Source organism: Chlamydotis macqueenii, chromosome 9 (genome assembly GCF_036417535.1).
Source record: "Chlamydotis macqueenii isolate bChlMac1 chromosome 9, bChlMac1.mat, whole genome shotgun sequence".
In the NCBI taxonomy this organism is placed as follows: domain Eukaryota; kingdom Metazoa; phylum Chordata; class Aves; order Otidiformes; family Otididae; genus Chlamydotis; species Chlamydotis macqueenii.
In genome coordinates, this window is record NC_141564.1 from 18,008,885 (window position 1) to 18,080,590 (window position 71,706).

At 46.7% G+C, this 71,706-nt stretch overlaps 1 protein-coding gene and 1 long non-coding RNA gene across 2 annotated transcripts; both read right to left on the reverse strand.

Moving 5' to 3' along the window:
* Nucleotides 1-13,159: 13,159 nt before the first annotated feature.
* LOC147599717 (uncharacterized) lies at nt 13,160-16,765 on the reverse strand. Its single transcript, XR_015259436.1, has 2 exons — nt 16,280-16,765; nt 13,160-14,490 (listed from the first exon to the last, which is right to left on the reverse strand). It is a non-coding gene; the product is annotated as an uncharacterized LOC147599717 (long non-coding RNA).
* A 16,031-nt stretch (nt 16,766-32,796) lies between these two features.
* Nucleotides 32,797-47,079, reverse strand: SENP5 (SUMO specific peptidase 5). The gene is made up of 9 exons (XM_010120452.2): nt 45,980-47,079; nt 42,639-42,744; nt 42,344-42,491; nt 41,656-41,703; nt 39,658-39,735; nt 37,130-37,267; nt 35,427-35,510; nt 33,997-34,047; nt 32,797-33,905 (listed from the first exon to the last, which is right to left on the reverse strand). The coding sequence occupies exons 1-9, from the start codon at nt 46,935-46,937 to the stop codon at nt 33,795-33,797; spliced, it is 1,722 nt and encodes a 573-aa protein (XP_010118754.1). The 5' UTR covers nt 46,938-47,079; the 3' UTR covers nt 32,797-33,794.
* Between the last annotated feature and the right edge of the window lie 24,627 nt (nt 47,080-71,706).

The window sequence follows — 71,706 nt, forward strand, 5'->3', positions numbered from 1 at the left end:
CTCATTTCTCAGCACATTGCTCCTCAGTGCGATGGTCTCGTTTGCTTCTGGGTTTGTTATTGACCAGGGAACATTTTCTCAGCAAAATGTATGGCTGAGCGATAAGGACTGGGCAGGAACTGATAGAGACTTTGCAGATCGAATATGATGTTGTTTATTTGACTATGATGTATATTTAAAGGTCTCAGTTACAATTGGCCCCAGGCAATCTCTAATGAGCTGCAGCTGCCTGGACTCTCATTAGCTTTAATGACATCTTCTCAGTACATTTTTCTTGGGGTAAGACCTTGTCCTCTCCATGGTTGCGCACACACTAAAACCAAGAGACATCTCACCCTAAAAGGGCAGCCAACTCAAAACAGTGGAGCAATGATAAATGATGCAAGTGCCCAGAAGAGACAAACCTTTCCTGGAAGAGTCATTGTTTATTTAAGGCAAACTAAATGTAATTTACTTTGGCACGCCTTAGAAATAGACCGGGAGCTATTTGCGCGGAGCCTCAAAAAATAGGTAACAAAGTCACCATGTGTGTTCGGCAAAGATCAATTTGCAATTTCCCTGATTTTTTGCCATTTGTCTTAATGGGCCATCATCCGCCTTCCCAAGAGCTGCTTTCCGAGGCAGAAAAGCTGCGAGAAAAAAGCCTGGCTTAGCAAAGGAGGCGAGAGGAGCCAACACAAGCCCCAGTGTTGGGCAGCACCTCCCCGCTCCTGCGCCGAGCCGGCAGCTCCGGCAGCCTGCTGCCCATTGATCCTGCCCCTCCACGCGGAGCCCCGTCCTTTCTTTTTATTTTTTTTTTTTCACTCCGGGTATGTCTTCTGGTGCTCTGCCCCTACCGCCAGCCGAGGCCTTATCCGACTTCCATCTCTTCTTTGGAGAACCGAGGGAGCAGTCATTAATCATCCGAGCTGTCCCCTCCGTGGGAGCACAATGGCCTTCTTTATCCCGCACTTCAACAGCCCTGACATGTACAATAACAATCAGCCTTGACGTATCTGTATTGCACCAAAAAGGCTTACTCAAAAGGTTCTTTTGCAACATTTCGGGTCGTAGTTAAAATATATTGGTTTATTGTAAGGCGAGCGGTACAGATCATATCGGAGATGTATACGGCTTTCTAGGTAGCGGCACAGCATCTCGCAAACATTTTTCTTGCTGCATCGCTAACCCAGCAGCTGAGGTATAGCTGGCTGTCGCAGGGAAGGTGATACGTGCTTTCACTGGGTGGTTTTCCATCCCCACTGTTTTCTCAAGGAATCTTTCTAATGAGGAATTTTGGCTGTTTCTCACTGAGACGTGCGGAGCTTAGGAAATTCCTCTCCCAAAATGAGCGCTGCTCCCAACACGCAATGGGCAGTGAAGCACCATCCCAGCCAGAGCCTCTGTCTCCCAACTGATGTCGTCAAACCAGTCCTGCTGCCAGGGATTTCTCATGGAAATTTGCCCCAGAACTCCCGGAAGAGACAGAGGAGTCAGTGGGAGCTGCTCACGGGATTTGTCTGAGGGAGCGGTCAGACCTCGCTGTTGCCATCACACGTGTGCACCAAATGTCTCCATAGACACGGGGCAGGAGAGGACAAGGGGGGTGCCACATCCCCTGGGCGTGGGAGGGACAGGAGAGGAAAGGGAGACACAGAGGAGAGTGGAAATGCAAACTGAAAAAGCAGCTGGGCCACCTTCACCTGCATTTAAGAAGGTGAAAGCTGAGTTAGGGATTTCTAAGCCCTTCTTAAATTCCTGGGCTCCAAAACGCCACTGAGCCAGCAGAGGTATTTCTGGACAAGTTGCAGGAGCTCCCAAATAACCAGGGAGCGCTAAAAAAATAAAGCAAGCTGGGGGTGGGGGAAATAAAAACAGGAAACAGGTGGGCTATACTTTTCCCTTTCCCCCCTCCTCGTTGTCTCACGGATTTGTGTGGGGGCAAGCTGCACCTCCAAAGCTCAGACTAAATGGTTTGCTACAAAATAAAAACAAAACCGAGTTAACAAGCTCTGAGATTTGGGGAGACGTCACTCTGGGAGACAGGCAAGTAGGTCACCGGGGCATTTCTCAGCTGTCTGGACCCCGTGGGTAACTGCCGTGCCCCGCCAACGCCAGTGAAACCCAAGCCTGTCGTTCATTCGACGCCAGGCAAGCTGCTTTTGCTCAATATTGGGATTATTTCCCATCAACGGCCTCTCTTGAGATCACAGACCGGTTTCAGTCCCGTGTCGGATAAGCGGGTCGGCAAAGCAGTGCCGGGGCAGTTGCAGCGGGGTGAAGCTGTCCCGGGACCCGTGCTCTCCCCGCAGAGCTGCTGGCCTGCTGCCGGCGCGGGCAGACGCTGCGTCCTCGGCACCGAGCGAACCGTGCCGAGCAGAGCGCGCATGTTGCCCTTCTGCTCTTCTCCAGGATCCTGTAGTTTTTAAACACATCTTTTCTGCTGGCTGTCTGCCACGGATTTTTTTTTTTTGTATCAATATTTCCTTCTCTCTCTCTCTCTCTCTCTTTCTTTCTATGTAATTTTCTGACATTTCTAAGAAGAAACGCAGGAATCAAGAAAAGCAGACCCCAAGCCAGCCGGTTTTCACTGCTCGCAGCACACAATGGCCTGGCGAGCACGGCGGTGCTGGCGCTGGCAGCGCCCGCTGGACCCGGTACAGCCGGAGCCGTGCGGTGGCAGCGGTTCAGGAGCTATGGCGGGTGCTGGGAGACGTGCTCCGGGTGGTACCAGCCCCTTGGCAGCTCCAGCAGCAAAAGCAGCTTTTCCCTCTGACAGAAACCATGCTTGAATCCAACCACTCATACTCTCTGCTCGGTCCTCCCCCAAGGCGTTCGGGGCGCCCGTGGGGCTGTTGCCGCTGGGTGCCGTGGGTGGACGCGGGCGATGCCGCCGGCAGCGATGTGCCAGCGCAGAGATGAGCCAGGGGACGACAGATGCTTTCTATTTGGCCATTTTTTGGTGTGGCGGTTTGACGTGTAATTAGAATTATTAGTTATACATTTAGCCTGCCCTCCCTGCCCCGGCCACAAATTAGCTCCAATCTCCTTCCTGTGTTCCATCGTTCGCAAATGTTTGTGGGGGTGACCGAATCTGCGCTGGGGAGGGCTGCTCGCCCCTGGCCACGTGGCATCGTCCTGCAGCCCTGGCTGGCGGTTTCAAACCTGGGGACTGGATGCGGCGAGCAGCTGGCGGAAGGGAGGAAGATGGTTTGGGCAAAGAGCCCCACGAGCACCGGGCGCAGGTTGAAAGGATTCGTTAGCTCATTCCCCCTTCTGCTGCCAGCCACGGACCCGAGCATGGATATTTCAGCTGGTGGGAACACGCACATCAAAATATCCATCCTTTCAGGTTTTGCTTTCCAGCCTTTAGCCAAATAAAGGCTCGTGCAGCTCTGCAACATGCTCAGGCCCTGGGCTTTTTATTATTTCCAAGGTCATTTGCTCTGCAGCAGGGCTGAAAAGCAGAATTGCCTTTCTTGCGCTGTTTATGTCTACCAGGTACACGCCGCTTGCTTTTTCATTTGGATTCATTTTCTGCGCTGTCCTGAGAGAAAGGAGCAAAGCAATTTTCTATTTACTGCAAAATTCCAAGTGAGCAATTTTGTGGATCTGGAGATTGTCAGGAAGAGGTTACTGGACTGTGTACACGGCGGAGCAGGAGAGCAGAAGTGATGGGAGAAGCGCTCGGAGCAGGAGAGGCGATGGCTAAAGCTTTTGCAATCCCGTCATCGTCTCAAGCAGCCTTTGCCTAAACACCCAAGACTGGTAACTATTAGTGGATGTGTGAGTAATTCCTAGATAATTTTTTAAGTATTTGGAAAAAAACAATGCATAATGAAAACATTACGCTATTGTCGTGCTGCTGACACTGCTGGCCAGATTCTCAGCTGCTGTGAATCACGTTCTCGCCTTTGACTTCAGCAGCATTATGCCTTATGCGTCCCAGCTGAGGATCAAATGCATCTTGTACCACCTTGGCCTCCCAGGTCAGAGCAAAGCTCTGCCTAAAAAATCTGGTAAATCCATCGACGCTTGCCCATGGCCGCACTCGGAAAGGCGGCCAAGCCTGCGATGCCCTGGCTACGGCTGGTTGCCGTTGCCTCCGGCCTAACCCCGCTGTGCTGAGCTCTACGTGCGTCTGCCGGGGCAGGCGAAGGCAGGCGGCTGCGTTGCCGGGTCCCAAGGACGGGAGCCCGCGGCGGGCAGCGTGGGCAGAGGGCTGGGGTGCGGGCGAGCGGCAGGGCTGCAGCCAGGGAGCCAGGAAGCACCCGGCTGGCAGGAGGGGAGGATAAACAAGGGATGGTTAGCAGTTTGTGCACATAGATTAATTTCTATATGTTTTTTCAGAACTCGGAATAATTTATTGTAATTACTGTTGGCTGAGTTGTGTTTGAAGAAGGCAGTGCTGTTTAAAAGGATTTTTGAAAGGCATTGAATTGGGAGGCAATTATTTTTTTTTTAAATATGTTTAAGGATTATAAAAGTAATTACTGCCCTCAAGCCAGGATGTCTAATTATGTTAAACTATGGCTTAAGACAGCACAACTTTCAGTCTCTTCCTTGGGTGGTTCACGCAGGAGCAGCGCTCACGTGGCACGGCTGGGGCAAGGCTCGGCACAGGCAGGGACATCCCCATGGCACCGTGGCGGTGATGCAGCCCTCGCAGAGCCACGGGACGGATGCACGGGTTGAGCATGGAGCCACAAGGAAGCAGGGGAAAAGGGAAAAAAAAAAAAACCCACAAAAAAAAGAGGGAGAAAGGGGAAAATCAGGAGAGCAAGAGAAGCAAGGGACTGCGGTACCACGCAGGCACCCCCATCATCCCAGTCTTTGGGCACAAGGTCGCCGGATGGCTGTGGGGAAGAGGTTGCTCTTGCTTTGGGGAACGGGCACAATGACCCCTTTGGGGCCTCTTCCTGCCCTGTTTTTCTCTGTTTTCCTCTGGGAGCCCTTCACGAGCAGCAAGAGAGAAGTATGCGTTTATTTTTCAAGCTTGCCTTTTGACTCCAGCTCCCCTCTGTTCTTCTGCCAACGTGTGAGAAACAAGTTCAGGTTTAAAAGGCAACCTGAAATGTGTGTGCATGCACAAAACTGTTTTATTTTTATAATGCTGTGATTTATGGGCCAGCTTGGGGCAGGGGGGATTTCGCTGGTGATTTTTGAGTGTTTGAAGGTTGCCCATACTGGGAGAGGCAGCCAACATCCTACGTGCCGGGGAAGCAGCCACCGCGGGCAGGAGGAGAGGGCAGCAGCGGGAGCGGCATGGAGGGGTCCGCAGCCACGGGAGCGGGGCAGGTTGGAAGGTGGCGAGGCGGGAGCAGGGAGGAGGATGTCTCCGTAACGGGGATGAGAGGTGGAGCTGCAAGAGTGGTGGGCAAAGCTACGTCTTAGGGATGCCTGAGGAGCTGCTGAGAATTGGGCTCAGCTTGGAGGTGGGGGAGCCAGAGGGAGGCTATTGCTTTTGTAGGCTGAGACAGATGGAGGCTGGATATCTGTGCAGAAACCAGGCGCCCTCCCTCGCCATCCCTGCCAGCACCCAGCACAGGCGGTGGGCTCGTGCGGCCGACCACGCGTGTCAGTTCTGAGTACACATCACCCAGCTCATCCCTCTCACCCCATGCCCCCCTTCTCCCCCAGGCAGGAGGCCATGGGCTGGGGGTGGGTACTCCTCTCCCAGCACATCGCAGAACAAATTCACCCCATTTAACCCAAACTGTCAAGCGGTGTTGACCCTATTCCCAGGGGGGCAGCGGCAGAGCGGGCTGGTGGGCAGGAGGCAGGGCTGCGTCCAGTGCGGTGCTGGCTGGCAGGCTCGGTGCTCAGCCCCAAGGTCAGGAGCAGGCAGAGAGCGGAGACGCTGCCAGGACGGGGAATGCGGCGAGAGACAGCGGAAAATATGTGCTTTCTGGGAAGGGAAAGTGCCGTGCTGCCGTGCTGCCGAGAGCAGCAGCTAGAAAGCAAAGCAGGAGCTGCCAGTGCCGGGAGAGGAAGAGCGGGGCAGTTTCCAGCATCCCACACTGGCCTGGAGATCTGTCAAGTGTCAGGGATGCATTTAGCTCTGGCTCAGCTGCGCTGGGCAGACTGGGGAAAATGCAGGCCCAACACAAGAGTTTTTTTCAGGTATAGAAAAATTGTTTATCATTATTATTGTTACTATTACTACCACTCTTATTATTTTTCAACCTTGCTCCCTGGTGTCTTTGGACGATTTTCACCTTTGGAGTCTGTCAGCAGAAATGCTTGGTGTTTTTTTCCCCAAGTCACACACAGAAGCAGTTCTTGGTGGTTTGGGTCCTTTGTAGTCTGTGGATTATAAAAGGTCTCTCCTGTAAGGAGCCTGGAAAAGGAAGAGCACTAATTATTATTAACTCTGCCAAAGCCAATAATATCCTTGGGTAATTATCGGTTTACCCAATTTTCTTGTGAGCCTACTGTGTAAATACACCATTGTGAAGAGGCTATTATTTCCTCCACGCTCCACCTTGCCGTAGCACCGATGGTTTTGGGCCAGTCACGTGCCTGTTGTGATCAGGGTTGTTAATTTTGGCGGGCAGTCACCACCAATGACCAAATACAAGATGGGAAATGGCTCGAGCCGATGCGCTCCCTCCACCCCCCCAGTCCAGCCCCTCTCTCCGCTCCAGCCCAGCCTCTGGACCGTCTTACCCCAGCTGGGCCCACTCGCCACCTCCATGCCAAATCCGGCAGGATGCTCCCCAGGGACAGCGGGGAGCCTTCCCAACACTTCCTGGGCTGGGCCAGCGTCATGGCTTGGCTCGGCTGGGACCGTCCCATTGACGGCTGCCTCCGTGTCCGGCCCGGAGCCCGACTTTCCCCGCCACAACGAGGCAAAGTGCAAGCAGGGAGCCGGCGGGGAGGAAGCGTGTCTCACGGCAGGAGACCCGAGTCGCTTTCCCTTTCATCACTGCTCATTTGTTTGGATTAGAGTCAGCTCTCTCCTGAATCCTTTGTTCGCTGTTTGTTATTCCACATGCACCCAGCGCTGCACGTTCATCTTTATTAGCTCTAATTGCTTCCCTGTTCTAATGGGATCTCGCTATTCGCATACAATTGAAAGGAAATGTATTCATTAAAATAATTCTCCTCCTAAGTGTTGTTTAGGGCTGGTGCTGTCCGTGCTGCTCACCGTGATTTTTTCCCTGCCCACTGCCGAGCGCCGGACAGGAGCAGGACACAGGCAAAGCTTCGTTAACGATTTTGTGTCACTGTGAACCGTAGTCTTCAGGCCCAGGCCAGCTCGGGTGATGTTTGTTGACAGAGGGAAGGTGGCAAAGCCACCCGGCTGCTCTTTCTGTGAAGCTTGAGGAGCACGTGAAGCGGTGTCACGTGTGCTCCCGTCCACGGGCAACCGAACGGCTCTCCTGGCTCTGCCGGGGCTGTGCTGGGCCCCGCTCGCAGTGCCACACACCAGGGCTCCCCAGCCTTCGCCTTCAAGGGGAAGGAATTAAATGAGAAAGCAGCAGAGAGAGGATAAAGCTGGGGATGCTTGAGAGCTGGAGAAACCGCACCAGGCAAAAGTCTCCTGTCAAAATTAGTGACAAGAGACAGCTTCATGCAGCAAACAAACCATCTTCCTAACAGCTTTGCTTCCTCCCTGGCAGTCAGACCAACTTTTCCTCCGTATTTATTTCCTCCCACCACTGCTAGTTAAGCGTCTTTAGGGAACACTTTAATGACCCTTCTTCCTCCTGGCTGCTGACGCTCGGCTTTCCCTCCCCTACCTGGGGCGGCGGAGGTGCCATCGCTGCTGTAGCTAAGCAACCTCCCCATCAGAACACTTGTGGCTCGGACCAAGGCATCTCCTCACCAGCCTTACACAATTAGCCCTCGGGTTTTTGTCTGCCGTGCACCTCTCCTCCTCTCCCAACGCCTCCGAACGGCTTGTTTCTGCAGCACTGTCCGCTCAAATGAATAGGTCTCCCTCTTGATGAGAAAAACATCCCCTGCTTTATCACATCCGCAATTCTCTGCGAGAGCCGCCTTCCCTCGCCTGGCATATTTATGCCATAATTTGTTAAGACCATCACGTAAGGCCAGGGATGGGAAACTGGCAGTTTCAGGGCTTGCAGAGCTGTTTCAGTGGAGATGGGCCGCATGTTCTCCTCCTAAGTGATGCAGCAGCGCAGGAGTTGTCCCTGCAAATGGGGCCGGCGGGGTCCTTCGCCATTGGGCCGCCCCACGGGCCACATTTAAGTCACTGGTGGGCTACGTGAGGATGGGCACGGCTGTGGGAGCATCAGCTTGGACCGACATCACCGCCCTGGGAGATACCCTGGCAGAGGTGAGTGCTGCCAGCCCCTCCACTGCTCTTGTTCCTGTCCCGTGTCACCTCCGCGGGGGCGGCTTTGCAACTGGCGCGAAAGCTGAGCCCACGCTCGGTCCCTTTTCGTTGGCAGGGTATCCGGGGCTCCCTCCGCAAGGCTCCCCGTGCGCAGCCACAGCCTTGCTGCTTTCCTGGAGCCCATCCTGGACTGGAGCTGGTCCGGGAGCTTCGTTTAAAATGCAAATGAGTCGGCGTTGCCTAACAGCAATGGCACTAATGGGATGTGAGTTTGTGCCCGCTAATAGCATCCTGCAGTACTTCTGAAGTAAGCGTCTGCTTTGTCTCTGCATTTGTCTGTCAGGGAAGAACATTACTAATATATTTGCTTAATTACGCCGTACAGCGCGAGTGCCAGGCTGGCAGACAGACTGCAGAAGCCCTGCTATCACTGGAAGTGTTCCGCCAAAGAAGACAGCGGTGACATCACAAGCAGATGACATCAGCCCTGTGACACGCTCCCGCTCCTCCATCCTGCTCTGCCAACCCTTCTGCCCTTGCCCTGCCAACCTTGGGCTTGCACACCGTGCATGGGGGCTACCAAGTTGCCCCCTGATAAAAGACATGTCGTGCTCCCCAGCAACTCGCCCCGCACTTCCTTACGCCGGCATCCAGCCGCCTCCCTCCAGCGCGGGCTCGCCGTCTGCCTGCGTTTTACAAGTGCCTATCAAGCCCCAGAAGACGGAGCGTTGGACAGACAGCAACCATCTGCCTGCAGGTCAAGTGGCCGTGACAAGTGTCCACTGGCCACTGAGACAGCGAGACGGTTCTGAGATCGTCTTCGCAGAGACTCCGTCTGGCTGCAGAAATCTCCACCTGCGCTGTCGCTTTTCATCCATCCTCGGGATGTACTTGAGAGCTGTCAGCTCCCTGAGTCACAGCGAAGCCGAACGTCTCGCCAAAATCTGTGCTCAGGCAGCAAGAGCACGACGAATGCTTTCGGGCAGATCCGGGAGCCCAACGCCGGGCTGGGATGTTTCTCCCCAGCGCGGGCAGCCCGCTCGCACACACGGGGAGGGGGAACCCCAGCCTCGACGGCCAGAAGTGCCCAGGCAGCACTGGGAATTGGGGCGGCTGCCGGCTCCTCGCAGGAGAGGGTGGTACTTGTCGGTAAATGCCCCCTTACAGCAATCATAAAGGAACAACAATGGTATTGCGGGGCAGCAAACACCGCCGATCGCAGGAGGGACCTGCCTGTGAAGCCATCAGAGGGGCCCTGCGGCCAAAGAGGCCGTGCCTAGATTTTCAGGGGAGGTGTGGGGGGGCCTTAGGCACAAACTGGCAATGAGAAAGCCGAGATGGGGGCCACGGCAGCTCCAAGGCGGAGCGAGACCCACTCCTGGGCCCTGGGAGCTCTTGCAGTGACTGACTGGAACCAGTTCCTGAAAAATCCTGGGGCGCCTGCAGATCCGAGGATGCACCACGCTTACAGGGAATAACACCCGCCGGCTCTGGAAACACGGCAGTGGTGGCAGGGTGCTCCTCCTCTCTTCCCAGCCATGGGGAAGGAGGGGAGCCAAGCGGAGAGAGGACAATTCTTGCTCCAAAGAGAGTACAATGAGATTATTAATTTTTGCCTCATTCTGCACATAAACCTAACACTCCCTTTGAGGCAGTCCTCGAGGACTTCCCAGACCCTGACTTCATCCAAAAGGAGAAAATTTTAAAAAACTAAGCTGTTCCACCAGAGTCATTCTCCTGAAGCTTATAAACACGAGTGAGGTCAGGGAGGGGAGGGAGACGGGAAACACGGGCCCGATCCTCCACGGGGCGGCAGGCAGGGAAACCAAACAGCGCTGCTGGAGGGGCTGGAGCAAGCAGGGAAAAAGCAAATTCCGTGCCAGCCAGATCTGTCTTTGGGGAAAGGGGAGGGTCTGAGCTCTTTGGGGAGGGAGCCCTCAGGCAGGCAGGGGGGCACATCTCCTGCAGACCCCTCCGTGCCCACGCTGCTGTGGAAAAATCTCCTCAGCAATGCACAGAGCAGCAGCAGCAGGAGAGCAAGCGGTCGGAATCCTCCTCTGTGTCAAAGCCTAGGGGTTTTTTTTGATCCTAAAGCATCTACTTTACAATTTGCCCATTTTTGTCTCCCCTCCGTTGTCTAACAGCCTTGCTCCCTCGGGTGTACCCCCAGTCTCTGCCTGCGCTCCCCGCTGCCGTGACCAGCACTCACTGCTGCCTTGGACAGACATGTCTGACCGACCCAACAGCTCCGTCGCATCTCGCCGCATTCCCCAGCTGAAATAATCCCCCCACACCCTGTCAGGTTTCCGCACCAGCGGCTCTGCTGCCTTTAATTAAGGCGAAGCCCCTTCTTGCTGCAGAGAGGTTTGCTTACTGGCACATTTCCCTAAGGCCTCATCTGCTGGAATGCTTCTCCATGCCCGCTCCTCCTCTACTGGCAGCACAGCTTTCCCTGGCTGCCCAGGGGGAATGGGTGAACCCTGGATTTGAGGTTCCTCTGAGGGTACCCATGTGGGTCGCCCTGACACCCAGGGAAGCCCCCAGGTGCACTGGCTCATCAAATGGAGACTGGTCTTCTGGGAAACGATGCTTTTGGCCCAAGCGCTGGCTTATCTCCAGGCTCAGTGCATCAAAATTTAGCTCTTGTATCTGCACCGGGGGCTGCAAATGGCTCCATGGCTTCTGCACAGGCTGGAGTTTGTGTTTGTTCTCCAAAAATACGCACAGCTAGTGATGGCTCTGCAGCCGGAGCAGGAGTGGGGAGAGTTCCCAGCAGCCAGGATACCCGATTACCAGTTTTTTTTTTTTCTCTCCATTGAGCTTGACAACAACATTTGTGAAAAATTAAGAGAGAGGAATGCTCTTCCCTGCTTACAGGAGGAATGAGAGCCTATCTGCCATAAGCTTCCAGATGTCATTTTATATTTTCCATAAAAATTTATAGGGAACCCAGCTGGCCCTAGAGACACAGTTTGAGGAGCAAACAGTGAATTGCCGCTTGGCAGGGGCGTTCGCGCAGCACAAGCCGGCGGTGCCGCAGCCGGCACGCTGCCTTTCCCCGTCTGGGGATTCATGGCCAAAGCAATGTCGGCACTGGCCAAAGCCTCTGCCCTGCGCTAGGTTGAAGGGGGCCCAGCCTGCTGGAGGGCAACGTTTCGGGAGTGGGATGAGGAGGGGGGTGAGCCCCCCGAGCTGCTCCTGCTCACCAGCTTTCCGCACTCCTCACTGCTGCTGGATCTCTGGCAATCCTGGCATTGCAAACTGTGTAGGAGCAGAGAGGGTAGCAGGATTGGCCCCTTCCCCAACTTTGTTTCGCATTTTCAGGAACATAAATTGCCATGGTTACCACAGCCTGGGCTCCTCATTAGCAACATTTGCTCCCGATGTCAAATTAACGAAGTTGTTCCTTCACAGTGCAACGGGTGCGGCGGCCGTTCCAACGCCCGTTGCCAGCATGGGCCGTCGCTCCTCCTGCAGCCAGCCGCTTGGTCATGGGAAGGGAAATCGGCTGCAGGGGCTCAGCCCCACGCGGAAAGGCGGCAGCGAGACCAGGGACACAAGCTGCTTCCCACAGCGTGTTCTGCTGCATTTTCCCCAGGCCCCAGTTACACCCCCAGGTATCACACAGTTGCCTTGCACCCCCTTACTGAGCTGCAGGAACGTATCAGCTTTCATTTTCCCTAAAGCACGTGAGCGGCAGTAGTGCCTTTGAAAGTATAAAACACATTCACTGTTCGCGTCATCACTCGGCAACGACTACGCAACATCAACGCTACGGCCAACGCGCCTTTCTGGCCCTCTCTCTGCTCCTCTCCAAAGAGGAGCGATTTGAAGCATCACATTGAACTATTTCATTGGTCCAGAGCAGAACTTTGGGCGCTCCTGGTATCTTCCAGCATTTGCTGGTGCCAGCTACGAAAACACCATCGGTGCACTCTTGCCTGCAAGGAGGGAACGACCGCAGGGATCACCCACTCCCTGCCAGGGAGAGGAGAGCACCGATGGACCACGGGCCGGGGAACGCGCCGCTCAGCTCGATGCTCACGGGGAAGAAAGGTTTGCTCAAGCCAGAAACTCTGGACCCGACCGCGTGTCGTGAATGACATCAGCATGTACATCGTTACCCCAGCGATGTAATGTCATCAGGCTAATCCCCAACGGCGCGTAATCTTCTGTCACTGGGACAACACTGAAAGAAAGCAAACCTGGACCAGTGCCTCCTCATTTACCCAGACCTACCTAATCCCAGGGAAGCGAGTTAATAACACACATCAGCTCAGTATCTGCTGTTTTTTTATTAAAGTCCTCACATAACTTCTATATTATTTTCATCATTGCCAACTCAAGCTGCCCTGCTTCCGAGCCAGCAAGGACCCGCTCGCAGGAGATATTTCGTGAATGAACCTTGGGCTAAGGCTTACTTGCTCTCGCTATCTGATGAATTCTTGTGAATAATGAAAACATTTGTTTGAAAAGTAAAAAAGAAACTAGGTCAGATCTCAAGTATTTGCTGCATAGAACGGGCTGAGAACAATTGACCAACCGATTTATAACGGGTCGCTTGGGTGGCTCTTTGAGCGAGCGGCTCCTCCTGGCATCCAGTGATGCCTTGGTCCTCACCAGGGCCTTTCCCATCGGCGCCTGGTGCAGCGTCCGCGCAAGCGCTTACCCAAATCTCGGTCACCCTGCTGTGGATGAGCAGCCCTCTTCTTACCCCACTGCGGCTTAATCAGCTTCTCCACGGAGCGGAGATCGGTAAACAGCGGTATCAGTTATTCTGTGTGACCTGCCGTACAAAATCGTTTTCCTGCTCGTGAAGGAAATCTTCAGAGCAGAGCCAGGGATACACAAACGCAGCTCCACGTAGACCATAAATAAATATATATAAGTGCAGCACTCCTTTATTTTGCATGCCTGAAAGCGAGAAATAATGTCTGATGCTCAGAAGAAAGGAAATATTTAGTTAAGAGAAAAAGAGAGAGCTGTATGAAGGCAAGACAAACACTATATATTTATTTTTTATGGCGTAAATGGAAAGCTTCGCTGGATTATTTTACAGCATATCTCTGGCACAAATCGAAAAAACCTGCTCGCATCCAGCCCCTCAATTATTGCACCTCGCTCTTCACCGTGCCAAAATGACATCTTAAGAACCGGCAGAAAGATTTGCCTCCGCGCTCTCCCTTGCATGCAGGAAGGCGGCTCCGCCGCGCTCGGAGCTGTCGGGAATTTTGCAGCTTAGGTCAAAGGATGTTAATAAAGCACTTGAGTCTCCATATGGTATTTTGGCACTAAAATGTCAGCTGCTTTTCAGACACTGTACTTTAATCATTTTAGACAGGCTCCTTTTAAATGGTTTGTTTAGTTTGCTTAGAGAATAATATTTGTTATTTGGTTTTCAGAATGACTAATAAATGAACTGTCTTTGCTCGGGGAGAATAATGCCACTTAAGCAAAACCTAGTGCTGCAGTTCAGAGCTATTTAATAAGAAATACCTGTCAGTGTCAGAATATATTTACCGTGCATTAGCTTTGAAGAATTGCAGAATTAGTTTTCCCCTTGCTAAGTTTACCTTATGTAAAATGTAGCACATGAACTGTGAATATGTGGACAGCAAACAGACTGTATCAATGAATGCAGCCTCCCCCGGAAAACGCTGACAGCGGCAAGCGAAACACCTCCTCGCAGACACCGCTGACACCATCAAACGCGGAACGCGTGACAGCTGCCATGGAGCCGCAGCCTCCTGCCTCTCTCGCCTTGTTTAAAAAACAAAATCCCGTCCAAAAGAACACGCTGTAGTCTATTTATCCTCTTGTTTAATCCGGTGGGAAAGCATCGGCATAATTAAACGCTTTTAACCTTTTGGTTTTAGCTGGCGATCAGGCGGCAGAGGAAAAGCATTAGACATCCCGTGCGGGATGGGAGCTCTGCACGGCCCGTGCGCGGGGAAGGGGCATCGCCACCTTCCAGCAGCCCCTCGCCCTTCAGCCCGGATCCGGAGCTGCAAGCTGAGAGGTTTTTTTTCCACCGGGCCGCAGCCGCGCCATTTCTATCATTCATGCAGCTCGGCGCTGCCTTTCACAACCCAGGTGCCGTCTCGGACTCTCCTGCCATCTGGGGCGGCTGCCTGGGAGGCTGACGGTAGGTCGTGCGAAGAAGCAAGTTATTTACTTAGAATCTGTCTCTGTGGCATCTTGACCATCTGGAAAGAATATGGAAATGAGACTTTTAGTGAGATGGAGCTTCTCAGTTGATAAATTAACCAGGCATTTCCAGAAATAGGCGCCGCCGATAAAAGCACACATTTTTGAGCACGTCCCAGCTTGCGCACACACATACAGGTGTGAGCGTACGCCATTTCCCAGCTCCCCCACACATCTGGGGACCCAAGCCACACTCCAGCAAAGCTGCCCAGGTTTCTGAGCAAACAAAGCCCAACTTCCAGCCATAAAATTCATGCGCGATGAATCCAGAGGGGGTTATAAAACCGTGCCACCGAAGCCCTGCGTGCACCACCAAACCTGCCCCATGGGGACCAGGCCCGGTCCCGTGGGGAGAGCATCCTGCTCTGGTTGGGGAAGCCGGTCCTCGCCCATCGCATGGAAGGCGGGGTGCAAGTGTGCACCCCAGCACACTACGCTTACCTGCTCCCCAAAGCTACAGCAGTGAGTGAGAGCCCGGTGCAGCCGGGGGAACAACGCGCGGGGCCTGGCATGCAGGCAGGCACCTCTCGGCTCTCATGCCAGCCTCTGACTAATCAACATACCAGGCTGGGCTGGAGTGGATCTGGCTTCCTTGAGCATGAGTCACATCATCCGCTGATTGCCAGGAGAGTTCCCAGGAACCGGGGGCAGCAGGGCAGAAATTACAGCCGTCCTGCGAGCACTGTAATTTGTGCCGGAGCTAGACGGCTCTCCGAGCCACCCCAAGACGGGACAATTACGGCTGGCTCCAAGCCAGGTGCAGGTTGCTGGGATCAGAGCATGGAGCCCCGAATTAAGCACTGTGAGAACGGAGCCAGGAGACTCTACAGAAGAAGTTTGCGGAGAAGCGAAGTCCCTGGAACAGCCACCCTGCCTTTCAAATGCAAATGCCATCTCCAGGAAAGTGTTTTGTTCTGCGAGCCTCTGAGCACTGACTTTTAATCATCTGAGTGGAGAAAATACATCCAGGCTTACGAACACGGAGAAAAGCCCGCGGGGGCTGGCTGGGAGCAGGTCCGTGGTACGGGGAAACATGCTCCCACCAGCTGGGTCAATCTGGGGGCACGCGTTTGGTGAAACGCTGCTCTGTGCGCGCAGAGGGCTGGTGCTCATTCACATGCCCCTGCCACGCTGCAGACATACGGCGTACAGTCACTGCCTGCTAACAAACCACAAAACTTCCCCAAAGCAGCTGGTGTCTCTGGTACCTGTTCTCCTTTCCACATCACGTACAAAAAAACACATACAACAGCGGTCAGCTGCTCTATTGCTCGCTTTCTGAGTGTCCCAACGAGACTTTTTTGCCCAACACAAAGTTGGATCGATACCCGGCAATCCAGTTATAAACTGGACTTCATATACATGCAACACCAGCAAGGGATCTAGAAAAAGCAGTAGCCTGCCTTGTCAGCCCTATGATAACCTCCACCATGTGTGAAGGTGCTGCCAAATTCCCAGATAATTTTCTAGCTTCCTGAAATCTCCCTTCATCACATGGGTTCAGCGTCAACCAAGTGTCCTTCCACCCCAGGACAGCACCTTCCTCCCATCACCTGCAGTGTTTTAAGTGGGAGCTGTGGGTATGGTGGAGTTGGAGGTTGTATCTGGCTGCACCTGTGTGAGCCCATTCTCCCTACCTGGGCATCAGGCAGGCGGATGCCACTGGTCCTGGAGCCCAAGAAGATGAGACCGACCACAAGCCTCAGGAACACCTCGAGGGGGCTGGAGCTGCCTCGGCAGAGCACCAAGCAGGGAGCAGTACCCCAGGGGTGACAAACACAGACTTACCTGTACAGGGCAGGGGGCTCTTCTGGTGAAGTCCTGCTGTGCCTGAGCTCTACTGGTCCCCAGCAGATGGGCAGCTTCCTCAATTAAGGCTCAGCATGGTCTGAAGGTCCCCTTCACACTGGCATTGGTGATTCTCATGTGCCGAGGGACAGCAGGAGAGCAGCAGCCGAGCATCTGTCCTTCAATCCCGTGGTGCAGCTACAGCAGTCCATTCAGATTTTTAACACTTTTCTCTAAGTAATTCTTTTTTCCTCTACCCGTAGAAATGCATCGCGCTGAGGTGTGCCCAGACAGTCCTGGGAAACCCATGGGACCTCAGAGTGAAATTTACTGGCCGTAACACTATGTAAACATATATGTATTTTAAAGTCTGTGATTCTATTTTGTTAATTGACAGAAAAAGGCGACACATTAAAGCAAAACTAAGATCTGAGAAGCTGTCAGATGATCTTGGATACTTGCAGTGCCAATGGGGCTTGAAGCTGGAGCTGGCAGACGCTCAGCCCACGGCTCTCCATGCAGACTCATCCCCAAACTCCTGCCCACTGCAGCAGCTAAGCAATACAGGGGGGAAAGCCTCTTCATCAGGAAATATCCCAAAAGGTTCCATCTGGGGTTCCGTGCTATGTCCTTTCACTGAGTAACAACTTGGGCAGTGTGAGATTTTGCCATCGCTGGAGTTTCCCCAACTGATTAAAATCAGGGGGGGGCTCATCGAGCAATGGGCTCCGGCTCCCTCTACACCTCCCCGTGAGTATTTTCAGGAGTAGGAAAGAGATGAGACCCTCTTCCCTTTCATCCCAGGATCACAGGCTGCAGTGCTCACTTTTTGAGGAACAAGGGCCCTTTTTTAAAGCCCTCCTGAGGTTTAACTCCCAAGGCATTTGGAAACCCCAAAAAGGCAGGAATAACCCGGGTTTCTAGAAAGAGAGCAGAATGTCTAATGCTTTTAAGCAGCATTTCAGAGGCAGAGATGATCTTCAAAATGTTTTGACTTCCAGTTTTGAGAGAAACATTTTTTTCTTTGAAATTAGCCTAATTAAAGGATCACAGAATTAATTAAAACGCAAAAGGAAATGCAACACTTTGCATCGGGTCGAATGAACTGTTTTAGCATGCATTAAAATGAAATTGGAGATGGTTTTCATTTCGATTAAAGAAATCTCCCTCTCTCTCCCCAAGCTCTGGAAAACACTGATCCAAAGAAAATCCTCCTCTCCCAATTCTGCCCGTTCCAGCTCTCCCTGCCCAAAACGTCAGGGACTGGAGACTTGGATTCACTTCCCGCTCGACCCTCGGCTCTCACCAAAGACACTTTGGCTGGATGATATTTTAAAGTACTCCTACTTGGTGGCGGCCGCTCATTTAAAATTAGCGGCATCCCTAATTGGGAAGAGGGGAGCTCTGCATGGCAGAAATGCCAGGGCTGGCCCCCGGCGTGGCGGGGGTGGTGGCAGCCCACTGCCACTCTCGATAGCCGTCACTGTCAGAGGCCGGTTCCCGGCCATGGCTGAACTCTCCGCCTGTTTAAATATAGCAAGTCCCAAAATGTCAGGAGTTTTGAAAACGGTGGTGCAGGGAAGGCAGAGCCGGGTGTGGGCTCAGAAACAGCCCCCGGGCATGGGCTGAGACCCCCTGACGTACCGGTGTGACACCCGAGCCGTAATTGCGTCCGATGTGGCCCCATCCTGCTCCCCGGCAGAGCCGCTGGCCCAGCCGCCTGTAGCTCTTGGCATCACAAAATACGTTCTCCTCCAAGACAAAAAATTTCAGTTCGCTGTAAACATCCAGAAAGCAGCTTGTGATTAAGCAGTCCGGGATTTTCAGCATCCTGAGGACGTAAAGTGCTTTTTAAGCAATAACTATTTTTTACTGTTATTTATTACATGGGGCTGGTTGGCGCTGGGGTCCAGATCCCTCCGCACGGCAGGTGTTTCTGGCACGAAACGCTGGCGTAATGCTGGTGAGCCCCAGGCAAGCACTGCACAAGCAGGTGGCCATAGTCCTCCTGCTCCTTCCATGGGCTCCCAAGGGCAAGAATCACAACGGGGAGACGTTGCGTCCCTGGGGAGGGTGCTTAACCCAGACCCTTAGAGGCAACCAGGTTGCTAAACCCATGGGGAAACCGAGGGGCTGCTTTCCCACCGCAATGCACAACAACGCCGCTGCTTTTAAGCTCGTGCCTCGAGTGTATCCCTAAGGAGTGGCGTGAGGCACGATCAGGCACTGCTTTTGAGGGAAATGCTCCATCTTTCTCTCCTCACCTCATGATCTGGCCAAGCACAGGGATGACAGCAGGACCGTGACTCCCGGCTCCCGGTGCCCGTGCCAGGGCTCAGGCTCACAGCTGCACCAGGTTCGGGTTTTACAGCTCCTCGCCGACCACTCTGCTTTGCTGCCAGACGTCGCCTCCTCGGGCAGGCTGGCAGGCAGCATCCCAGCGGGGCGGCTACCAAAGGGGGCTCTGCATGAAGGGACCAAGGGGCTTGCGCATGCGCCATCCGTTCTGCGGCTGGCTGAGCTGCGAAGTGGCCGTGGTGCTTGTGACACCTTATTTGTACACAGAATAACATTTTCAATATCGCTCATGCTTTCCTGCAGAGCTCGGGGTCATTAAGCCTGGAGGAGCCAAGACTCCCCTCCACCAGGCACCGGGCCACCGTCAATTCCACACAGACACCGGCGCTCCGGTGTCGCGGCAGAGCCCTGGCCTTCACCACCGCCACGCACTCTCCTCCCCAGACGGGATGCTCTGGGATGTGCTGCAAAGGCTGGAGGACAAGCCAAGCCAAAGCAAACCCCCAGGCAGCTCCCAAGGGGTTAAGGGGTCATGCACACTCACTCTCACCGCTGCCTTTCCAACCTCCTCCTCCAAAAAGGCAAACAAAGAAGCTCTCCTGAGCGGACAAAACCCCACGTACCTCTGCCTGCCATAATGGCATTAGGAGAAGGGCGGGAAGAGATCCTAGCTCTCCGCTCACATTTAAGTATACAAAAACAAACAAAAAAAATGGAAGTTAAAAGTTAAAGCCATCTGAAAGTGCCTCCCTCTCTCCCAGAAGAGTGATAAAGGCTTTTTGGCAGAGCGAGGTGGTGTTTATTTTGGTTTGTGTTGTGTTGCTGCTCTGACCCCCTCAGCTGTTAGACGGCAAACCTGACAGCCTGATTGTTTTTACTGGACCGCGCCGGAGTTTTTTGCTTTGCAAAAGTGATCTGGGAGCAGTTTGCACTGATTGCTTCGGAAGGCTCCAAGCGGGGACCATCGCCTTGTCCTGCGCCATGCCCGCGTCTCAGGCAGGGCTGCAGCCGGGGCTCGGCCCGCAGCTGGTTTAAATCATCACTTTCTTCTCATTTAACTGCACAAGGCAGCGCTTGAAGATTTTCCTTTCTATTCTGCTGAAATGTGACTCTAATTAGATGACAACAAGGCTCTGACATTTTCTAATCGTAATCCTATCCGTGCAAGGGGACATTATTAAAATGATTTAAATTATTGATAAAGGGGAGGAAGGACGCTCTGTCAGAGAACTTGATATTTGGCCCATGGAGTGGGAGGGGGAGGACAGGTCTGGGTCTGTCCCCTGGGATAAAGCCACCGCTGTCCCCAGGGACATGCCACTCTCTAAACACTTTCTTAAGTAACTCAATGCCTCCCACCAGGCTGGAGCCTCCCATCATGACCACGGCTTAAAGGAAAGGGGGTTTCAGTGGACCCAGCCTTCAGGTATAAGGAATGAAGCGCAGATTCATCAGACCTGAAGCTACCAAGGAGATAGCTGGACCCAGCGTTTCCCACACCTGTCTGTGCTCATGCATGAGTCACAGTGCAAACTTCATATTACGTGGCTTCTAGACCCTCCTCCTGGAAGGGTTTCGCTCCATGGGATTAGCGTGGGGGATGAGCAATCGGGCTGTCATCTGCTCAGGTGAAATTAAAGAGAACCATACCCCTGTTCGCAAGATGAGTGGGTAGCAAGTACTTTCTGAAGCCAGGCACCTCTCTGCAGGCAAGAGTCAGAAACAGAGATGGAAAAGTCCCGAGGGCTAAAGTTTCCACAAAGTAATGCTGAAGAGGGCAAGGTTTTTTCGTTACTGCCTTTGAAACCCTCCAAGGCAATGCAGCAGTTACATGTTCTCTGACCGAGGGGACAGGCAGGCGACATCCTACACCCCATCCCAAATCAGCCAGAGGACCCCGCACACCCAGCTGTGTGCCGTGTGAGGGACATCCCAGCCATCCTAGCTGGAGCCTCCAGTGCAGTTCACAAGCACCAGGGCCAGACTCACCATCGCTCGTCCCGGCGGCCCCCAATTCTGCATCGCTTCTGCAGGATCCCGTTGTTTTGTCAGCGGGATCCTTCTCTTCGCAGGGCTCCGTGCCCAGCTCCACATCAGCCTGGTGTGCCTGGTGTGGAGGCAGGCAGCTCTGAGCCAGTTTCCTGCTCTGGAAATCTCGGGAATCTCCCTTGGTGTTTCCCAGAATAGCCCCAAGGCTCCCCTAATTTCCTACAGCTGCTGCACACCAGCGTAGCTGCAGCCGGCGGCTCCACCCGGAGCATATGCGACCCAGCCGTCGGAGGTGGCCAGGATGTCAGTGGCACAGCCCCAGGAGCCAGAGGATTCCTCATCCCTGGGGAAGCCTCTACATCTGCAGAGAATAAGGCTCATTTTGTAACGCCGAAACAAAGCAATACCAACCTAAAGCCGACAGAGGAATGCAGGCAGTGAAGCTTGTTAGCCAAGCCACTCCAACTGCAGCCCTCCTTGCTCCCCAGCGTGGGGAAGACGCGCAGCACTACCCATCCCGATTCACAAATATCCCTGTAGCTCACATGTTCTCAGGGATAAAACAGAGCAGGAATTTTCCCAGCAGTCGGCAACCCCCCGATCGACTGCTGCCACCACCCGCAGCCCTGCTCAGCGCGGCTGCCTCCACCTGAGGGGTGTAGGTCCCGGGGGAGCACGCTGCCAGAGCCAGACTGCTGGGGGTTGGTACAGTCAGCGTGTGCCAAAGTACGGGGTGTTGGAGACGCCTCTCCCCAGCATCAGTTTGCGCATGGGGTCAAACTGCCAACACACGCAGGACTGAAGATACCAGCGAGCTGCAGCACTTCTCAAAGAGGAGAGAAGTCCTCCAGAGCCAGCACACCATTTGCAGAGAACAATTTATTCATCCAATTTGCACCTTATTTCTCTTCACAAGCAGATCATAGTCTCCATGAAATTGCTCATTGCTAGAAATTATGCAGCAAATATTTCAGGATACGTATCTCCAGCAAATTGCCTGCTGTCAGTGCTATTTCCCTATTCACAGTCAGAAATCTGAACTGTTTTGATACGACACAGCTCCCACAGCACGGCTCGTTCCCCGTCACGGAGGCATGATGCTCTCCCAGCCTGGCACCAACAAGCAGTGCTTCTTAGCTTATAAATAAAAAGCTCACAACAGAATCAACCTTACAGTGCAAATATTCATGATTATGAATTTGAAAATCACTTCCTATGAATAAGCTTGTGCAGTTTGCATTAAAATATGCTGCTTCAGCATCATTCCTGCCAGTCTACATGTTTGCTAGAACAGCCACGGAGAGCAAACCAGAAAAGGTCAGGAAGGGAAAGCGAACAAATTTATTGAGAAATTCAAACATATGTTTGGTGCTGGTTTGAAAAAAAAAAAAAATCTGCTGCAAGTACATAGATGGTGTCTCCATCACCCTCGGAGACTGCACTGTGCAGAGCTCGCTATACAGGGACAGAGGTCTGAGCTAATTGAAAACTGATTAACTTTTACACCTACCAACTGTGATATTTTGAAGGTTTTAATTTCTCTTTAAAATGCTGAAGATTTCTTTGAAAAAGATTTAGAATTCATATTGGAAACCCACAAAGGAGTTTTTAAGACTCTACCTTCTTATTTTAATAAAAAGTAGTTTAGATTTTTTTTTTTCTTGGAAATATCTTCATTAAATAGAAGAGGAACTAAAGGGCATGGTAATATAATTCACAGACGATACTAAATTAGGATATATTGTACACGGCACTGCGGACTGAGAAATAATACAAAGGGCCCCAGAGAGATTGGAAACCTGGGTAGAAAATAAATGAGATTCAATTTGGAAAAATGCTGTCGATGCCTCTGGGGAAAATAATTTGAAACACGAGGAAACCTGGGAAGCAGGAATGGCTAACAGGGAGTTTAAAACAATAACAGAGAGAAAATTGGTCTGCAAAGCATTATGGACCCCCTGTAACGCCTGCTGGAGTCAGCAGAGAGGTTCCTTTTCGCTGCCGTGAGGCCTCGGGGATGGTCACTGCCATGCTGCTGGCAGAGCCACAGCCAGAACCGTGACCGAGGACAGGCTCATTGCCGCAGTCCTGGGCGGCAGCGTACCAAAACCACACTGAGGTGACTGGGGAGAGGACCGGAGCAGGGTAATTCAAGTGACTGGGAATTCAAGGCTGGACATGGAGGAGCAGGAGGGTGAGGATGCTCTATGGGACCACGATGAAGGTGAGGAGGAGCTGGACAAGAGACATGCAATCCACATTTTGAACCACCACCTCAGAGGATGCCCCAGCAGTAAAGAGCAAAAGCACAGAGCATTTTGACAGCACAAAGCTCTGCAGACACATGCATTGCTGCATGCAACCCTCTCCTGGCAGGAGGCGGGTTAGGTCCCTACCTAACTCCAGTGTTTCTACTTCTCTTTGGTTTTCCTTCAAACCTATACATGTCCATCAGAAGTGCAGAGAAGGGAGAAGGGAGAAAAGAGGAGCACAGAGCAAGTGTGAGTACAAGAGAGAAGGTGTAGAGGAGACAGGAGCAGCCTGATCCTCACAGGACACGCACTCAAGTTCCCACTGTCACTGAGGGAGGAGTTGGACCAAAGCTGGACGTTCACACCTCTGTCCAGACTCACAGCAGCTCCAGTCTTGCCAGCAGCTGATACCATCAGGTGCTCTTGAGTTATTAGTTCAGAGAAGAAAAGCTGCCTGTAATTTCCCCATCCTGGGGCTGGGAAAGGATCGAACCCCCTGCCCAGAAGGACTGGCAACAGTAATAACATTACAGGCTCAGCATCCTCGCTTTCCCTAGAACCCTTTCTCCCAGAGACACCACGTCTGGCAACTAACTTGGTCCCTGGTGGTTAGGGCAGGAGTTTGGACGTATCGCCCCGAAATCACCAAAAGCACAATTTCACACAATCCCATTAGAAAGATGCTTTATAGAAGAAATTCCTTTGAAGAAGTGAGCTGACCCAAGCAAGGAATCTGCTTAATTTATGGCCAAAAGCAAATACTCTATTGAGCTGGACCTATAATATTTGGACGTCGCCATGGGATGGATCATGACCTTGCTCAAGTCCCCTTATTCCCCCTCCCCTCCACAAACATGTGCTTGCCCCATCTCTTGGGATCGCCAGTTTGAGAAAAGGAAGTAGGGAGGATTGAGCTTCCTCACCCATTCTTGGTCCCCTGCTCAGAGGGCTGCTAGAAAGGGGTCCGGCCCCCGCAGCATCTCCCACCACTGCGCAGCTGCAGCCGCCCCCCTCCTCGCCTTCCTGCGGTTCAGCTACAAACAGTCGTGCACAAGCCGGCTGTGCAATGCCTGAACCACACGGCCGCAACCCCCTCACTTGGAGTGGCACCAGGTCAGCCTACTTGCAGGATGACAACCGAGTTTTTAAAAAAATTTCCTTTTCAAAGTGTTGTGTACTGTTTCTCCAGGGCACTCAGAGCTCTGCTCACCTGTCTTCTGTATTTCAAGAAACCATCTCAGCCTATATATTCCAGATGATAAACTCCACCTAGCAATTTTCTCCTTTTCATTAAAATTATTTACACCAGAAGAACTTAGAATAAAAATCGATTTCAGAAGAAACAAGGAGGAACAGACCAAGGACTCCTGCTTTCCACTGCTATTTTTTAGCTTCTGAAAGGCACGCGCTACATTTATGAACTTGAGCATCCCATATATTTTAAAAGGTAACAGCACAAACACTTGTTCGAGCATCCATCATTTTTTCTTGACCTTACAAAAAACAGAGCTCATCAGGCAACAGCATTTCTGACATTTTGAAGTTGTTTTCTTTCACCTTTGGGACAGAAATAAAATCTTTAAGCATTTTGTTGAATGAGCTTTCAGAAGCGTGGCTTTGGAGACACCTAACCAAACTCAATGCTTTTGTTTAGTAAAGGTTGAAACTACACAAGCCTTTCCACTGACTCTCAGAATTTCTAATTTTAATTTTAACTCTAATAAGAGTTATCATTTCCTCAGAGCATTTCAAATTAAATGCAATTGTTCTTTCACCCCAGAAGAAAACTCTGGCACGGAGGTGAGGCCGAGGATGGTTTTGATGGTTCCCCCCAGAGCCATTCACAGGCTTTTGGAGACGTTCATCTCCAATCAGAGGGAACTTGTTTACTCGTTTCACAGACTGTTGATTTTTAGACACGTCTCTGAAACAGCTTATACCTAGCTTTCACAAGAGGGGTCCTTAGGAATGAAAGACGTGGAAATACGACTGGCTCTTGAAGTCCCTGGGAAACCTCACAGGCGGGGTTTGAAGAGGCATTTTCCTGCACTCTAGGACTGCCACAACACACCAGCTCTCCAGTCAACCCCAAGCTCCAGCCAGTGAATGTTTAAACCTCCAGCTGAGGGCAAGAGAGAAACGAGGAGGTCTCGGGAACTGTGCCATGTATGGCACAACAGCAACCAACTTGCAGCCTTCACAGTTAAAAAACATCTAAAGGTTACGTTCAGTTTTTAAGAAGTGAAAAAGCTACGGTTTTGAATACAAAAATTGAACGATGCAATTGTTTAAATGAGCATTCCTTTAGCATATCATCCTCCCTAGTAAGAATTAGTGCCATATTTAATGCAAGCAGCTATATTTGGTTACAAGTCATGTTTTAGCAATTATACTACACAGCAAGAATGAAAAACTCTGTAGTTTTTAATAAAACGCATATGAGAAACAGGATCTTCCATTTACTTTTATTTTTATCTTGCTCGTTCATGAAAAGTCATCTTCAAAAACTACTTTGTCTTCTCTTTTCATGCGAGCAGAGCAAGGGTACGCTTGAGCCCAGCGTGGCTAGGTGTGCCAGGTGAGACACAACTGTCCTGCCAGCTCAGAACTGAGCTGCATCAGGAGGTCGAAACTCAGATGTTACACCTCCACGGTTTGCAAAGGGAAGAGAGCATCAATATTGCAAGCTGAGAAGTACTCTTGAAATGTAGGGCTGGAAGGTACTTACACGATGGCTGGGAAGCAGCACCACTGCCTTCCTCAGAGGGCAGCACCCTGTTCTCAGCCACGCTTTGCATCTGTCGCCTGCAGCGGGTTCAGCAGTTCTCAGCCTGGCAGGTTCCTGCAACTTCACACACTCGGGGCCTGGCATCTACGGAGGTGAGAGCTACACCTTAGAGAGACCTTGCTGTCTTTCCTTCTTGATGTGTCCCATGGATAAACCAAGTATTCCTGGTACTAAAATGAGTCTGTAAAGCCAAAATGCCTCTCTTCATTTTAAAGCCCACCAAAGGCTCCAATTAATTCCCATTGGCAACAGACAGGCATCTTAAATCCACCATGTTTCAGCCCTTAATTGACTGATCTGATTATTAGTGCTAAAAGGAGGAGGAGGAGGGAGGGAGGAAGGAAGGAAAGGCAGAAGAATATAAAATAAGACGGCTACCTGGGAAACAAATGAACAAGTTTCCATCAAAGCACCCAAATGCTGGGCAGTAGCTCACTGCTGTCCAGAGCACCTTGCTCTCCTGCTGCCCTGATCAGATTTTGGAAAGGATCCCCACGTCAACACGCTTGGCTCCTGCTCTAGGACAGGCAAGACTTCACCAACCCCGATCTGGCTACTCCAGGCAGCAAGTATGTTATTGTAATGGTTTTTAGTAAAGATGATAAACCAGGTCAATAACTTGAGGAGGGCAATGACTTTGATGGACTGGGGACACGGAGCTGGCTACCAACAGCAAGGTCAGTGTGCGCAGTGTTTTCCCAACGGGCTCTCTGCAGTTTTCTAAGCCAAAGCCTTCTCCAGACCCAGAACTTCAACAACTGGGATAAGGACGCTGCAGGTCTGTCAGCCCAAGAAATCCCAGTAGATGGAATAAAAAGGACACAAGGGCAAAGTTATCGCAGTGCAGTTCACTTTCCGTCCACCGCGTGGATTAGCATAATTAATGAAGTATTCAGAGGCTTTTAGACTAGGAAGCAATGCCACCTAGTGAACAGGATGGCATGTGACAGACAGAGGACACCTCTGAAGGTTGGTCCCAGGGTGGGGTGTCGATGTGCAGTATTTTTGAGCTCCCACTGCGGCCGAGGGGCTCGGCAGCCAAGCTGAGACATTCATCTCCATGGCGTCGGTGCAAGGACTACCCAGGTATCCCACCATCTGCTCCCCTGGTCTCACCAGCCACACCAGCACAAGTTCAAAGACATTTTAACTGATGAATAATTGAAAGAAAAATGCATTTTCAGTAGGCCTTGAATTTAAATTTTCCTTCAACAAGACCTTTTAAAGCTGGAAAATATACAGCTCAAAAATGACAGATGGCTTTAAAATTAGAGATCAGATTATATGGGAATGTATAAAGGTATTACAGAGAAAAAGCAGCACTGAATGTTACTAAATTTAGGATAAAGCCTGAGCAGACACCAGCAATTAAATAAAAATTCAAAAAAATTCACGGCCCAGAGGCTGTCACAGCACTTGGCAGCGGCTGACAGCAACAGCACAGCCCCAACTGGCTAACAGAGGGCAATCGGCTCCCCTTCTTGTTCTGAACCATTTTCCACTAAAAGATCCAAATTGTGAGCAAGTCAGACTCTCCACACAAGAGATTTGATGCAGCAGTTTTTTTGAGTTTTGGGTTTTTTTTTTCCCCTCTAGACGAATTCCTGGTTTTGTTTAGTTATTTGCAAAACCATGTCAAGTTATAAGCACACGACCACAAATCAGACAGAAGTTGCTACTGATGTGGTTTCTCCCCCCGCCACCAGCATTTGCCATGGTAATGCAGAGTTATAAAAATAACAGCCATGATCTACAGTAGGGCAGCAGTTTGATCAGACTAAAGACTTCTGGTATGCAAGACTTCCCTACCAAAAAAATGTTTCGGCCAATTTGTAAAACTGATGGGACTCCAGAGTAATCATGCTGGAGCCAAACACTTATATGTTTGATACAGAGGGATTTTCAGAGGATTTGATGGCGGGAGAGGAGGGGCGGTTGGTTTAACATACACATTCTTTTTGCAAGTGCGGTGCAGACTCTGCTGAGAAATGTGCGAGAAGACAACAACCAACGTGGCAGGCGACACGCAACTAGAAGACATCATGGTTTGATGATGATCACCATCCATGAGCAGGGAGCTGGAGCAGCACACGCTGCTCTGATGGTCCTTGCGTGACATCTGGCGGTCAAAAGTACCCGGGGAAGAACCATCTGACTCAGGCTGCACCCAGGGTACCCACAGCCACACCAAAGGCCACCAGCTGCAGCTCTGCCAAAAACTTCATCAGGACATAAATGCTCAGTTTCCAGCGTATGTTCTGGTAAAATGATCACATAGCGATTTTGGGAACTGCACCTGTACACTCCCTGTTTTCTAAATAGCACTGATTCTCTCCAAGTACATCCCAGTCCCTTCTAAAGACTGAGCATCCTGTCTGGAGACAATCAAGCATCTACAAGAATCCTAAGTGGACATAAATTCAAGGTATTGCATTTCATTAGCCTAACATTTTTCAGGGTCTTTTAGCTACATTTATGTTCTAAAGGAAAAACCCATTCATCTGAAGTGTGATCCACAAGAGGACAAAACACAAAACTCTGCCAAAATCAAGCTCTCAAGTCTCTTTCTGACCATTAACAGCAGCGTTTAAAGATTGCCGCCTTGTACTAATTGCGTGAGAGACAGAAGCATTTCAGTATGCAGAAGTGAAAGCAGAAGTCCACAGACAAGTCTCCTGAATGAGAAGGGAATATACTTATTGAAGATACACTGTAAAACTTCTCTGTACCTCAGACTTCTTTAAAAACAAAAAACCTCAACCCTGAAACCCCAAAGAAGCCAAGAACTGAAAGGTGAGCTGCAAGAGCTTTCAGGGAGCCCTCATGTTTGCAGTGCAGCGGAAACACTCCTGTCTGCTTTTCAATGGGCTGGAGCTGTCAGAGATACTGAGGATAAATTGTCAAGCCACGACTGTCCTAAACAAAAGTGATGTTCAGCCAAACGCTGCAGAGTGAGTTTCTTCCTTTGCTGCACACTGCCTGCATTAAGTTGATCTAAAATGCACGGGCTTGAAGCGAGACATAGCGTCTGTATGCACACAGCGGAGCAATCGTCCCTGCAGAAGGCGTCTCTTCCCCACATTTCTCTCCCACTCATCCCGAAGGTTTCCATAAACAAGATGGCTCCTTGTCTGTATCAAGCTCATGTACCATAAACATGACCTGACCCACATTATCCAGTTAAAGACATCTTATTTAAAGCTCAGTTTCTCCCCTGCCCTTCCTCCCACAACACATATATCACAAGGCGGTGCAAACAGATTCCCCAACGGATTTTTGATCCCTTCTCCTTTTGGCCACTTCCCAAAGTTGCCTGTAAAGAGCCTCAGGTAACCTAAGCATTAGGTAAGGTCTGCAACCTCAAAGTGCCGCACTGGGGGAGATGAGTTATGGGCAATGCTGGAATCAAACATAAGAATTAAGAATAAGAACTGATCAGAACGGCAGGCAGGAGCTGGAGCTGCTTCGCACACATTCTCCTTGTGTTGAGAGACAACAAACCAGCTGATTTCTCAAGATATTTCACTGAATTTGCAACAGTTTTTAGCTCTATAGTTTGTAATATTACATGCTCTGAAAACGAAATTCAATCCTCAAATCCTTCTAGTTGGTTACTCGTAAAATCCATTAAGTTCAGGCACAAGCAAGCCAGACTCATCTCTCTCCCTCCTAGTGCCTATTACATATAAATAGTAATTATCGTTCCTGGCAAGGCTCTAGTGTCTCTTATGATTCTGTACTTTAACGATCTGATTTCTTAGCACTTTCCACTGAAGAATATATTTAACAAGCATCCATGTTTCCTCCTCCATTATAGGATTTTTAAATTATGAATGTAATAAAGACAATGATGTTGCCAGTCTCATGATTAATAGCTTAAAGAGACATGCGCTAAGCCTTCATTCCTCCCATTATCACAAATTCACAAGCTGAATAGCTTTGTAAAATTCAGCAAAGACAAGATTTAACTCTATAGTTACATAGCTAAATCAACAAGTAATACAAGAAGGGCACTAATTTAGTTTGATCTAGAAAAGCAATTGAAGTCCTACCTGTTCTGTTGACAGATCTGTGTTTTTTAAATGCCACCTTATTGGAGAGTGTCTAACGCAAGATTTCCATCCTTATTTATGCAATATGTAACATCTCCAATCTTGTATGCTGTCGCAGCTCAAACCACAGTAAGTTATATCACTGCGGTGCTACGGAACAGAGAGTATCATTAGCGTACAGTTCAGACTTACTGAACTAATCAACTGGAGAGGCTTCTTCTAATAACACAGATCCCAAAACAAGCTGCTACAAACATTCCCTCAACCATCACATCAGTTGCTTTTAAAATTAAAATGAAACTAAACCGCTGAAAGAAAGTAGGGTTTATGGTAAAACTCAATTTTATTACTTCACAGGAATATGGGCTTCATTTGATGCAAGAACACATCCACAAAACAGAGCTGTGGCTCGGTGGAGTTAAGCCTACGCCCCTTCCCAAGGTTTAAATTTTCACATTGACTTAAAGGAATGCCACAGCAGATAATCCAAATCAAAACTCTGAGAAAGTAAAGACAGGTTAAGCATTATGACAGAGACTCAACACAAGCCAGCAACTCTTTGCAAGCCTGTGTGGCTCGGTAGTCAGTGTGAGTGAACCATTCGAACCATCACCTTCACACTCCAGAGGGCCAGGTAGGAACAGAACGACAGCACATGAGATAGCACAGAGGTGCAGCCTCCATTCTCCAAATAACCAACAGCTCAGCAATAGGCATTTCTCTACTTACCTTGCAGAATCAAGGCCATATTTTGCATTTTTTGATTTATATCAGCTGCACAGTCACTTTAAACTAGAGATTAAAGTAAACAAAATGGAAACCAATAATTTATTTCCAGTTGTGTTTAAGGTTTATTACAACTCAGGCAGCTTGAATTTGTCGTGCACAAGATGGAGGCTTCACCAGTTCTGGGACTATTTGTATAAATCAGCACAGTGAGACAATCTCTCCGGAACAAGTCGTGAAATTTAAGCATCAGCCGAGCCAGTTCAGAGTGATTTATGAAATTCTGAAGATCGCATTAATGGAATTGCTAACAGCCGCAACTACATCCACATAAATGTGCCTCTCATAATAAAACACTCTACAAAGTTCTGAATGTTTTAAGAACTGGTAAAATGACTACAGATTATGGAGTCCATCTCCTTAAAGGCATCAAAGACATTCCCAAGGAGGAGTTAATTAGTCCAGTTTCACAGGATACACCATTACAGAGTCTGAGATTCTGTCTGTCTGTGATTAATTTCAACCCTGCACCAACATACTTTGCTTACATTAGCTCTGTTTTCAATTTCCCCTCCTTTTTTTTCAGCGGCCTCTCACTGGTGTGTTCACAGCTGGAGACTCAAGTGCAACTCCTCCGTGCTGCCCCAAAACCAACCGGAACACTTGTCAGCAAACCTCTAGATGACAAGAAAGTACATAAGAAGCACTTTCCAACATGCATCTTTCCCCACCCTGTTCCCCAGTTCACAAGGCAGCAGATTCAAACGCAAGCCCCCCTCCTCTCACACGATCTGGTACACATATGCACTTGCTTCAAAGCATCCATGTTCCTGTCAAACACAAAGTTCACAGAAATATCGTACTTCTACTGACGCCACTGATAAAGGGATCGCGATTAATGCCTCCTCCCAACCTTTCACATAGAGGAAGATGGATTCCTACCAGCCAGTAGGGACCATGTTTCAGGAAAGGACTATCTGTCGTCCAGTGCTCCAGCATTTTCCCATACAATGAAAAACAGCCATCAACAAGGCAACTTCCACAAAAAATAAGGGTCTTTCTTGGAGGCACGGAGTCTCCCAGGCTGGCACAGTGTCACAGCACACCTTTCAAGCTTCCTTACCAAATAGCTTAAGTTCTGAACACAATGACAACTTACTTACATGGTTCCCTTTCTGTATTTCACTCCCTTTCTGCAGGGAGTCTTGCTTGAGGATACAGTTTCACCTGCATGCATCCAAAGTTGGCACTGCCTTCATGCCTCCTCCCAGCCACCCAATACTCACTCTTCGTTCATGCTGGTACACACACTCAGTGACAAGTTACACTGAGGTGAGAACTCCTCTGGGTTAAGAGCAGCCTCTTGGCTGGGTCAGTTTTAGCATGGATTAGCTCAGCTGGTCCCACCACCTGGCAGCATAAGTATTTAGATCATTCATGTGGCAGCAGTGCAGAGAGATGATGGCAATGGCAGCACTGGCTTACATTTTCTACCCTAGCACATGAGAAACGACAGGCCAAGTCTCAATTTGCATGGAAGTCACCCTCCACTGCTTGCAGTCACTGGCCCCAAGAAGGGGGGGCTGTTCCTATCAGTAACGCTCCAGGGAAACACAAAGAAACCACATGCTGTGGGATGCTCTGCACCATACGATCAGCAAATACATGTTTAGCCACTCTGGGTCTTAAGGCTTTTACTGATTCACTAAGTTTCTTGTTTAAATTATCTAAACCAAGTGTTTAAGGCCTTCCTTATCTTGCTAAATTAAGCCAGTCCTTGCCAGCTGCCAACAAGGGGGAGTGGGAACACACAAGGATACTGCAGGACCTCCTTCTCTAGCACAACACAGCATGCATACACCTCCATCTCTCGGCCTGTGCTTGGCACTCCCTCACTTCTCCCTGCTCCCTCCCTCCCATAATCTAGGAGGGATTTGCACCTGGCTTAGCTCAAGACTGAATTAATTGCAAGACAGAGAACTCAAAGTGGTTTTTCTCCATCAGAAGTCAGGGCTATGGACAGACACAAAGTGAAGCTGTGCAACAGATGATGTTTAGCACTGGAAATAGTTTTCCTCTGGGCTCACTCCTTAATCTGGCAGAAAAACACAGTGAAGACATTTGCTGGTGGAGCACTCCCATACAACAGTCTCTTCAAACAGAACCAGCTCTCTTCAGTAAGGAGCACGTCATAGCTTACAGATCAAGGCAAAACCCCAAAAGTCTCAAGATCCCCTGCTCTCACTTATCCCTTCCCAGTGCAGCAACGCAGCAAAGTTCAGTGCTGGACTCATAGACTGCCGCCCCTCTGGAGCGGAATGACACAATCGTGTTGTGTTTGTACAGCACCCACCACAAATGCTATTATTCCGCAAACAAAACTAGGGATGTTTGAGACAATCAAACAGCAGATGCAGCAGAGATGAATTAATTTATATTTGAACAAAGGCAAAAGCCAATGGGAGGTTAAACACGACAAGCTTGAAGGGAGTTCATTTGAAGACAGAGCTGAAGGGAGAGATGCCGAAATGGTACATTTCACTGCATATTGTGGAACTGAAAAATGAGTCAAAGCCATCTGAGATTTAAACAGTTACAGCCAAGGAATTTATCTTCGTATCTAAGCTGTGACTCTTCAGGGTTAGCTTTATAATTCTCCTTAATACACTCATCATGGAGACTTCTGCAGCATACAGGAACATACCATCAATCCGACTGACTGAACACCTTTGTACTTTTTATTATACAGACAAGTGCTGAAGCTTTATTTGTGCAAAGGCTGCTTTTTATCTACAGGGACAGGCTGATAACGACAGCTGGGTAAATGTTAACAGAAAAAACTTTATTAGCAACTTGAACTATTTAAAAAAAGGCCTCTCCACAAATTAAATCTGTAGATGAGTTTAGCCACCCTGAAAAGTGGTAATTCAGTATTATACAGCTGCAACGGGGACAATGGAACTATCAAATAGGTTCTAGCTGTTCTTTTTATGGCATTGATTTTTTTTTTATACATTCAAAGCATTATTGCATCAGAAAACATATCATGCATCGTTATGTTTCCAGACAAATTCACCTGTATTTGTCACTTCTAGCTACATCTCAAAGGTGCACCAAATCTACAGTTTTATGGTTTTAGTTGCATGCTTTGCCTATATGCATGCTGAGATAATAAATATTAAATACAGGAAAGAACATAAGAGAACCAAATTGACGTTAGGAATATTTTACGGCAGCTCTGCTATGCTCTGCCAGTTAAAGAGCTTGTGAAAAAACTGAGGTAACAACAGTGGCCACACCACTCAGCTGAGAATCGCTCAAAATTCACGGAAGTTTTCAGAAATTCAAGTACACAAACACCAGCTGCAACTTGTCAGAAATGCCAGAGAAATTAGGTTAGCTGCATTTTATTAGTCTATTAGCTGGCGTTCACACAGCTCCTTGTAAATCCTTTTTCTCACTCGGGGCATATCTTCCTGGGAGAACTGAAAAGGCTGGTCTAAGGCGAGGCACTTGCAGTACTGAGGAAAAGGAAAAGGCTTGATTGAAAAAAAAGGACATTAACTGTATGAGCAATACAGGCCACTGATTTTTCAAAAGCAGTACTCTTACCTGGAGCACAAAAACCCCACAGTCACTGTCATTTTTCTGTTGTGGAATGCACTAAAAGAAAAAGAAACAAGAGGCATGTTAGATCTTTATTTATTCTTTTATTCTCTAACTCGTGCTTCAAGTCCAAAAGGAGATTTGGCATAACGATCAGGTTTCTTGTTCTCACAGCTAGGTGTTTTGCAGCAACTGGAGTTGTAATTACTTATTCTGATCCCAGCTTTTGCAAGGTGACACTCAACACCTTGTTAGAATAACACCTAACAGTCAGAAAAATATATAGTGTAGGATGGAAAACAAATTACAAATCTTTCTTTCAAGTTTATTTTCTTTTCATGACCTACACAGAACAGCTTCTCAATTATTTTAAATAAATGTTTGTACAGCATTATCTGCTTTACACAGGACCAAACTATATCAGCAAAGTCACACAGGCCTAGAGAAGATTACTCTCAGCATCCATGCTACCAGCAAGGGCTTTCCTCCCCTCGGCACCCCAAAGAGTCTCAGAGAACTTGAAGAGTAGTAACATCATCATATGCAACACAGTCTCAAATGATATCTTTCAAACTTTGTTATTTCTTCAAACATGCTCAACTTTGCTATGTGGAGCTAAAAAGTCCCACTCGCTAGAGCTGCTATGTTTCTGGCACTTGAGGAGGAAATGTAATTATTTTTCCTAAACTCCCAAATCTTCTGCCTTACAGAGGTAGAAGAGGACAAACTCTGATCGCACGGGGTGTGCATGAGTGCAGAGAGGAATAATTTCATCATTGTATCAGCACCTAAAAATAATCCTGTGCAAGGAGGGAGCTGTTGGGAGTGTGTTGAGTGTGCAATGACCCGTTTTATATCTTTGGAGCCATTATGGGATGGCTACACAATTCGTGTATTCCCTCATTTACACTACACACAAGTTATTTCCTTTTATTGTTGCCAGACTTTGTTTACTTGTGATCAAACATAACGTGCCACAAACAGCCCTGGAGACCAAAGCCCTCTGTCCACAGCAAATACAAAACGCAGGCAGTAGCAGCATTAGCCTGTTCCCTCCCTCACCAAATCCCATCCATCTGGCATAGTTCAGAACAGTCCTTTTGGGAGAAATAAGGAAGTTGAGTCTCCAGCTCATTCAGTCCTTGACCTTGTGCCAACATGGACACCAGCTACAGGTTTTGCCACATGGATATTTAATTGACCAGAGATTAGGCTCAGATCACCAAGTCACGTGCAGAAAGTAGTAAAGACCTGTTAGGAGCTGAAGGAGTGACAGAGCTGTAATTTCCATGTGTAAATCACCTGTGCCACTCCTAGCACCCTCCGTGTGGCCAGCATAAAACAATTTACTACTTGTACAAATATATGGGTTTAGAAGCAGGCTCCTAAGATCTCCCAAAAAGTGAGGCTCCAGGGCTTGAAGTGCTGCAATTTACCTTTGTCACAGCAGTCTGCCAACCCTGAAGAAACTCAGGGCGATTCTTCTCTTTTGCTTCAGTCAGCAAATACTTTCGAATGTTCTTTAAAAAGGAAAGGAAAAAAAAGCAACAATATTATTTACCAGCCAAAGAACAGGAGAGAGACACCGACATCTTTGCTAGCATCCTTTTGACAATGAGGACCAATTTCTGGTGAGCATTAAGCATTAGGAGCTGAGCTCAGATGTAGAGCTGCTGCTGGGTACTGTGCCTTCTCATATCAAGGCTCATTTTGGTTTATCAAAGGGAGTTTTAACACCCCTCAGTCCCACTGTACACTGGTATACTTAATACGAGACTAGCTGTGGCACTCGGGCACAGTCACATCGTGCAGTCTCCTGGCTTGGCTGATACCAAGGCATTTACATCCAACATGACAGCATTTTCCTGCCTGAATCTCAATACAAAACACTGAGTTCTGCAGCTAATCAACAAAGCTCCAGGGAGAGTTTTAGCGACATACAGGAAAAAATAGTCTGACACAAGCGAAGAGAAGGAAGTAAGATAAATGAGCCTATGGTCTTGGGTTAAGCAAATCCTCCTGCTTCTCTGTAAACAGGCTGGTGGTTAATAGCACAATCTAAACACTCTCCAGCACACTAACATTCACCTTAATGGGTGGATCACAGTGGAGTTTTGGGTGTTGCCTCCCCCTTCCCCTAGAAAGGGCAAGAATAAAAGCGTCTCAGGTTTGGGAGACATTTAAGCACAAATGCCTTGCCTGGAGAAGGATGGGAGAGGCCATTTTGCAATCCTGCAGGAGAGACTGTAGGGCTGCTGAAAGGGACCCCTCGTTTACACTGCAAGTTCAGAATCCGGAGAGCATGAGGTCTCTTGCTCCCAGAACAAACATTAGCTTCATCCTCAGCCTATGCCAGCAAGAAACTAGTATCTTCATTCAGAAGTCCTAGCTGGGAACTCTCCTGGGTACAATAATTACTACTCTTCTGTAAGCAAACAACTATACACAGTTAAAAGTAGAGGGCTGCTTCATCAAGCAAGCAATTAAGTTGACAAAATTAGCTTTTGTAAGAAGGTCATTACACAATTTACTACTCCCAGCAAAAATTTCCTGTCTACTCTTTACCAGGAAGACTGATAATTTAACTCCAGTGTTCGGGTCGCAGCTTCGAAAGGTTGCTGAGTTATAATCAGAGGTACACACCCCGTACCAACGCAGACAGAGGAAATAGGCACATGCTGTTTAACAGTACAGTAACATGCAAACCCCACTGGGCAGCACTACAGCATCTTCAGTCCTGTTCTCTCACCTAGGCAACCTCCCTCAAAAAGGACCACAATTTATCATTTCCTAAACACAAGTCCCTTAGCAGTTGGAAGAATTGCCTTCACCCTCCTTCTGGCTAGTCTGCTTCCCTACAGCACCTGGTTTTGAGCCCCTGCTTTCTGTGGAAGGGACAAGACAATGCCACAAAAGGTGTGCCAGTTAGGGAACAGGCAATCTGACCTAAACTCACAGCTTGGGTGTGACCCTCAAGGTCTGCACTTCAGACTCCTCAGCAGGACAAGCTGATTCTCATTGCATACATGGCAGGACAACAACAGACACAGTGCATTTAAAGTTTAAGGCTGAACAGGAAAAGGGACAGTTATTTCTTTAAGAAAACAGTTCAAACTTTGCAGACAGCTGTCACTCTTACCTCTACACAAAACTTAAAATGAATGCCTTGGGAATCATAAAATGAAATAATTCGACTGGGGATGTTCACAGTAATGAGGGACCAGTGGACTTCCAGGTGAATAGGAATTAACAAGAGAGTCTTTTTGAACAAGTCCACCTGGCAAGGAGAACAATATACATTAGAGACAATTCCACAGGCACAATACTGCAAAGCAAGAGATTAAACATATTTAAGCCTCCTCTCCATCACCCTCTAACTGAAGTCTTCTTTTTCACCCTCCCCTTTTCCAACCCATTCCTCATGTTTATCTGATAGACAGCTTATTTGCAGGCACAAACACCCCACAAAACCAGCAACCTGGTGCAGTTTGACTCCCTCTGCTGTAACACAGGCTCTGTGACTTGTCAGAGGAAGGCAGAGAAGGAGCGCACGATGCTTTGGTGAGCAGAGGAAGGGAGGGAGTGAAGACAGAGCAGATTCATCCTTTCTTGAACCTCACTTTGTAGCAGATGTACTGTGGTCACAGGCAAGCAAATAAGGAAGGAGGTCTTAAAGTACGGAACAAGTAGATCAGATACAACACCCCCGGTGTCTGTGTGGCAGATGAGCCCTCATGCTTTTGGAAGCAAGTCAAGCCAGGGCCTTTCACGATCTTCCTTCTCCCAGCTCCTCTTGAAACTGTTGTCTAATTGCTGGGGTTTTGTGGTAGAGTCCAGAAAATCAGCAAAAATAGAATACTGAACTAAACAAACTCATCCTGTGGGAAGATTTCTATGCTGCTACTTTTTTTTTTAGCACTGTGCAACTTGAACAGTATATAATTGCTGCACTACTGGTAAAGGCAGGTCGTTTGTAGGAAAGAAAAGTGTATTTTTTGAGTAACAGTGGGAAGCTGAAGGCACAAAAAGGTCTGAGCATTCACAGCAGTTATCAGCCAAGCCTTGCTCACAACAGTGCTTTGAATGTCACAAGCATCAACAATCCCTGTTCCCACCTGCAGAAGCTGCTTCCTGACCAGATTACAGCACACTTGCGACACAATGATCCATCATTCTTGGAGGGGAGCAGCAACGACATGTCAGCCAGCAGCAAGCTGACCCCACAAAGGAAAATTGAAATAAGATAAATGAACTACACCTCCTGTGATGTCCAGCAACAGCAGAGCCACGCTAAACTCAAGGGTCCTCATGTGACCCTATCTGTGGGATTGCTGCAGGCGTGCAAACCTGTAGCAGAAGAGTGGAAACAGGAAGCCAAAAGCTGGAAGGGTCTTTGGTTAAGACCAAAAGACAGAACAGTGGCAGCCCAAATTCACTTCACCGAGACAGCGCAGTCAGGTAGCTGACGTGACAGCGGATCAGAGCAGGAGTGCCAATCTGATCAGTGGCCAGAAGGGACAGACATGGACAGGAGCTTTGAAACTACTGCAGCTGGATGCAGAGGAGCATGTCCTTCTAGGCTCTGGCATCCTGTATCCCAGGAAACCACATTTATAAAACCTGGCACAATACTCTGGTGTGTTTAAAAAGCAGAAACAAGTGCCCCTTAATTGCATATTGCAGGACGAAGCAGTCTACTCAGTCCTTCCAACAGAAACTGTTTAATTCTCATCCTTGCTTTAGAGATTCTTCAGGAATTTAAGCATAAAATGCCTAAACAATCATCCTGTTCTCATCTGGTCCCTCCTCAGCAGCAACATGAATACAAGTTCTGGTTTCAGAATCTACCTTCACTTTTGGGTTTTTTGCATAAACTTGAGTTCCTGCAGCAAAAGAACATTAAAAAAATCGGGCAATATTAAGCACCAATATTCAGTCTCTCTTTAAAGAGATTTTAATAAATTATATGAATGGATTTTATATTTGGATAATGAGTTCATCTCTAGCATTTCAAAGATGTGTGCTATTTAAGTGCTTCTGCAGAAAGATCATATATTCAAACATGGTCCATGATTAGTCTTGCCTCATCTCCCATATTAGAAAGGACAAATGTTCACAGAAAAAGAGAGTGCTGCTCTTTGTACTAGCTGCCTCAGAAAATATCACAACCCATGATCTGATACGGGTTCTAGAAAGCAAGGTAAATTCTGCTCTTGCCATGTGAACAACAGCTTGGCTTATTAAATATTGGTCTCTAGTTTCTGCTTTCTAGTACCTGTATGCGTTACTCGGGAGTAACAAGTTGATTTTATCAAACAATTCCAGTTTGAGATAAAAGGACGAAGCAGAATAAAGTCTGCTCTCCTGTAGATTAGTGTACCTGGCACTGTCAGGAGCAGGAAGAGACACTTCTCGCAGCTGAATTAACAGCTTGCATGCACGTACACAAAGAGATAACCTACCACTGAAAATGAAGGCATTCAAAGTATGTTTTCACAACATAACCACACTAACTTGAATAGTTAATTTTTAATAACCTCTCCCCATTTTGTATAGCTCCTTCGTAAACCCATCTTTTGCAGACAACACATTGTAATCCAGTTTCAAGTAAGTGATTCAACCCAGCCCAAAAGAACCAGAGCACTGATGACAGGAGTTAAAGGATACCTTTTTAGTCCATCGTTTTACCCCATTATATCCTTTGGTTACGAGCTGTCTATGAAAAAAGCTGTTAAAGAAATGAACCTAAAAAAGAGAGAGAGGAGGAATGAGCACAGAAATCTTCATGCACAGTCATTCCCCTTCCCCCAGGATAATTTATACAAAACAACTTGTAATGAGGCAATATTTAATGCAGGCTTAGAAATAGAACCCCAGTAGGGACAAACAGAGGCTTTGCCAAGCCTAAACTATTGCTGTTCTTCAGCTAGCGAATAAAGCGAGCCTTATTTCCCTATAATACATGATGTGAACCACTGCAGCATTTATATTTACACTTTTGTTTCTCCAGGCATATCATGTTTAATTTTTTGTTGGGGATGGGCTTGGGAGAAAAACACAAGGATAAGGAATTACAATTTTTGTTGTTCTTCACAGGGATTAAGAAACAGTACACTGAATGGGCAAAGCGAGGGTGGCGACAAGGGAGTAACTTCTGCTTTTAGCTGCTGGAAGCTCTGAGACTCAAAAAAAAAAATTATTAAAACAGTTATGAGATTTAATCCAACAACATGGTCATTTGTATTTAACTACTATGACCAGCTCCAGACAAAAACAATATTCTGCTATTGAAAAGCATTTTAAGCCATATTACATCCATTTTGTAACTAAAACCCTACATTTATGGCAAAAAACATAGGCTTATGTTTAAAAAAAAAAAATAGCTCCAGGTTAACACTATTATTCCCTGTGCTTAGCTTCTTGCAATTACAGGAACAGATTAATACAAATGGAAATCTGCAACATCTGCTTTTAATAATTCTGCTAGTATAGAGGTGGTAGAAGGCTTGAGTTATTACTTGGAAAAAAAGTTAGAAAATTCAGCATCTGAAAACACAGTCTAACACCCATTAGCTATGCCAACAGACTTCAAAACCACATTCTGAGGTACCAGCACAAAATCTCCCAGGAGGATTTCAATTATGCACTATGAAGAAAAAGCAGACACAAGCAAACAGATACAATCTCCAGTACCACAACCCTAGCACACACTTGGGAAGTAACAGAGAATACTAATGAAGAATCACCATCACCACCAATCAAAGCAACAAGGCTCTTTCTTGTGAGCTTGAAGATTTTAAGAGTTACGTTCTGCAGAGCTCATCTAAAAATGGCTCTGTTTGGTTCTTCCTTTGTGATCTCACCTGAAAATTGTTCAGCTCGACTAGTAAACAGATGGCTTTTTATAATTGCTACTGCTGCAAATTTAGTCACAGAGCGGGGGGGGTTGTTTTCTTGATTTTTTTTTTCCCCTTTCTTTTTTTCAACTGCCACCAACAGTTAGACACTGCAGTTGGAAAGCAGTAAGCATTCTGTTGAGGATGCACAAACCAAAGAGTCCTGCAGAGTCAATACTGCTAAGGAACCAAGCAGCTCCGCATCAATTCACATTCACCAGGCAGACAGCTGACGCAGTTTGAGCTGTTACAGCCCCCACAGCTGCGAGGTGGGCGGGCGGGTGACTGCAAGCAGCACGTGTGCATGGTTCAAATGCTACCATTCATGGTTTGTCATCTCAGCAGAAATCCATCTTCATCAGAAATTTCAGCTGAAACATCAGATCAGTGAGCAAGGGCATGGATCAAGCACTTTAGAAGCAGATAAGCTGGAGACAGAAACCTCTAGGGGGGAAAGGAGAGTAGGATGGGCAAAACCAGGCTCCTGTCTTCTACAGGTACCTCAGTAACATCAGGCTACCACAGAGACCATCCAATGGTCTAGCAGAGCTAATCCAGTAAGTTCCTGAAACAAGAGCAACAGCACTGAAAACTGTACTTTAGCACAGCAAAGAAAGAAAATTTGAGCAGCAGACAGCAACAAATTATAATGGAACCACTCAGAACATCATTGAGCTAAATCTCTACTCTGTATCTGAAATATTCAATGTTTCATCCTTCCCTCTTAAACTCTCATTAGGTACATTTGCATAATAACAAAACCCCTCACCTTTTCAGGGACTGCATCCATTATGAGTTCACCATACATGTTAATAATCTGTAAGAGTTAGTAAATATTTGAATACGTACAGAATAATTGTGTAAAACTCAAATTCATAAGTTCCCATAAAACATAGGACCCTTCACACTTAAAACAGCAATAAGGAGGTGAGCAATTACAGGAACATTCTGCTGTAGTCTGAAGGACACGCACTCTGGAACTAATAGTGGTTGGCCCAGAGAGAGACTATAACTAGCTGCTTGAAGTCTGTCTCAATCTGAAATGCAGTTTAATTCAATTTAAGTCTACTGGTGCATGCCCTGGGCACTGCAGCCTTCTTGGTTTTTTTGGCTGTGGGCCACAGTCTGCTGCTTCACTCTGCTGTTCTTGTAATGTGCTCCAGCTTGGGGATGGGGGGAGATGCTCAAACCTATACGGGTAGCCGCTACTTTCTCAGAATAGTGCAACATCATTTCTTCAGAAGTAAACAGCTTAGTTGTGACACCTCCCGTCTTCCAGACTTGTAACTGCTATTATTTCACCCGCCATTGTAAAAGCTGCTCACCACTTCTTTTACTTCTCAAGTGTAAAGTAAGGATAGTCCCCCTATAACACAGCAGAAGGTGAACAACTGATATCCTAACATAAAGGGACTAAAAAGGGGTAAGGAAGCACATAAACACCAAGCAACTCTGACCTGGTCATTCAGCCAGTTCTGGCCTTCCAGTGTAGCTAAATCATCCATATCTAGCATGTGCTTATTATAGAAGACTCGGAAATTGCAAGTGGAGGTTTTTGGATGTTTTTCCCGATACTTCATGATTTCCCTGGTGATAAAAGGTTTTCTGAAACAGGATTGAAAAGGCAGAAAAAAGTCAGTAAAAGTCATATCAAATGGACTTCTGTTCTGTTAGGTGTTAGACATGGAGCGTGCAGTAGCAACACAGGCAATTTGTCCTTTACAAAGTCTAGAATTTGATACTGCTACACACCTATGGGAGAAATCTTCATTAAAGACTTCTTTTAATCTTCCCATGACATCTTTTTCACAGAGTGGAACTAAACTGCCATATTTCTTCATAACTTCATCTAGGAATCCTTTAAATATATCAGAAAAATAAAAGTGCAAACATGTAAAAAACCCTCTGAGTTCACTAGTCCAGTAAAGTACTCGTTTCTTCCAAGCACGAGCTGCAATCATTGTGCACCCAACCAACACACAGCACCACACATGGTAAGTATATATTTAAGAAAACTAAGCTCAAATTTGCAACATGAAATAAAAGCTGGGGAAGGAGGACAAAAATAAAAAAGAAGGAATCTGATCACTCAACTTTACAGGGAAAGATCAGATCCCATTCTTCCCATATGCACAAATACCTACATCAAACTAATTATCCCAGTGCTAGGAGGAGAATGCATCCCACTGTTTATTTCAATTAGCATCTTAAATAATATTACTGCAACATGAAAAGCCATCAGTTTCTGCAACAGTTTTCATTGAAAACCCAGTATCTTGTCTTTACAGTATGCAGAATTACTCGCCTCAAGTGTAAGCAGTGCTGGTGGGCAGAGTGTTTGCAGTCTGTTCAGCTCCTCTGCTGCCAGCAGAGCAAATGGAAAAGAGAGCAGACAGACTCTCAGCAAGTTCAGCTCATTCACCCTGGTCATCTGAGGGATGGCATTTAAGGTGCCACAGACAGCCGTGTGAGCCTGCCATTGCCTGAGAAAGCACTGGGCAGCCATAACACCAGAAACAAAAGATATCAACTAGGAAATAATGAAGGGATGAATGCTGGAGGAATTAGATTAGGAAATAGGAAACAGGAATCTACTAGGAAATAGATTTTTTTTCTTCCCCCCCCCTCAGACACAAGACTCGAACAGTGGAGACAAATCCCACCCAAGCATCCAAAACCACTTTGAGAATGAAAGAGAATGGAAAACAGGATTTCAACACTTGCTAGTGAATAAGAGAGAAAAAAAAAAAAAGACCAAGTTGCCTAGCTTTCTGAAAATGAATTTTCAAATGCAGCAGAAAATGTGTTCTGTGTGCAGAAAGCTGGATCTGAGATCAGAGCCCAGAGAAATTGTACCAACCCAAACTCCAGGACTCTTCTCAGATGTGATGGCAGACAGGCTCACCAGACAGTGCAGCGTACATTTAGCTCTCTGCTTACTAAAGCTTTAACAATGTTTCCTGGAAACTTTCAAAGATCAGGATGGCAAGAAGCAAGACGAGAAAAATATCTGACAGAAAAAAGTGCCAGACACCACCAGTAAGAAAGGAGGAAAAAAAATAAAGGAGAGAGAGCATGAACAAAACACAGAGATAAGAAAAGCACTGAAGATATAGCAAGAAGTACACCTGGATGTGTGACAGAGGAAGGGAGGACTGAAGAGTGAGATCAGACAATAAGAAGGAAGCATTCTTCATGGGAAGATATCCTTCCTTGCAACTCCGCCACACTTGCCTAACAACTTTTATCCCTCACATCTTAGTGGACTGTGGCACGGAGGATATGTCTCACTCTGGCTAGAAGTCTAGATAGAAGATGTTTGAGGATGTAAGTGTACCTTATTCTCTTTTAATATATACAAATTTTAAAAGCTTTTTATTCATACACACACAGGAAGGATTGTTCTCATAGTTACAACCAACAGTGGCAGAGCTCCAAGAGACCTCCAGCTAGACTCTGACCTCACTTGGGTTGGTGTAACTGCGTAACTCAAGGAGGAAAATATGAAGTTCAGACCTGCTGCAAGATCAAATACCCATCACGAACAGGATTTGCCATGGAGCTCTGTTTGACACTTAATAGCACATCAGAATGCAGTAAATATTGCAGACCATTAACATCAGAGTTCAGCTGCTGCAGAGAAATTCAAAACCCAAGAGCATCCATAACACTTACATCTCCCTCATACATCCACCCTAGCAAATCTTGCCAGGTTAGCAGTCTTTTAGGGTGCAGTTTATTATTAACACCACTCCTAAACAGACAAGAACTTCTGTATAAGGTTATACCAAAATAAAAAAAATATTTTTTACAGCTTTTCAGCCAAGAAAAACTCAGAAGTGCTATACTGTCAGTATGATTGTGTATGTAGTGTAGACTTGGCTTCAGTCCTCAGAGAGTACAGAAGAAAATGGAAACTGGTCTCACCTACTTTCATTCAGAACCTAGGTAAGAATTCTCTCAAAATTGTCAAGCGTAGGAAAGTTTAGTGTATTTGCCATCTGTCTTTTTATTTTTTCTAAGTTATTCAGGCCACCAGTCATAGAGAAACACATCCCACACTAACTTGTGGATATGGAAAGCTAAATAATCTTTTGAGGTTCAGTGTCTCCTTCTTCACATTTTGCTTTAGAAAATCAATTGCAAAACTGAAGGACAAAAAGGTGGGCAGAAAAATCAGAGCACTTCAAATAATCCCTTTAACACTAGTTGACACTAGCCTCAGGTTTATGGAAATCTATGAAGCCAGTTTTCCGAAAGGAAGACTTCAGTTATCAAAACACCACTGAAGTTCAACATTTTATCAATGGTACCAGCTGGCACAACGTGTTCGCTTACTGCTCCTTACTATGTGTATAGTATGCTGCTATACAGAAGTAAGCCACTGATTACTATTTTTACCATGTTACTCTTTAGAGAGACTATCAAATACTGCACGCTCAGCATTGAGAAAAAAAAAAATCACAATGCCTTTTTACTGAACTTTTGCTAAGATTAGTCTTCCCTTTTTAAAAATACTGTCCATTAAGATTCATTAAGCCTACTTCATGAACAACTGTAGAGAAAGCTACATGACAGTGAACAATAGTTGGCTATTAAAACCTGAGATTGATTAACTGATTTAGTTTCAGTCTAAGACAGAGCAAGAGAAGAGAGGATAAGGCTGGAAGGAAGTATTAGAACATTAAGGATTTTCAAAAGCCAAGTTAAGAGTAGTAATTGCCACCATTTAAAAAACTGGAAGTTTTAACCCCATGTCATCTTCTGAACCACATGATAAAAGACATTTAAAATGTCTACCAACAGTTTTCCACAAATATTCCAATTAAATTACATTGTTTTCTCTAACACAAGAGCAAAGGCACCATTCGACTATCCTCAAAACAGCTTGTCAGATAAGCACTGATTTGTTCTTCCTTCATGCAGCTCTCCCCTCTGCAGACTCATTTCATTAAGTGTTATGTTAAGCACCCTTTACAATTCACAATAAGAAACCATTTTAACAAAGGAATTAACACAGCACGTAAACTCCACGATACATCCAGCAGTTTTCAGGAACTCCTGGAAGCCCTAAGATAACGTAAAAGGTATACCACAAAGCCACGTTGCCAATTGCTCATCAGCCACCCGGGAAGCTTTCTGACTGCTGCTTTTGCCTGCCTTCCGAGCTCCTGATTTTAGTCCTGTGCTTTCTGGTGAAGGCTCCTCAAGAGGACTTTTACAGTAAGGGTGATCTAGTAACTTTGCACTAAAAATGTCCAGGTTTAAGGAGCCCTCTACTTCCATTTGGATAGAGCTGTCCTCATTTTGTGCCAGCTCCATGGATAAAGGTCCATTTGCAAAATTATCATTGACATCAGAATCCTGCAAGGAGGATTGCAACAGTATCATTCCATCTACACCCATAACTTCATTAGATTCTGCATCATCTTGACCTGAAACAGCAATTTCTTTTCCTGTCATGGAGACGAAAAAGTCAGAGCAATGATCCTCTGCCAGAGCACTGTTGGTTTCCACCTGGCGGAAGGTCTCTGCCTCTGGAGAAGCTCTAGCATGCAGTTCTGGTTGGACAGCATCCGCACTGCCATCCTGCCCTCTGGATTCTGGCTCCTCAGAACATGGCTTAGTACACGGGAACACATCCTGTGTACGGCAGATCTCAGATGCACGTATTTTGTTCTCCTCACCTAAAGATTTGGGTGTATTATTGTTCATATCTGATAAGCTGTACCGGTTCCAAAGGCGATTACTTCTAGATTTCCAGTAGGAAAGCCAGTTACACAATCCACTTTCAAAATCCCGCTGGAGCGTCTCTTGAGGGTCCCTCGTAACTTTCTCCACCCACTTTGGCTTTATTTTTCTCAATTTGCAGGTTTTGCCTCTTGCTCGAAGTTTTGGGGATTTTATAATTCTATATCGAAACCTAACCATAGAAAGTTTCTTATGCATCATAAACAAAGATCTCTTTTTTACAGTATGATGGTTAAATTTGGACCTCTTTTTAGCTGTCAAGGGGCCACAAGTTCCATTCCACTCCCTTTGCAACAGCATTTCCTTTTATAGTTGTTTAAAACTATTAGGACTGTGTTGCCCTCACCATTATTGCTCTTCTTCCCACTACATACAAAACCACCCTTCTTTACAGGTAAGGCAGCACCATCCAGGGTACCACATGAGACACAATGGATAGTGCCAGAGATGCTATTAGGAACAGTGACAGTTTCAAATTCTTCATTCAAGGGACCTTCGCTCTGAAAGGATTCATTGTTGAGTTTTCTTACTGCTTCTCCAGATAGGCTTTTGGCTTTGTGATAGGGACAGGATCTTTTTGCTCTCAGTAGTTTTGTAAAGAAAGCTGTATGGTTCAACAGTAGGTTTTTGATAGGTTTCTGCATTTAGAGGCACACCAGGAGCCCATCTGCTTTGGAGCTCAAGTGCCTTCCCTCTGTGCTGCAGTCTTCTGTACAGTTCGTTGTGACTTAAGCTCACAATTAGCTGAGCACTCTGTCTTCTCTCCTTAGCTAGGCAAAATTGCCTTTGGAAGCAGTATTTCCCAGGTTCCCCAAATCCAGTGGTCCATCTTCTAGACTGGGCCAGCAACTGACTTCTTTTCCAAAGTAAATGTCTTCTATGGTTTTTCATTTTTCTGCTGCATTATGATCTTGAAAAACAGCTGAAAGAATAAGGGAAATTAATTCTGAGTTATCTGGACTGTAACATAATAGCAAAACACTAAGGCACATTCCTCAGCCAACATGCCTATCTAAAATTCCACCCGTCCTCCAAACACAATCCCACGTTCCCTAGGACATTCTCACTTGCACCAAAAGGAAAAAGAAGCAATAGTTGCAATGGCTTGGTGCATAAACAGGCTCTTCTCATTTACCTTCCCTTGAGGTAAAGCAATAAACAGGTGCTCCCCACTCAGCCTGTGCTCCCTATATGTAATTCCTGACTCTCTACTCTGAGGTTAAATCCCTCTCAATACCCATGCTGTAGAGCAAGCACGGTTAACTATCTTGCCTCAAAAGGCTTTAAAAAACAAAAAAACAGAAAAACAAAACTTTGAAGGCCAAGTTAGTCAACAAGTGTATGCAGACACTCAATTCCATCAGCACTGTACAAAGCAAATGCATATTCTTGTGCAATAAATGTTAGCAGGGACTCCAAAGACACTTCACACGCTCACACCAATTTTTCTCTTGAAGGAACAGCAATACATATACTGGCACAGAAACTTTGATTCTCTGACTAGATAAAAAATGACACACCTTACGCTGTAAAGTGGTTCCTCTATATTTACAGTAACAGCTCACTCCATATGACACCACCACCACCAGCTTCAGTGCTTATCTTTGCATTACCAAAGCAGTATCAATGCAGGACACTAGTGAACCACCCTAAAAATCCCTTTCCCCACTAAAAACCTGCATTACACAAAAAGTGTGCAATAAGGATACAACTGAGACTGCACAGGAGTGTAAAGCCTACATAGTAATACCTGTTCATCTTCACTACATAACTAAAAATATTAATTCAAAGGTAGAAGAATCCAGAAACACAAGGGGAAGGCATCAGCCACACACACAACACAGGACGTTTCATGCAAATTGTCCCAGCCTCACCAAATACATCACATCCTGTATTTTAAAACAGTTTGTATTTTTTCTCAAACCCAGAAATGGACTTTAACCCCCTCCTCTATCCAACTGATTCTGACTCACAGACTATTACCACAAATTTTCCCTTAGCCACATCTGTCCCTGGCATTAAACATAGGCATCACCTAGCAGAAAATAAAGGAGCCTATAAATGGAAATAAAACATTAACAATTGGACTTTAAAGGCAGATATGTATGCTGGACATCTGCAAAAACAGGTATTTAAAATTTGGCTTAAGAAGCTCTTCTGCATTTTTCACTCTCATCATCTTAGACATAAACAGCAGGTAGAATTTTTTTTTTTTTCTGTGTAGGAGCAGGAGAGGAGTAGAAATGAAGAGGGGAGGAATATCATTTAGCACTCGGGTAAAGTACTCCCACCACATAGAAAACAGCCTAGAGTTCACTGCCTACAGCCTAGAAAGGAACCCAGCTACCTCCGCTGACAGAGATGTGCAAGACAGTACAGGTTAACAGGATAAGCACTCCGCAGTGTAGCTCTTTTGTAACCCTCTACTAGTCACCACACAACTTCGTTGTGACAAAAACCAGGACATAACATGCCAATTTTCTCATACTTGCTCTTCCAGCACTTACATATTTCTCTACGCTAGCTCCAGTTTATGCCTGCTTTTACACTACAAACTCTACACGTCTGTCTACTGTGTACGGTACCTACAAAACATTCCTTAAGTGGCCCCAGTTAACAACAGCCAAACCACAGTCTTGCTAGGACAGCTTATTCCAGCCACACTTCCATCCAGGTAAAACAAACAAACTCGGCAAAATCGCAGCGTTCTCAACAGAGCCATGTGTACTAGGGGCTTCTGCCAACGCCATGAGTCTTGAGTACTCTAGAAAGAGCACAGCACACCAAGGTAACGGTTTCACTGCTTCTCAGGGTCTCAGCAAGATGTGCATTTGCCCAGTAACTGTGCAATATACCTGCTGGTTTTTAAGAACACTCCTGAATGATTTGGAGTCATTGTTTCTCTCCTTGCTCTCTCACAGCAAAGTCCAACAGCAGCATCCTCTCCATGGCACTGCCTCAGATGTGGAAGAAGGCTGAGCAACCATGGGTTTTCTGAACAGCCGGGGATTACGCAGGAGCTGAAACGTCTAGAGCTGCCATTGTTTCACCACAGTAGACTGAACTAATGATCACAGCGGCAAAAATACTCAACTAGATTCTAGCAAAGATAAGTCCTGACAACAAAAAGAACCTCAGGCAAACTTGAATTGAGAGATAAGAGTGGTGCCACAGTTTCAACGCAATCAATTGCAACAGCAGTTGAAATAACTCATTTGCTATTTGCTAGCGTCATGAAATCCAGCTTCTGAAACTGCAACAAAGGAAGATCTTAGGAAAGCTATTCTACCAACCTGTTCTTCTGCTTCATTTCTAACATAGATAATTTAAAAATGCTTCACATTATAACTTACAGGATTAAAAAATAATTCATGTTTGTCAGTGATGCACACAACAGTTTCTCCACATTGAAAGTTTTTTCTGTACAAAAAAAAGTTTCTCCTTAAATTGGAAGAAAGTCTGACTCAGCCATTTAATCCAAGCAAACTTTTCCTACCCTCCCCTCTCCCTTTTCAAACATAATCAACTTTGAGACTGGATCCCTTTAAAGTAAAGGCCTCCAAGGAGCAGTTAATCTCAGTCCTAGGAGCTGAAACAGTTCACTTTTCTAATAGCAGTATTACTTAGAGTGACAAAAGATAATCCATATGCAAATATTTAATTAAAGGTGCTACTTGAAGAACTTATTTACCACCAGCGCTACAAGAGTATTACTGGTTTTACTTGGCAACATAGTTCAGCAAGACAAAAGGATAGCTTAAAAGCGTACTGCTAGAAAAGGAACTGAAGTGAGCAACATCAGACCAAAAATAAAGCAAGCACCATCAAAAGTTTAAGAACCTGTAGAGAAAGTCTCGTCTTCACCCTATACATTGACACAGACAAAAAACCTCTGAGGCTGAGGAACCTGCACCATTGAGAGAGTAATTTGGCTAGTACAAGCCACATCTCCACTGCACAGGGATGCTGCCAATACTACACTAGCAAAATCTTAAACCCAGAAAAGCTCAAGATGTACACACCTTCCAAAGACCACAAGTGAAAGAAATTTACTGTCATTAGTCCTCACTCCTTCAGCTGTGTTTGACATGCCATCGGCAAACGATTAAATATTGAAAGACACAGCCTCTTTTGCACTGGGTAGAGACACCCCCGAACGGTTACAGCTCTGTACTAATGGCACATTCTGGTTACAAATTTGCTTTGTACTCTAAGCTTTTATAAACATATTTGGGAGCCACTCAATTTTCAGAACAGAGGCTTCTCCCAAGAGCTCTGGTAAGTTACAAGCAAGCATGACTTTGTACTAACTTGACATAAAGCTGGTCTAAAATTCACTGAACACGTACACAAGAGGAATCGAGGAAAGCGAGGCCCTTGATCCTTTACTAAGTAACAAATTCAGCGCAGATATATGCTGTATTTTTGTTAGAAAAATTAGCAGCTCACTCTATGTGCAACTTACATGGTTGCAGCTTATGCCATGTTCAGTGAAATTAAGTACCGGAAAAGACGCTACATCTTCACATCTTTCACCAACTTTAAGCCTGTTACAGCTCAATCCTTGGCAGTCCTATTTATTTTTGGCAGGTTTAGAGAGCCTAGGTTTTAACTGAAAAGCACAGAAATGGGAAAGGCAGTCCCAGCCAATGCTGCTGACAGGACTCTAACCAAAGGTTTCTAGCTGACACCTGAAGCGTCAGACCACAGAAACCTTTTGTCCGTGCACACGTAGAACAGACCTACAGCAGTGCAGCTACTTCACACTTAGATCACCACAAGCTATCTAGGGCCGCATCCGGCTGGCCAGCAGATCAAGAGACACACGCAGCCGGTGAGTAATTCAAATACAGCCACTTGCTAACTCTTAGGTCGTTGCGTTTTTTTCCCCCAAACTGCCCAGACTTTAATACTGCTATTCAAAATACGAAAGCAGCTTGTTTTGACGAGCATCCGTAATGTAAATAAAGCAAACAGCCTTGGGAGCGTGGCCTTGTGAGGCCATGAGTAACTCATGCATCACCTGCTCCCACAGGCGGCAGCGGTTCTTGCAACACGCAGCCACTCCAGCCTTCCTCAGTGGAGATCTGGGGCAGGCTCTGAAGGACAGAAGATAAGCAGGAATGAAAGCAGGCCTGAGGTCAGAGAGCTGGAATACGCTGTGCAAGAAGATGCCCTCCCTCCCCCAACTGGAATCCAAAATCGGAAAGAGAGAGAGGAAGCTGGGGAAGGGTTTCTCTCTTCAAACCACCGTGTGGCCAGAACTAAGCTGATAAGGTCAGGAAGTCTGAAACGATTCAATTATCACATGCAGAAGTAGTGCGGGCTCACAGCACTGGGTACTATCTCCTCTTTGCTTTCTCTTCTGACCTGCCCAGCACAGTTCTGTGAACCGTTAACCAAACGTTTTGCCCCAGAGGTGAAACAAGCCCTAGGGAAACGCACTTTGACAAAACATACTGTATTAACACAAGACTATACAGAAACGGCCGAAGTCCAAAGTTACCAGCTCACGGGAACACAGCAGGGCACAGAGGCGATGACCTCAGTTACCACACTGCAGGGCTTAAAGCTGTACGGTTACTGTGGTCTCTTCTCTTCCCTTCCCTCAACTAGCGCTTTTGGGAACTAACACAGTCTCCCTCAGTTGGCTACACGTCTGCTAAATTTATTTCTGGCAAGATGACTGTAATTTACTTACGGAAACATCCTCCTTTAGGCTAAACTAGATTAGTGGAGATACGTCTAGCAGACAAAGTACCATTTAAGAGAAATATTGTCACAAATCAGTGATGAAAGAGAAAAAAATTCTAAAGAGCCCAAAGTTACTTTTGTACAAGTAAGGCATAAGGACATAAATAATTTTTAATCTTTAGGCTCTGGATTGACTTTAATGAAATATCACTCAAGCTTTGTCCCTTCCTTCCTGAATGCCTCTGCAAGACAGAAGCATGGAAGTAGCTGAAACAAAGTCTACCAGACTTTGCCGTCCAAGCCCTGTGAAGGGAGCAGAAACTGACATTTCAGTCAAGGCCCCTGCACGTGTCTGGGATCAAGGGTCTCCATGGTGTTTCCTAAAGGCTTTCCTTAAGACACAGCACACTTTCACAAGTATTAAACACGTATTCCTGCAGCTTTGAAAAAAAAGGACTTCTCTACTTGGGTCAGCGACGCACACACAGATAAGTAAAGTGGAGGCTGTTACCAAAAGCAATCTGCTTCGCTTCAGAGCAAGAAGTCTGGGCTAGAACAAGTTCAGTCTGGAGACGGCTGTAGGGAGCACGCATTAGTTAAACCCAGTCCTCAGCAGAGGAACACAGCTCTGTGGTTCCTGCCCCGCGGTTCAGCACCCCACCTGCGACAGCCCCCCCTGCTGAGCCCCCCCCGTCCCTGCCCGACCAGCGCAGCCCAGTTCGGAAGGGCGCAGGGAGGGGAGGGCCAACAGCAGTGAAGCAGATAAGCTCTCTGCTCACACAGCAAAGAGGCTGGGAGCCTCTGCGAGCAAGAGACAACTTGGGGGCAGAGAAGTGGGGTTGAGAGCCCAACGAGGGAGAAAAGAATAATCCTGCACCAACTGAAAACCCCTTTCTCCAGCTGCCCAGCTCCATCAACGCCCTGACTCTCCCAGCCCCGCAGTTGTAGAGCCCACCTGTGCTGCCTAGGAGAGGCCGGCACGGAAGGGCTCCGCACGGCCCCAGGGTTTTCCCCAGGCTCCCCGCTCCCGCTGGCCCAAACCCCCGTGACAGCGCCAGGAATCGAGAACCAGCGCCTGCCCCCCGGCACCCACGGTAGCGGGCGGGGGGGAGGCCGGAACGCAGAGGGGGTCGGGAGGCAGCACAGCGGCCCCGCGGCCTCCGCCCGCTCACCCGAGGTGACAGCGTCCGGTCGCCCGCGCTCCCGGCTCCGCCACTCTCCAGCAACCGGGGACGGGGCGAACCCGGGTGAGAGAAACCGGAGCGCTGCCGCAGGGAGCTCCGGGCCGGCACTGCCTCCCACTCCCCTGGCCCGCACGGCAGCGAGGGCTCAGCGGCCGCCGGCCAGGCCGCGGCTGTCCCGCACTCGCCAGGCCGAGTGCAGGGCGGCCCGGAGCCACCGCCAACCGCCGTAACGGCCCGCACGGGCCCGCGGCCCCCCCGCCGCCTCACCTCCGCCCGCCGGCGCCGCCCGGCTCATCCCGGTCGCCGCCAGGGCCGCGCTCCGCCCACCCCCCGCCGCCGCCGCACGCCGGGCCGGAGGAGCTGCGCCGGCGCCGCCGCGTCAGCCCTGCGACGGGGCGGGGGGCAGCGGCCGGCCGGGCAGCGCGCCTGCGCCCGGCCAGGGGAGCGGGACCGCGGCGGCGGGGCAGGGCCTGCCCGGGCCGGCCTTCCCGGTTACCCCTCCCGCCCGTCTCCTCCGGGAAGGCCGAGCAAGGGGGTGTGCGAGCTAGGGGTTCTGAAAGGCGCCGCGGGCCTTTCTGGTGCCGTTGTCACTCGGCAGCGGCTCCCCCCCCACCCCCGGCTGAAGGCGACCCTTCTGCACACGGGGCCCAGCTCGCTGCTCCGCAATGGCCCCACAAATGAGGAATTTAAAAACCAGCCAGGCTTTTAGATATAAACCATTAATATCTCAGTATATGGATGTGTTTCTGAAAAAAAAATAAACTGAAAAAAATAACTGTTACAGTTACTCCGGCCTCAGCAGCCTGGCAAAACTGCTCTCGTCCCAAGCAGAGCTGCGGGCAGGGCTTTCCGGGACCGGCGGGGTTCGTTCCTCCCTGCGCTGCCTCTCCTGGGGGGTTCAGCGTCCCCCCAGCCCGGTTCCTCTGCCAGAAGTCGGGGGAAGGAGACACCGGGCAGGTCAACCGCTGTGCCGGGTTGTACAGAGACATCACGAAAATGGGAAGTGCTCCAAAACCCTTGCATTTTTTTGTTGCTGGGTGGAGAAAGGTTACGCTTCCTCTCTCTGGGTAGCCCCTCTGAGGAGAAGCTAAAGGAATTTCTCCAAATAAAGTCAGTGAAGCAGGGAAGATTGGGAAACAGCCATGGTGCATCATTTTTGCTACAGCTTTGCACGAGGTGAACTATTTTGTGATCATGCAGTATCCATTATGCTGTGCATTCCTCCAGGAATTACAATATCCAAGCCACGGGTTGTGAAACGCTATAACAAAGAAATAATACAAAAAAAAAAAGAGGACAATAGGGTGATGCAACAAACAAAACAGCAAAGTCTGTGCCAAACTGAGAGTTGCTGGCTTTTATTTGTTTGTTTAAAAAAAGTCCAGCCCAGCTCTCTCATTAAATACAGTGCTTTCCTAAGCAACCGTTTGTTCGTCCTGTACAGTAAATCCAGCCAAAGATGGGCTAAGCAGTTTCAGAGCAGCAGGATGAGTCCTCTGGCCTTTATGAAACACACAGTAAACAGGGTGCACAAGGCAGTACTCAGGCCGTGAAGTCAAAACAGGAATATAAAAATGGAAAGAGGATTCCTCCCCCAATCCATCCGAGTGCTGCAGCACGCTCTGGCTCTCTGTATGCAACAGCACCTCTGCACTCAAATCATGGCCTGACCCAGGCGATCATTAGTACAGCTTGCGCCAGGCACTTGAGACACGTAAATGGGAGCCCAAGTTCATGAGATCCTCTTAAAAAGTCATGATTTGACTTTTTAAATGTGGAGTTTTATGAGCCTTCTTGTTTTGCCTGTGAAGATCAGCCCTGTCACACGTTCGTGCTTCCTCTCTGTCCACGAGGGCTAGTAGCAGACATTTAAAAACTGGAAGCTGAGATTCTCAGATGAGTGAGACGCCTGTAAACACTGAGGCTTTATGGAATGTGTGAAAGACATGAGACTTCTGAGAATTAATGAAAAAAAAAAATAAATAAAAGCCAGACTTGGCAACGCTGACAGAAAGGACTGAATACCAACTGCATTACTGCAACATTTTTGTGGCCAAACATGCAGCCTCAATGTTTTAACGACGGCAGCCTTTACTGCATTTAACAGAAGCCTGGATTTGATTCTTTCAGAATAAAAGGGCTTTTGAATCCTCTATAAAGGCAGTTTCCTGACTTCATTGATCGCTGACACAAACACCAGAACTAAATCTCCTACATCTTGAGCTAAAGCAACAATCCCATTAATTTGGATAGCAGTGAGCTTGTACAGGAAGCAGTTGCTGGAAGAGGACACGGAGCATGAGCCGAACCAGTTGGCTGCTCTGCGTCTCATGTCGCGAAGCAAGAACAGGGCCAAGGTAAATCTCCATATAACCATGTTTTATTTGGAGGCTGCTAACAGCCAGTCTGAATTCACAAAAGAATGCGAATAGCCACATCAGGAAACTCAGCAAAAGAGTATTCAAACTGGCAGGGTTTAAGAAGGAAAATTAAATTTGTTCTTTGTTGTCCCTGCCTATTTTCCCACTTCTGAACAGGAATAAAATTAAAGACCGCTCCAAAGAGCTTGCACATTCCTTCACATAGCTTCACGTTGTGATGTAAAAACTATACTGGCAGAAATATCTGTACGTCTCAGCACATACTTGTCAATAAATACATTGAAAGGATTGTTGTTAGATTGCAACAAAGTAAAAAAGCTTTAAAAAAGGTACATTCACAGCAGGCAAACTCTAGCCTGAACACAATTATAGACAATGGAGCGTGGCTACTCTTTGGCCCATGCTTCAGGATGTTTGAAGTTTCTCCAGGCCGTAAGAAACTTCATGAGGTTAATCTTTGTATAGCACAGCAATACGAGGGGGGAAGGAAGCAATAATGCAACAGAGGTACCCCAGCCTCCCCTGTGAGGAAACATCCCCCTACATAATCTTGCCTCTGTACTTTCAGCCTCCGCCCGGTTACTGCAGAGAATCTCGATCAGGCGGAGCAGCTCTGCCTCTGCTGCCGCCCTCCCCGTGGCCACCCCACGCGCTCACACTCTGCCCCTGATTCTGGTGCCTTCACCTCTACTTGCTCAGTTTGTCCTCCCAGTCAAAGACAACTGCACAGCAGCTCCTGAAAAAAGGATCACTTCAGCATATCTGAGAGGTGAATCTTCTAAAATTTAAACATTGGCTTCTATCTCATAGATAACAAAAAGTGGCATTTCTTCTTCCTTCAGATTCAGATCAAGCCTCATATCACTACAGCCATGTAGATAGGCACAAACCTCATTTAAGAGGTTGCCAATTTTCCAGCTGTTCATCTCATATTGGTTAGCCCAAAGCAAGGGCTGGCAATACAATGTATGCAGCAAACTCTGAATTGGATCCACAAAGTGACCTGTTTTAAAAAAAAAAAAAACCCACCCACAACGTTTTAAAAGCAGACTTCTTACTGCTCGTTTGGAATGCGCTCCGTGGCCTGCACTATTCATCCAAGGCAACTTCTGGCAGAGGTGGGGTGAGGGGACCTCTGACATTTCCATTACTGGAGGGTGAGTTTTTCAGTTCCTCCTCTGTGATTATAACTCAATTATATAAATACAGGCAGAGCTTTTAAAGTACAAAACCGTTGCGCATTTACTCAACTGCATTTAAAATACCTGTACTTTCATAATTTTGACACTGACAAGGATTTCAGAGGAAAGGCCAATTTTCTAGAGAGAGAGAGGACACTTAGTGATTGAGGATGATGTCTGTTAACATTCTGCTCCACCACAAACTCCTAGAGTGAACCTCCCTGTATCTGGCCTTTCAGGACAGTGCTTCACCCCACAGTGATCACCAGCCAGTTGGAGGCTGTTGCCTCTCTAGCCCAGGCTGCGGGGCAGAAAATACTTCTGTTCTCTGTCCACTTTGCATGCAAGTCAGAATAGCTTGGGCCACCCTCACCAGGGGTTTGGGTGAAGATGCCCGGCGTTGTGCTGAAGGATGAAGAGCCGCACAGCCTGTCAGCTCTGCTGTGGTGCTGATGACTGCCCTCAAATAGGTGGGAACAGTAAAGTCCCAGGCAATTCTTGCTGCTTGCGAAACCGACAAGTCTCCGAATGCTTCTCACATCTCACCCTGCGGGACACAGACAGGGCTGCTTCCCTGCCCCGCAGGCGTGTTTTGAAAACAAGCAGCTTGAAGTTAATAGGCCCCAGACAGAACTGTAAAAGAGACTGTGGAAGTGAAAGAAAGGCACTCCTAACGTAGTTTTTAGCTTTGAACTTGGATAGTCCATAACTATGTCTTGCAGACCAGAGCTCACCGAGACCGCGTACAGACTATATTTAAACGAGCTGTTCCAGGTACCACAGGCAGTGTTGTCATGGCACCAGTACAGTGTAGGCTGCAGAGCTCATTGTGAAACCAAGAAAATATGCAGGTGACTACACTCTGCTGTGCTCTGTGGCTCACCAGAGCCGCTACTTAGCTAGGTGAATTAACACTGGTTCTAGGTGTTTATTTAGGCATGAAACCAGCTGGGGAAGTCTCTTGCCTCCAGTTGCTGTTTTTCACTCCTATATCTCTGCTCCCTCCCGCCATCCCTCCAAGTGTGCAGATACTACTATCTGTGAAGCTCGGGGGAAATGGAATGCTTGAATTTATCCACATGGAAAACAAAAAAAAAAGCAGCGATACCCAACAGTTTTTCCTTGGAGTTGCACAGGGACCACTGGAAGCAGGGGCAGGCTGAAGCAGTCAAGAGTCCGGTTAGCCACCAGTAGCAATGTACATGGAACCATGGTCTCAGAATAGGTGTGCCCAGTCACTGCTCTTCTAGTGAACAACAACCCTTAAACACGCAAAAATGATGCTATTGATGTTATGGAAAGGATAAATATGGTCTCTTCTCTTCCAGCTGATTGCCAATATTCTTCATTTTAAAATGTTAGTTGTGTTCTCTCTGAGAGTGACACAGTGAGGGCAAGATCTGGAAGAATGCTGCCTCCTGAAAGCACTGCTGATGCACAGCATCCTACTGGTACATTTTGTCTCTTGCTTGGCAGCCAGACATGAGGCTTTCTTTTGACACTGTACTGCCTTTCACTCATATCAGATTGTGAGGGGTTGTTTAATCAGAAACAAAAGAGTGAAGTGGAATAAGGAATAAATGAGAAGCAGGACAAAGTTGTCATTGCAATTCTTAGAACTTGAAAGAAAAAGAGGTAAAAACCTTCTGCAGCAGAGATTTGGTTACCAGCCTCCCCAAATGATACCATTATTTAAACTGCCAAACCTCTAAAGCAGTATAGCTACAGTCATTGCAGCACCAGAATTGTACGTGGAGAAGGATGCAGAACGTGCAGTGTAGGACAGAAATGAGGATGTAACAGTCAGTGAAAATCTTCATTATCAGGAAAGGGTGGAGAAGCTGAGACCATCTTTAGAGACAAAGGAGAGAATTGTGTTTATGCATTTTTCTTAGCCTGGGAGAATCAACTAGGAGAAAGTAAGATCAAATGGGAAGTTCAAAATGAAGTAGGCAAGCGTATCAGCCTTTCCCCGTGTCCTGTCAAGACATTAATGCAATATCATCTGGAGCTGGTCTGCTATATCCAAGGCTTTTGAAACACAATGAACTTTGCTTTTCAAATTAGAACCAACAAATAAGATATCTTTTTCATCTCTACTCAAAAATTACTCCAAGGAAAGACAATCGAGGCAATTTAGTTGGAGATCTGACTTACAGAAATTTTTTTGTGATGGCAAGTTTGTTATTCAGACATCTGCCCATTTTCTGACTTGAAGCTACAAGTGGAAGGGGAAAGCCCCAACATGAACTAGAGGCCACTCCAGCTTGGGAGCTATAGTCTCATAGAGATGAGCATGGTTTGCTTTGGATATCTCAAGAGATGCAGCAGGAGCCCGTACTCTGCTTCAGAGACGTTAGTTCATTCTTTGTCCTTGAAATTTTAAAAAACTAAGCAGATAGCATCCTGACCACGTGGAGGGATCTAAAAGTGTTCAGAACAACCCCTGATTCCTTGCAGTCCCTGAAAGAGCTACAGAAAAAGCTGCATCCCACTGCCAAAGAGCTAAACCTCATTAACCTCTTCTGTATAATGACTGTCCTTAAAACAAATGTAAACGCTCACATAAGCACTCAAATGAGAGGTTCCTGTGCAGGGCTGAGCCCCAGGTGAATAACCAGCCTTATTAGCATGAAGCATCAGTTGCTATCGTTTGAAAGGTATCAAGTGTGGCTGGTCTGTGACTGGTGACTGTAAGCGCTTAACTTCAAACTGATAAATGTTGAAGGTTTAAGCACATAGATTATTACTAATGGCTGAGGCTAAAAAGGGAAAACAGGGTTCATTGAAGCATTCCATATTATCTTTTAGTATACAAAAACCCCACAAAAACTTAAGCAAAGCAAACCTATACAATGTTACTGGAGTTATGCTTGCACCAAGAAACATCAGTGATCCTACTGTGCTGAAATTTTCTGTGGTATTAACCGAAAGTGACTATGTAAAAAGGAGACATCCAGTCTGACCTTGCTGCCAGGACTTCTTCTGAAATGAGTGGCAAAGTACATGCTCCTCCAGTGGCAAGTCACCCTATCGAGATTAGAAGAGGAATCTCTAGGTGAAGAAGCCATTCCTTCTTAATTTATTATGGACAGACACAGTCAGCTCCTACAACTTAAAGTTGAGGAAGTTTAAATTTTTTTATTTATTTTTCCTTTTCCTCCTGCCTATCCTTCCTGGGCAGTCTGTATATAGAGACAAGCTTTAGCTAGCTGATGCTTTCAAAATGCAAGTCCAAGTCGCTATTAAAACTTGTCCCCTTCACGCTGAAGCTGAAGGCATTTCAGAGGCTCTGGAAGGATAAGGCCTTGACTGCTGGAGTTTTTCAAACTATGCATCCCTTTGATCCCTTTCCCAATATGCAAAAAATACGAAAATTCTCTCCTGGATTTCATTACACGTAAAAAGACATGAAAGTGCAATTATTCCTTACTCATCAACAACTACCCACCAACCCTAGCTCCAAGGTAGACCGTTCTGGCTACTTCAAAAAATAGTTTTGAAATTTCCATTTCCAGATTGCCCTGGCAGGTATAACTGTGACTTTGCAAACAGCTACAGCTGTGTGTGTTAATTGCTTTCCTCTAAATTATTTATGAGACAATTCTGACTGATGAGATTTCTCGCAACAGCATGTGCTAACCATTGGCACTGGGCTCCTGAGCTGGTGGGAACTCCATCACCTGCTGAGGTGCAGAGAAGCCAGCTGTTAGCAGCACTGCGTCCCTGGCAGCATGTGCGCTGCACTGCGGGGTCACGCTCTACCTGCTTTCATCTCCTTTTCCAATAACTGCTCTGTAGGAAATGTATGTGTAAGCATTATATCTGCACATAACACACACCCTTTGCTTTTGGGATTAGATCAGAGAATACTGGAGACCGCCTAATTTAGATAAGATAGAATATAGGGTGTCGATGACCTGTGGAAGACAATCCACTTCCCTAAAAGGGGCTTTTCAAACTCTGGTCCCAGGTGCAGTAGGGAGCCTGTAAAATGCAATTAGAAAAGCTAGAAATCAATAGGCTTAAATTCACCACCGAGTGGGGAGCAGCTTTACCAGAAAATTTTTACAAGATACATAAACTGAAAAAGAATAGAAAACATTACTATAGACAATACAAAATAGTTATCATGAGCCACCACTTACCGCTGCTTTTTCCTGGAGAACTTATCACTGCTATCCAGCTGAAAACGCTATGGCTAAAGGTAACCATAAGCCCTGTCAGTTAATAAAGAAACTGGTGTTCCGGGGACCAGCAAATTATTTCAGTAGTTTTCTTTTCCTTTTCAGATATGAATAGCTGATAGGGAGAAGCAGTTGGAACCAGGTTGGCTAGAAGAAAAACTTCATGTCTTGAGTTGCAGGAGCTCGACAAGAAGCAGCCAGAGGAATGAAGCAAAGCAGCCTGTTAGAATTACTGCTCACTGTTGGTGTTTTTATTGCCTTCCCAGGAGGCTATAAAGGTTGTTGGGTGAGCAACCAATGTGACATCTTCATGAGTTTCACAGCTGTGTTTAAGAACTAAATTTAAACAGGATTCCCAGCCAAACTGTAGATGAAATTGTGTGTTGGACCTTTTCCTAAGCAGTATTTTTGCCCTGCCCATCCCAGAGATTTTAAAAAATTTGAATTAACCTTGTGCTCATTTATTGTAAACATGCCAGAAGATTCACAATGTTTTCTGTACAGAAGTCTACTGACCCCAGCTATAGGGGTTCAGACAAGAAAGAGAGGGTGACAAAGAGGGGCTATGTTGCTCCTCGTAGGTGAGCTGGTGTTTCCTAGCCGGGTCAGATATTCCTGAGCCACTCTGCTCAGCGCAGCAAAGATGTAACCTGAATTGCTGTGGGAGGTGTGCAGAGGATGGCATACCATAGTCCAGCTGTGCATAAGGTCAGGAGGAGAAAGGCAGGGCAGATTGTGCAGTTGTCCTAAGAGGACCCAGAAATGTCATTTCTTGACTGCCTTTCTCCCTTGCAGTGGAAATGGCTCTCTGGCCATGTCCTGTTCAGAGGGTGACACTTGGGAGTCGAAACAAATGTCCCCGCTTCCAAGCCTGCTTCCTTAAAGAGATGGGCCACATGGACTCCTTATTCTTCCATGAAGCAGCAGCCTGGTGATAAGGAAATGGGTCCCCTATGAAGGAAGAGGAGGAAGAGGGAAGGAAGCTGATGTTCCCAGCCACCCGTCACAGATGCATAAGGAGACAGGACAGAAGGTATCTGTCTGGGTCTGACGCAGACTAACAGCATGGCACAGGTAAGGCTAGGAAGTCATTCATGCTTCATTTCTCCCACCTGTAAATTATTCCTCCCCCTTCATCTCCACAGGCACATCATTATGATTGCTCAATTAATTAACAGTTTAAAAGAGCTCTGAGACATTCAGGTGGAAGAGAAAGATTTTTTGTATTTCTGCTTCTCCGAAGTTGCATGCATAAACACTGAGTTTTATAAGTCCTTTGCTAATGACGAAGAATCACCTCCAGTTTATGGATGGGAAAGTTAAGCCATGGAAAGTTAACACATTTTGAAAAACAGCATCAAGTTCCAGGATTCCACTTTCTGAGTGCCCAGCTACCTATAAACATATTGACTTTCAGAGTGCTGAGCACTTGCGGTCCTAAATGTGAACAGCCATAAGTGAAGCCATTCACCCACTGAAGATCATGTGCTCAGGATCCCAAATCAGGTATCTCAAAGTTGCTCCCATTTAGGTTTTCTCACTCTAGAAAACCTAAATGGGAACTTATCCAAGAAAACCTGAACGGAAGCAGTGCGCTTGAGTGCTTTGTGCACAGATCACACACCGCACGCTTGGATTCGGCTAGAGCTTCAGAAAAACTTCATGCCGTTGAGGAACCAGAACAGGTGATCAGACTTTTGGAAGCATCTATTACATGGCTCTCCAGCACAGCCAGTTGTAAATGAATGTATTATGGGAGTGAGAGTTTTCCTGACCAAAACAATTAAAACTCACATAAAAATAGAATGCTGAAAGGAAATCTGCCTATTCTGCACTATTATTATTTTTAACAGAAAACCCAAGTTCCTGTCGAAAAAAAAGAGAATAGACAATTTCCAGCCAGCTTTAATGGCAAGATCTTTTGAAATATTCAGCCATCTGTCACAGCAGGAGTGCTTGTTGTTCAGCCCTTCTGAAAAATTTGGCCCTACTTTGGGAACATGATGCTTTTGAAACTCCACTCTCAGGCGCCTCCTAGGAGCCCTTTCTTCCATGGAAGGTTCTGCTCTTTTTGTGTCTATCAGTACTGTCCTCAGGGCAGTGGAACCTGCCAGTCAAGCAGGTAGAGATGCAAAACTGGAAAACTGCTCTGAGCTAGCCCTAAATCCAAGGACAAACGGGTAGGTTAAGTCCAGAACGAACTGTACTTTCATTTAATGTTGCTTATAAAAAACATCACAAATATGTTTTAGCAAATTTCAAAATATGTTTTATCTCATGAAAATTGTTAACTAAATACTTCTTTTCCCTGAGAAATATTTATTTTCCCCATCCTCTGATTCTTCCAGTCCTTTCTCTTCCCTCTCTCACTATTCTTGACACCTTGTCCCAGGTCAAGAAGAGGTAACAAAGGACTCTGGTCACCTAGCAATGGAATGCACTGTTCTTTGCTCATAAAAGATTAATACTAGGACTCAAATTTCAGATGGAAAACCAGCTTCCAAATAGGCCTCTCTAGGGGTTAATAAAATCTGCTCTACAGACAGGAAAATTCTGCAGCAGGTGAATCACTTCATGTACTGGGACCAGGCAAACAGAGACAGTATGATGCACAGCACTACATTAAAATAGAAGTATGAGCTCACTGTAAACACCTACATCTGGAACCTGCAATGATTCCCCTTCACAGAATAAACATTTTAAAGCAATGATCTGAAGACAGCCCAGCAAAGCAGAGCACTAACCTGGACATTTGCCCTTTCTTCTGCTGCTGATATGTTAGAAGAACATATTGCTGGTCTCCATTTCAACAAATACAGATGAAGCTCCTTGTGGCTGTCTGGGATAGAGACAAAAAACATGTTACTTTCAGTGGAGCAAGGTCTCTGGTAAATCAATGAGATATGTAAGAATAGTTTTTATTTCTAAAGTGGGCCAAGAGGCTTTGAAGTTACATTAATACCTCCAGATAAAGAGCCACACAATCCCTCCTGCTGCAAAGGAAACCTCAGTGAAATTCTGGCTACATGAAAGTTAACAGCAAAATTCCCACCAGTTTCACTGTGAACAAGACTTCAGGCCATGAATCTATTCTGTAGAGCATTTTCTACCAAATGTTTGAAAAGAATCTTTTCCAGAGGAAAAAAGAAGTAAATTGTTTTATTGCAGTTTCTTTAAAAGCCATAACCAAACATTTCATTTTAGATTGGGGTCAATCCCAATTAAAAAATTTCCAGTTCCCACACATGTCTTCATGAAGCAGTGGAACTGCATTGTCTGACATGTTCTGATGCTAAATGGAACTGACACACAATAGCTTGATAATGCCAGGCAATATGTTTTGAACTTTCCATCCCCACAAAATAAAAAATTCAGCATATGAAGGTTCTTCTCCATCCCTTGCTCCCAGGTTTGGACAGAAATACATATGGCGATATTGCCATTTTTCAAAGATTTTTTTAAAAACTACAATTCACGTTGACAATGGCTACCACCTGGCACAGCCCTACCAAAGTTAAGAAGTTACTTTGGAATAATAAAGCATAATTCAGAACAGAATTTGGCCTGAAGAGCTCTGTGTCCCAAAGAGCCCAACAAAATCTTCCCCTTGGCTCTGCTCACTCCTTTTGAGGAAGAACCCAGCGGAAGGGAGGCAGTCAGTGTGACTGCCAGTTTTGCAGAGTCCATGAAACTTTTGGGACACGTGACCCCAGTTCTCTGGCTTTTGGATTTCGAACAGAGGACTCTGTTGAAAATGATCCTGTCCAGGGCCCCACATCTTCACCCTTAACCTTTCTGAGTCATTAAAGAATATTCAGCCCGTAATACAACAAATACAGCAAACTTCCATTTGTTACAGCATAGCAATCTCAGAAGCTACTGAAACATTTAAAGTTAATGGCTAAGACATTGTTCAGCAAGGCTGAAGCCCCAGGAATTGAACAGAACTTCAGCACTTGCTTAAGTTTAAGCAGAAGCTGAAATGCATGACTGAATAGGAATGGCCTGAGGAGTTAGGCAAATACTTAGATGAGTCCAGGTCCAAATATGAATTGCTGTAGAAGACAGAGAAGCAAGCAGTGCAATTTAATCATTTTTATCTCCTTAACAAGAATGCACAAGTTCTTACAGCTAGTATTAGAGCATCTTCTGCTGCTGCCAGAAGCCAAATGACCTATTCTTTAACAGTCAAGCTCTCCTCATTTTCAAACTGAAGATTAGTCCATTTATGCTGAACAGTGGCACAGAATGACAATTTCATAATACACAGATGGAGTGCTATTCCACTCACATGTTACATTACCCTGCCCTTTCTTCCACCGCGCTTCCACTTGCCATTGACTGTCATGGTAATAAGGTGGTGCTGCTTCTAATCTCAAATTGTATACTTTCTGGGATGCTGGCAATTCATTAGGTACTGCCATGGAGGGCCAGCTGGATCTGACCTTGAGTCTGAACACACACAAAAAAACCTGGAGATATAACTTATTCATATTAACACTCTGCATTAAAGCTACAGCATGAGCTGGCCACTTCCATAAAATGCTGAATAAAATGAACCTTCAGCAATATCACCGAAAAGGGCAGCCAGCACCTCCCAGCAGACTATCGGCATTGTCCACAAGTGATCCCATAAGCATGAAGGCTGATTGTGAAAATAGCTCTACACATGACTAGTTCTTAGTTCTGCAAATACTCTCCCAGGCGCGAGCATTTTCAGGGTCAGATCCTGCAGTGCGGTAAGTGTCAAACGCAGATTCCAGTTTGCTCTCCTTGCAGACATATCAGTGCATCCATAGTATATTCTCTGAGAATGTCATCATAGAAAACTAACGCTTTACAGCAGGATATCACAACTCCTCCACAAACTAAAGAAAGTCTTTATTTCACTGTGATCTGAGCAGAAATATACAGGAGAAAGTGGAAAGCAATTCATTAATTCTGCGAGCAGAAAGATTGTTGGTAATTGCAGTACAATTGTCACTGGAAGATAAACAAAAAATCGCACTGAGAAAACATCCCAATTTAGACTGCACAACTCCAGGGACTGCTTGCTAACAAAATACAGAGTATTTTACTTCTAGGTCGCTGCTTCCAGTCTGGCCTCAAAGGAGAAAATGACTGAAAGTTAATGCCAGCTGACAGCAGTGTGAAAGCAGCAGGGTGGATCTCAGCCCGCTTCCTGGTAGATTGGAGGACACAACCCAAGTATTTGTGATTCGTGAAAATACTAAGTCTAAAAATTCAGGCTGTGATTCAATGATATAGTGAATCCAGCTGTAGGACTCTTAGGAGAAGGAGCTGATGTGATTTATACAATTCTGCTGATTCCAGCTTGTCTGAAACCTTTTGACAAGTTAACTGTGTACAAACAGGTGCCAGGGCAGATCAGGTATCATTATGCCTTTTACAGCTGGAAGAAAAATCCAGGTTGCGTGTGCCAATAGGTTCAATAGAAATATAGGTCTGTGCCCATAGCTCATTGAGATCCTGGTATCAAGGGTCACCAAACCTTGGCCTCCAAGCTTCATCCTTCAGTGGCAGCAGGTGCAGGCTACGTAGGAACAGGCACATCAGAACTGTACTGGTTTATTGCTGCTGGTCACTCTCTGGACTGGAGACAAATGAAGATGCTGTGTACACCTCCGTCTGTCCTATGAAAGGGTGGAGGGTGCCAGATGGTTAGCAAGTCACCCAGGACACATAAAGCCACATAGGCATTAAATAGCATAAATAGAGAGGCATTAAGTGACACCATCCCTGCTGGCACCACATCCCCGCTCATCAGTGCTCCATTCATTTAAACACTTTAAAGGGAGTAGGGAAATAGGAGATTAGCGAGATGTGCTGCTGCCTTTGATAAGCCTGAAAATAGGAGCAATGTTTGTGTTAATCCTGTAGCAGTAATATAGAAAAGGCAAGATTAACCGCAGTTGCAGGAACAGTCTAGTGCAATCTGTTTTCCCAGCAAATTCCTCCATGGAAAGATGGGTCACAGGGCACACCTGCAAAACTCATCCAGGCGTTTGTAACTGCACTGTGTCCACGGTCTGTGCTCCAGCAGATGGTTGGCCAAAGGATTTCTTCTCCTTTTATTTTATTTTGTTGTTTTTTTTTTTTTTTTTCTGAACACACAGGAGCAGAGCAAGCCCTCCTGCCAACAATGTCATGAATGCAGATCATTCAGCAGTGAAGGGGTGACCTTGATTAGTGTCTAATGAGTAGAAACCAGTTGCTTTTCAGCACATAATGAAGTAGAAAAGTTCTGCAGTGGTCTGCCGGAGTACTTGATGCTGCTCTGAGGAATGCTGTCAGGGATGTTGTTCATACAGTCTCTGCTTCAGGCACCCACTAATCCTTGCTCCCTCCAAACATGTGGTATCTCCTGCTTCACTGCAAGATCACTCGTAGAGAAGACTATGCATTTCCCTTTACATAACATGCTATCCTTTAACCAGCAGCACAAGTGTCAAGGCAGCTCCACCTGGTTTGTACCTTCGGACAGAAAACCTAGGTAGCTTTGGTTTAGATTCCTTATTTTCTTTCTTATTTCCCTTAAAATGATTATTATATTCTGTAAGTAGTATCTGGCCCTCATTGCTGGTACCAATGGAGAGGAATGACTCACCTTGTAGATAAGAAAGAAAAAATTCTGGATCCACTGATGTCAAGGGAAAATATCCTTGCTGAGTGCTCCCTTTGGAACTCTACACCTTTGGGGAAGAAGCCAAAAGAGGTTGGCTTGGCTGGTGTGAAGGCTTGCAAGATTAGCAATACCATCATAGAGGTGCTTCTGAGAGTAGAGAGGGGTTAACATGGGCATTGAATGTGTCCATCAAGTCCTGGGACAAAGCAACATGAACAGTATTGGCATCACTTGTTGGTAATAATAATAAATTCAGGCTGTTGAGGGAGAGGGAAAAAGTGGTACCTCTTCTCTTCTACGTATCAAGAAACAGTGCTAGTGAGAAGGCTACGGTCCCTGTACACACAGCCACATTTCACTGAAACTGCAGAGAAAACCACCTCATTCAGGCCACATTACATGTTAGCAGAGGCCACAGCAGAACAGAAATCATGAACTGGAGGTAGCAGTACAGAAACAGAATAAACCAAGGAGTTTCCACATTATTTAAAAAGCCAGGGCACTTGCAGGGCAAAAACTATCCTGGCAGCAGGGGAGGAGGGAAAATCTGTGCTTTGAAAGGGAGAAAATTCACAGCTTATAAAAAGGAGGGTGGGAATCACAGATCTGGAAGCCAAATGCATACAGGGTTTGCGCTCTGCGTGCAGGGCAGAGGGGTGTTGCAAATGGGAGGAAGGATTTTATACTCATCAGGGGTTTCAAAACCCAGAAAGCACTGCACTTCCATAAGGTACTCTGTGTTAAGCTTGAGCTTTCTCTCTTCCATTTCAGATTTTACCTGGAGAGGAAAACGTTAAGCTGTTAGCATTAAAAAAAAAGAAGAAAAAAAGAAGTTAAAATATTTTTTATTTTAAAAAGAAGAAACTTCTTTATAGCTGCATAATCAGTTAAAACTTGCCCATGGTGTTATGTCCATGTGCTAGGTTTCCTTAGGGATCCATTTGCATCTGCATAATCATCTATTTTAATTATATGATGCCATAGGGTGTATGATACCGTATGGGTAAGTAAAAAGACAAGGAAATGAAGGTGGGGCAGAAAATAGAGCTACCAGATTTCCATCAGCAAAAATGACTGTTGCATGCAGTCATGTACACAGGATGAGGTAGGGACAGTCATGTGAAGTAAGTTCCTTCAGTCCTTCAAGTCCCCAAAATAAATTCCTTCAATCCCCTGTGAGGTAGATTCTCTTCTGTCCCACATCTCAAACCCACTTCCGTCTTCTCCAGACTATGACCTCAAGCTTCTGCCTTTTCAAAGGCTCCCCATCTCACAGCAAACCCCTCCTATCTCAACCCAGGATCCCACCATTTCTCCAGCCTCCCTGTTATAATTCATAAATGTATATAAACATTGACATCATCTATAGAAATGAGATCAGGAATTTTTGTCATTAAAAAAAATTTCCCACTTCATTCTTTTCCCAACCCTGAAATATTGCTGTTTCTAACCTAATTTGCAATCCAGTAGATCCCAATTGCATGGAGGTGATATAAAGAACCAGGCTTGTTCACATCAACCACAGCAGAAGGACCTCCAGGAGCAAGCTGGAGAGAGATCAGGGGAATACGACCTGTTCACAACCAGATCTCTGAGCAGCACATGCTGTTAATCATACCGAGCCAGAATCATGACTGTCTCTCTTCCTGACAGATGCATCCTTTCTCTTCTCTTGCTTTTCTCCATCAGCAACTCTTACTCTCCCAGCACCTCTCCAGAGACCGACAAAGTACAGTGGCAGCATACATACATTAGCCATTTTCCAGTGATTTTTCTTAGCTGCTCTGGCCCCCAGAAGCTTATGCAGATTTTGTAATGATGTATTCTTAGGTCTCTTTCTGGAGGTGAATCCCAGCAAATGACACCACTGATGGAGCCGCAGGGTCAGTGATGAAGTTGTCCCACCTGAGACTTTTAGGGGCACCAGGAGGTGAAGGATCTACCTGAAAACCAGAGCAAGGTACAGGGAGGGGTTTGCAAAAATGAAAATAACTCTGGCTGAAAGACAGACAGTGACATGAGTAGTCTGAAACAGCTGCCGAGAAGCTGATCTTTCCACGGCTTGGTTCTAGCTGTCAGCATAGAACATCCTTCCACCGTAAGTCGACAATGTCTGTGTTTGTAACTTTAGAGGTTCTGTTACAGCTTGAGACAAGCTTGGATGGAAACGAGTTTCCAAACCTGGAACTGCAAGGGCTCAAACTTAGGCACAGGCTGAGACCATCTAGGCTTTGGCTTCTGAGCACACTTGAACTTTGTTGTAACAATAAGACAAAAGATGCGCAGGGCAGAATTAAGCAGCTTGAAAAAAAAAATGTTGTGGTTCATTTACAATTTTGCAAAGGATGATTTAATGGTACCAAGGTGAAAAGATGATCCTGAAAAGGGGTAAAATATATGAAACTGGGAAAACAGTGCTAACATGCTCCATAAAGTACCCTGTGCAATTACCAACAGACAGGATATGGATAAGCAGTTTTCAAGAGGAAAGCCCCTCTATCTCATGAAACAGCTGCTTCGCTCCTGCTTTTTTTCCTTGTTCAACTCTTCACCTTTAATCTGCAATACTCAGCTATGCTGCACACACCAAGAATGCAAAGCTGACAAGCACAGGAGGGCCTCCCTTATCAGCTTAGGATAAAAGCAAGAGATTGAAAGGATGGATTGTCTGTGATTTTTCATTACAGACTGGTAGATACCTTATGCCCATCGCAGACAGGCTAAAGATTTAGAGACCTGAAGACTCATTTATCTTTAAAGATTTGGAGGAATATTGGTAGAAAATAACAGGCAAACTTGCATGTAGGAGAGAAAGAAGTCATGGTGTTCACACCACCAAGCCGTGCGATGGTGCCGGGCTGTTGCTGCTGTGTGGCAGGAGCTGGGGGCAGCCCGGCAATGCGGTTGCTCCTCCTCACAGAGCACGGGGCATTCCCAGTGCTGGCTGACGATAAGGAGGAGATACAAATCAGTGAGTCCTCTCTCCCCACAGGGATGCCAGAAAAGGATATCTGTAGGTATAAAGTCTGCAGTAAGACACCATGAAGGGAAGTTTCCTCCTACTCTCAGTGACCTCCTTATGGCCTGTAGAAAGAGGATTTCAATTTTTCCTGAGGACAGCAGGTAACACCAGAACACTGCTGAGCCACTGCGGCAGGCTTATGCCTGCAAGAGGAGCACAGAGACACCCAGGCCTGCTTTCTTCCTTGCTGTCTGAATAAAGCTCCTGAGTATAGAAAAGCCAGCTTGGTCAGGGCCTTCCTTATCCTCTCCTCCCTGCTGTGATCACAGGGAGCTCCCACTCCAGCCCTCTGATGTGTTGGCAGCCTCTATAATTTGGAGTAGCTGTGATTTATGGCTTGGACAGAGCCCGTACTTAGGGAGTACAAAGGTAGGGCTGGCCTGACCAGTATAGCTGTGCTGTCGCTGCCTCTTTGTATTGATCAAATGAGTGATGGAAGTGAGGAATTCAATTGCGTTTGCTGTCCATAAGGATCAGCTAAGGGACAGAGGGCTGAAGGGGAGGCAGGGATTTAATTACCCTTCGTACCCAGTACAGGCAGCCAAAAGTGTGCTGATGACACTGTGTATTGATGGGGGGGAATCGCTCTCGGGCACCTCCTTCTGCACTTCCTCTCTCAGTGAAGAAGGAAACAGAAAAAAAGAATGAGGAAATTTTCTGAATGCTTCATCCTGCATTAATCACATACCATATCCTTCTCCTCATCCAGTCTCCAGGGGAATATCGCAGGCACTGGAACAAGAGAAGTGGAGGAAAGTTTACAGTTGCCTAAAT

Excerpts from the sequence above, each read along its gene's own strand:
- SENP5 (XM_010120452.2), bottom strand. The coding sequence starts at position 46,937 with ATGCTGTTGCAAAGGGAGTGGAATGGAACTTGTGGCCCCTTGACAGCT. Across the intron at positions 41,704-42,343 it reads AGAACTGGCTGAATGACCAG|ATTATTAACATGTATGGTGA; the intron begins GTCAGAGTTGCT and ends TAACTCTTACAG. Across the intron at positions 35,511-37,129 it reads ATTTTAAGTTTTGTGTAGAG|AACATTCGAAAGTATTTGCT; the intron begins GTAAGAGTGACA and ends TCCTTTTTAAAG.